Below are 72,089 nucleotides of genomic sequence, written 5' to 3'. Positions count from 1 at the left end.
TGTGAGGTCTTCTGCCAGCATTCAGTAGGTGTTCTGTAGGAGTTGTTCCACATGTAGATGTATTTTTGATGTATTTGTGGGGAAGAAGGTGATTTCCACGTCTTACTCCTCTGCCATCTTGAAGGTCCCCCTATGTAACTTTTTAAACATCAACCCTCATTAGAAATTTGACTGTGGTAGCATTTCAACATATATCTTGGAGAAATTAGGATTTTACTGTAAAAAGACAGCACCAAAAAAACCAAATATGCTTTCCTCTAATTCTCAAATTATGGCATCTAGTTCCGTTATCATTTTATGGAGAGGGAATGATCACTTAAAGTTGATAATCGTAAATTCTATACCAGAATAATTTTGTAGGAATTTGGAGAAACCTGGCACTTCAATCTTAGACAATTAATGCAGCAACTAAACTGAGAAAATTTCAGATTTTTCTTTTGCAAGGTAAAACTCACCTCATTAGGTTTAGATTCATACCTTAAAGAGCGAAAAGGTGCTAATTATTCCAAGGCAATATACATTTAATGCCAGGAATTTATGACATGCCAAGCATCTCCATTCTTGCAACACATTATTTTGAGGGAAAGATGGGGAAAGAAACTTTACTCGTAAGGAGATACAAACCACTAGCCAACACCATGCTCAGCACTTTATGTACAACATTTTCAAGTACACCTCTTACTGCATATTATTATTTGGGTGAAGAAGCTTAACTGAATCAACCAATATCACATAGCTTGTTAGGGTCATTGCTGGGATATTAACACTCTTCAGCTTGACTCCAACACTTTCTGCTTTTTATTCAGATACGGTGATCTCTATTCTGAATCTGTTCCATCCCACCACAAGTACAAATTAGGTGAAATAATTTTAAGTACCACTTCTAAACAGGTATCAATTCTATACTATCTTCCTTGAAAGATAAAAGGAACAGATAGCATGGTTAAACAGGAACAAATATACTAAGATCGCCAGATTTTTAGCAACAGCAGCGGCAAAACTAGTTAGTACACAGGCATCAATTTCCATACTGCGTAATATATTTATGGTTTCAACTTATTCTCATGACTTCACATCAGGGTGTGATTATCGAAGAAAATCAATCTACTTGTACTAGGAGAAGAAGATTTCATTGAGGAATGGTGTCAAAGACTCTGTGTGTGTATTCATATATACATCTATAATCTGTCTTGGAAACTGAGTTACTGGCTGTGGTAGCTCTTTCAAAACCCATCTCTACTGGAGTTGTCTAGGATAGTCCACATATACAGGAGTGCCTACTGGCCTGCTGATTGCATTGTTATAGGGAAAAGCACTCCTGCCTGGACGAGCCAATGGGAGGCAGAAAGAGTGTGAATCCCATTCTAAAGATGGGGTTATGTTTGGAAACTTTCCTATATTTAGCATAGTCTCCTAATAGGATACAATTGATGGGGAATACAATTATGACGAAAAGATGTTTTATGATAGGACAGATGTTCTATGAGAGGTGGCTACTTCTTTTTTACTCTGATATGGCTTTCTCCGAGAGATCTCCAACATGCATCTGAATATAATCTTAAAATTCCTATCTTATAACAGAGTAGGTAAAAAGGTTCAAATTCTTCAGAAAAATGGTTTTTAACCAGGAGATGATTTGAAACAGATTAGAAAATGCTCTGCAATGCCATTCGACTATGAATTTGCAAAGGTCAAAATAATTACGTTATTTCTGAAATGCAAATGAGTATTAACCTGAACATTAAAAAATTAATATGCTACCCGTAATCCATGATATTAATAATCATATGTGCATTTTTCTGGAGTCCAATAAAGACATTCTAAAGCTCCAAATGTGATACAGATATGTGGGTGTGCCTTTTAGATTATATCGAAAAGCTGTAAAAGAAGCAAAAAAAAATTATCTCACATATGAACTTATAAAAGGAGGATTAAACAAAGTAGTACATGTGTGGTATATTCACAGTCAATCAGTCCCAGTTTCTCTGCCATCTTTTCCAATAATCAATCTATCCTCTTCTAAAGGACATATCTCCAAACCTTTACTCATCCACCATAGTAGGCTTAACTACTCTAGAAATACAATTTCAAACATAAAGCGACCTACAGAATTTACATTTAGTCTTTCACATGTCACAGCATTTAAGTATTGACATAAATCACTTTGATTATATCCTGCATCTTAAGAACCTGGACTGCCTAGGCAAGTTTTTACTACACAAATTTTATTTTTGAGTTCTTATTGGTATAATTAAACAAAATAGGTAATAGTCATTTGATGATACAGTTGACAACTGCTTATTTACTTTTAGACTTTGAGATACTCTGGAGACTAAAACACTTTATGATCCTTCCCAAATTAATGGAATATTAAATGTAAGCAGAGATGTGAGTTAGTCAATCTATTTTCCCACTGCAATGATGTGGATTTCAAAGATTGATTATGTATATATTCACAAAGCTGGATTTGTATGGTGTGAATAGACAAGTATTTTTTAAAGCATGAAAAAGATGTATTTAATACCACAAATCAGTATTATAAAGCTTTTTAAAAACTGAATTGCTACATACACAAAAAAATCAAGGCGTTTTGGGATAATGTATTATTAATGTTTTTAAATATTTTATTATGCATCAAATTTGAAATATAGACTTTTTTTACCTTACTATATTTATAAGCCTTAAAGATGTATAGATATAGAAAGCTGCATGGTACCAGTAAAAAACAAATTAAAATGTAATTTTTAGATGTAAAATACCCTGAAAATTCAGTAATTCATGTACTTTATTTTTTATATTTTGGGAGCTGAAAATTACTTCATTTTATTCCAGATTGCATCAAAGCATAAAGACACAAAGCACTGCCTTTATAGTATAAGGAAATCTATCAATAAAATGTAAACTATCAAGTTAATCTTTAAACTCCTCCGGAAAGAATGAGATATGGAAATGCAAGTAATACCACAATAATTGCATATGAATTGCTATTAAATTTTTATACCTCTGTAATCAGACATCAAAGATCAATTGTTTAAAACTTGGAAAGAAAAGTCATCTACAGGATTTATATGAGTTCATGTATTTTTATTTTCAGTAATGTTAAAGTATATTCATAAAACGTTAAGATGCATATAAACATAGTCCAATGGGATGACTCAAATGCTTGCAATAGTAGTTAGGAAAAACATGGTTGCGGGAAAGCATTTTGTAAATAACACGGATATCTAAATGGTAATGTGAGGACCTGATTCATTGACTAATACTTGAAGCTCCCATTTAAAATGGTGTCTTTCAAAATTAACACCACCTTCTTCAGTATGTAGAAAGAGTAATTTTCAACAGGGAACTAGAATTCATTAGGGAAATAACAATTATGAGGGCAGTTCATGAGGAAAATCTGTAGTAAGTCAAGAAGGTCCTTTCTACTTTATCAATAACTTCTTAGGTATTCTCTGTTGTCTTTCTAGTCCTTCCTGGGCTCACAGTACTTTCAGTTGTTAGTCACTAACCCTTTCCTTCAACGACTTAGGAGTACCAAGCTTCAGTAGTTTCCAAACTTCAGCATGCATAAAAACCACACCAAAATTTGGTTAAGAATGCAGTTTTACAGATTATAATCGATGGAGTTTGTGACTCAGTTTTGGGGGGCAGAGGAGGGGGCCCAAGAACCTGTACTTTCAATTATTCTCATGCAGGTAATCTGCAGAACAAACTTTGAAAACCCTGTCATGGGGAATACTTGAGTGAGTAAAAGTCTCCAGGACCAAAAAAGAAGGATTAAATATGTGGGTTTAATGTTAGATAACTTTGGGGTTTCCGGCACTTAGAGATAATGTGACCTTGAAAAATCAATTACCTTGGTTCTCAACTTTCTCATATAAAATTTTGGGTATTCAACTATATGGGGTCTAAGGATGTTTTGAATTTGGGGTCTCCTAAGAGCACTAGTAGTTTTCTCCAGCTATCAAGGAATATAATTGTATGGGAAAAACTCTCAGTCTCCTTCAAATCAAAGTAAGTAGATCATTGCCTGCTTTTCTTTTTGCTAATACTAGATGTCTCAGTCACATTAAATATATAGAATAATATGATGGCACATCATTCTACCCAATAGTACCTTCCCTTTCTTCAGATTTACCCTATCCTTCCTTTGTGAACTGCTGCTTCTGATACCAACCACGGCTGCAGTGGAAGTCATTATTTAGCAGTGTAATCTATCCCTGATAGCTTTTGACTGATTCAGGTGTCAACAGTATATCTAAGCTGGGCCAAAGATTCTCTTTGCTCATATTTTTGTACTTGAGACTCAGAACAAGTCGGTCCCTTCCTAAAAACTTGACGTGTAAGATCAAAATCTCAGATGATATTGAAAGCATTTGCAGTGTAATCTAAAGCGAGAGAGTAGAAATAAAACTTACCCAGACTAGCAAAGTTGAAAGTCAAAGAAAAGTTTTCATTCTCTCATTTCATGGCACAGCAACATTGCTATCCTTGATTTTCACAACCGATCCAGAGGTCTTATGCTATGTTTACCTCTTAGAATAAGCTGATTTGAATCTTGTTTCTGTGTCAATCAAATAAGAGTCCTAATTAATAGAGTATATTTTGCAGGTGGATACTGAAATTCCATCTGTAGCTTCCTAAACTATACAATGCAAAAGTGGGGGGAAGTTTGATTTGAACTTGATTTGAAGTTTGATTTGAAGTTGAATTGGAAATTAGTAAGACATAACTTTCATAATCTTGTTCTGTATCTCTCCTACACATATTTACTGACCTACAGGGGCATAATAACCAGTGACTATGGAAAAACTGGACTTCAGGGAAAATAGTCTCCTTAACCCAGCATTGCCATGAGGAATCCAAAAATCAATAAATATTAAATATGTAGGGTTACCCAGAAAAATAAACATAAATTTGCAGGTCTGAAATTAAAATATTAATCCTTTTTAATAAATTTTATTTGTTATAACTAATGTTTAGATAAGAATATAAACTAGGAATGGGATTCATTATATAACCTCTATGTCTTATTTTTGCAAAGCAAGGACATGCTATTTTAACACAATGTTTTAAATGTATATAACTCTCACCAACAGTGACAAAGGAGCAGAAAATATCAATACCAATTTAAATTTTCTTTAAATTTTGCTAGCCTAAATATACTTGCAAGGGATACTTTCATGAAAGATTTTTACAACTCATTGAAATGTTTATAACTCTCAATTTTTAGTGATATTTTATTTTCCAGGAGTAGATTATCTGCATTATCAACCATTTGTATTATTTTTGTATTAAGAAAAAAATGAGTGTGGATTATGTTAACACACACCTAGCCACATTCTACCATCTTTCCATATGTCACTCCTAGAATTATAAAATGATAGACTGAATTGAAATTCTGCTAAAATCTAAAGGAGAATAAAACGTTAACATGCAGAGCTCAAAAGAATACCTGAGAAAGGGTGACAGGGACAATAAACATAAAAGACCATAAGAAAATTATATTTTGCCACTTCCATTATGGAACCTACTTGGAAGATATTGGTTGTTCATCAACTAGATGGAGAAAAATTACTATCTGTCCTATGAGAGAGACTTTATCCAGCAGAAAGACTTGTTTGGTACCCTCTCATCTCTATATCTTATTTCTTTAATAGCACTTTGCTTATGCCAATTTGCTGCATGCAATTTAGAGCTATCCAAAACTGTTCTGAACAGAAAGTGTTAGGACTAGTTAGATAGGATATACAGATTTATATCCAAGGATATTATATCAAAATAAGCTGAGAATGAGGAAATAGTCCCAAAGATAGTTAAACAAAGGTATTGCTGTCTTGCTCAACTTTCTGAAGACAAAGAGGTAGACTATGAAACAGAAGACATTAGAAAATAAGAGTCTTGAAAAATATTATATGAATAAGGACTTCTGTATTCTGAGAGAACAGATCCTGAGCAAGCTAAGTATAAATATATCCAGTCTCTAATCTCAGGCAGAATACTATGAACTTATAATCAACTTTCTTGAGCACTAAGGATTCACATACTGCATATTTTAATAACTTGGCATTAATCATAATTATTGGTCTGAAAAACACATGCACACAAACACATCTATTTTTATTCTCCTACTTTATATATCACATATTTTAAATAGTTGTATTAAGTTCATCCTCGTCACGATAATTTAATTAATAACAAGAAAGTGATATCCACTCAAGCTTGCCTCAGCAGTTGTATGAGGGGGTGTATATGTGGTGGGTGGCAGCAGGGGCGTGGGGAGGGGGGTAAGGGGCTATTGTTCCCAGACAATTTTCTAGACAAAGCTGTTGGCTTTGGGCTGCTAAAGGCAGGAATTACTCTTTTCCCATTTTTCCAGTTTCTTAGTCCCTCACTCCTCTTTCTCTATACCATTTTATACCATTTGCTCCATTCTCTTGCTTCTCTCTGAAAATTAACTTTCCTTGGTTACACATTAGCACTGCATTCTTGAAAACGGGAGTTTCTAGCTTAAATGTCCTTCTGATTATTAGTTTATATACTTGAGAGAGGAAAAAATCCACTGCATCATTGGACAGCTAGTCAGTGAATGGACTATTTCCTTCTTTGGCAAGTAACTACCTTCAATTCCTTAGGCCAGTTGAGACTGTATAATTGTAAATATAACCACCTGTGTCTGTCCTTCAACAGGTGCTATGATGGGGCCATGTCCAGAGACCTGAGTGTAGGGTGGTTTGTTACCCCAAGAATGTAAACTAAAAACATCTGACAAAAATTCACCTTATGAATTCTGTCACTAAATATGATCATATTTTAAAGTCACAACTGTTAACTGTTGGCATATGTAGTGGGCCTCTTTTTCTAATCATGTAAATGAGAAGTCCATGAGACATCAAAACACTTTTTAATTTTTAGTTGTACTGTGACTAGTAGAGTGTAAATGCTATTTTCTTAAACCCAGGGTTTTGTATTTGAGATGCTTTTTATCCACCATCAAATGTGTAGTTAATTCAATTCATGTTTTCACTTCATAGTTTCAAAGAGCATCTTCTACATGCAGAAAACTTTGTTAAGAGCTCTAAAGATTCAAAACTGAATAAAAGTCTTTAGAGTTATATGTACTCTATGCATTTCTCTGCCAAATCCAGTTAACAGGTCTGTGCCTGACTTTCATCATTTTGTGACTTCACTGAAACCACAGCAAAAATTAAGTTTGGTATTTAATATGACTTGTCTTACATAAAGGAACACAACAAAAAGTGATCCTACAAAACTCATATTTATTGTAGAGATGTTCTTGAGGACATTGTGTATGATATTGCCCAGGAAATTTTATTTTATCCCAGAATTCAGTACTAGGAAAATTCATGCTTCCCCCTCTGAAATTGGTAGGATTTTTTTAAAGTTGTGTGTGTGTGTGTGTGTATGTGTGTGTGTGATGTTGATGGTAAATACTATAACTGGTCATATGTGTCTTTTTGATTTATCAATGGAAATTTTAAAACTAACTCTATGATCAGGCCAAGACATTGGTCAATGCTCTTAATTTATTCTTTCATATTGTCATGAAATGTTTACGGCAGACATCATAGACAGGTAGCCTATGAGCTGGTTCTCATCTGTAGAAGTGCTTTATTTGAACTTGCACAACATAAAAAATAACTATAGTTTAAATTAAATGGCCAACATTTTAAAAATCTCACAAAAATCAGGTTTGGTTTAACTTGAAAAACTGGAAGGTACAGAAAAGTATATTTACATTATTTCTTGGAAACAAGTATTTTTTAAATAGCTGTTGCCCTCTTTAGGCAGGTAGGCACTCTTCAGGTGCTAATACTTACTGTGATTTTCTGTTTATAATGCTAACTTTGTCCTCTCCACACATTTATGCTGCTTAGTTGGCCTTTATACTCAGTTTAGATTTTACCACTGAAGTATGATCCATGTTTCAGGGAACTCTCAATGATAAAAGTTGTATAGGTACATTCAAAAATAAAGGCATATCTCATTTACTCTATTTTAAAATGGAGTGTAAGAGGGTTCCATGAATGTGAATAATAAATAAATCAAAGTCACGACAGCCCCTTTGGAGATGCATTCCCTAAAAAATGACTAAAATCTAAATTAACACAAGGGTATGAGATAATTGACTCCCCCTTACTCTTTACATATGTTCAAATGGTGGAGCGAGCAGGTCTCATATCCATCAGTTTCACACGTGTGATGCTGCATGTCATCCTTGTGTTTAACGGACATTAAAACGGCCCATGTTTGTTCATACTTTGAGATATTTTCAACATATTTGCTCAAAATCAAATAGAAATCATAATCAGCTAAAAAAGTTTGTCAATAGCAAAGAGATTCAAGAGCATAAACAAAACAGATTGGCAAGTGCCATTTAAACTGAGGAAATCACAGTATTACACTCTACTAAACAGCTATGAAAAACTGGTGTTCTAGAAGGCAAAGCTAAATGAGGTATGCCAGTAAATATGCCATTAAGCACACTGCTAAAATAGATGTAAAAAGAGTGGGGCATAATGGGGGGAAAGAGAGAGATTAAGAGAGATTAATTATAGCTGGGGGTATTATGGAGACCTCGAGAAGAGGACAGGTATGAACAGGGTTTTAAGTAAACCAAGTTAGGCTGATGAAGAAAATGAAAGAGATGTAGAATCATTCATCACTCAGGATAACAATTTTTTCTTAAGACTAAATTAAACTTGCACAGAGATAAACATTTATGACAATTAGGGCTACAGCCTGAAGCATTCTGGCTCACAAACTAAGTGCAATGGTTAATAAGCAAAGATTTCTATTCCTTTGTGTGCATGAATACTAACTGTAGAATTTATCATTCACTAAATCATATCCACTTTTTCTTTATGCATTTCACCAGTGGTTGCATCAATTGTCATTTAACTGCTCTAAATAATGTGTTCTCTTCCCTGTTGTATTAAGCTATTCCTATCAAGGCTAATGATTTTCTGATTTCCACATGTCAGTGATTTTTGACAGTAACAAACGATGTCTCTCTTTTGCACGTTGCAAGTAGCTTAAATTATATTTTACATACCCATTTAAAGGATCATTATTTAATATCCTTGCTACTCAGGAGCATATAAAGCAGTTTGTAAAGTACAGTCTAACTTAATACTACTATATTCTGTAGTATTTCAATAGCTAAAAAAATAGATTTTAATCTCTATAACTATAGGTAACTTTGGCCTGAATACATCATTATACCTTCTCATTTGCTGATACTCCCATTCTTGTGCCTTCTATAAAAGATAATGGCACTTGTATAAACTGTAGAGAACAAGTATTATTTACTACAAAGAATAATAAAGTTGTTCTAGTTCTTAACCTTTAGGTTACTATCCAGATATTTACATAGTACATCTTGTTGTACTTTTCATTATGTTTTATTTCCACAGACAACACTGTTTACAAAATTATGATCTGGAGAGGAAGAAATTTTGAAAATGTTAATGACTGCATCGTGTTTTTTAAAATCTCTTTATGAAGGTCCTACCCTCTTTAGACTTTGGAAAATCCACCATATCTATAATATAAAATGGGAGGATTTTGTTTTAACATGACTGATGACTGACAGATTGGCAAGGAGTTGGCTCTGTACCCTGAGTAGGAGCAAAAGGGCAACTAAATATCCTTTGTTGAGATAAGCTTAAGTATACATGGATCTGTCTTGCTCTAATCATAGATCAAACATTAAACAAAATATAATGCCTGATTGTAGCTATGTGTTGAGAGTCTATCTAAATGACACTGTGCCACTAGAGAGGTGATGCCTTGATTTCTTAATATTGTGGAATGGCTGACATCCCCCATGTTCCATAGCAGGTTCTCCATCTTTATACAGATTATGTTTTACTATGGGCAGTAGAAGGATAGTTCATGGGGCACTAGAAACTCTGGCGTTAGCTCATCCATGGCCACTAACCCTGAGAATCTAGGGCCAACATTGCATTTGAAAGATCAGGTAGATTCCAGTCATTGAGAATTACCACTTAGACGGTTAGCACATTGTTAAATATTCTTTATAATAAGAATTAGTTGCATTAATTACTGAGTATGGGTGGATCCTTCCAGATACCAGATAGGAAGTTTACATGCATGCAATAAAGGAGTTATAAGCATAGAGTCCACTGAACATCATATAAAATTCACAGAGCCATCAGAAGCCATATCTTTTTTCCTCTTGACTTCAGCCCATCTGGGACAAGAAAAGAGAGCATCATGATTCATGGAGAGAAAGTTAAAGATTACTCTATTAATTATTAATATTTTTTCAAAGGGTTTATATCATGTCTTCCACTAAATTTTTGATGATAAAGGCCATTAAAAACATTTGAAAGAGTATTAGGGATAATTATAAAATGTATAAGAATTTGATCTGAATGTTTGTGAACCACCAGTTAAAACTGTAGGTCTGTTGAATATTGGAAATAACACCTAGGATCCTGGTGCAGAAAAGTACCTGGGATTTACAGTGGGTGTCTGTGAAGAAACCTACTAAATATTTGGGAGTTTAGAGGTACCATATATAAGGTGATTATTTTCTAGTGGCAACTTGACAAAGGATTCTTCCTGGCCCCTACTATCTAATGCACCAGTAGTTCTATGAAGGGAGTGAGTGTAAGTGGACATGCCTAGTATCTTTCTGAGTACAGGTCTAGAGGGTACTTTGTTTATACTGTCAGGAGAGAGATGAGAGACTGATTTATAACCAACTCCGAAAGGGAGGAGATGACAATCTTAGTAAGTTCAATAACAGATCATTTAAAAGCTATTTAGAAGCTATTCACAATAGATAAACTTGTGTGGTTTTGCCCCGCGTTTTAACTTGTTGCACCACTTCCCCTCAGTTCCCACCCGAAATGGACATGTGCCCCAACACTGTTTGCCTTTGAGTTTCAGGCACTAACCTCACTAACACTAATGTAGTGCTATTGTGTCTCTTATACCTTATAAACTTTACCTGATTTCACTTCGCAGCTAGATTCATTTTCTTGCTACTCTGGTTGTAACACTCATTTTATATGTCATCAATCTCCCTGAAGCTATTTTAATGGAGGTCATGTCCATTTGAATGAATAATATCACTATAAAGAAGAAGAAGGAGGAAGAAAGGAAAGAAGAGAATGTGGGAGGCAAAACAGAGGCAACATCAGCTACTGTTTATTTCCCACTCTGGGTTATGGCTGAATTAAATGTTTACAAAAAAGTGTGTCTCATTCAAATCTCGCTTAACTATAAACTAAAAATGTAGATGTGCTTAAGAATTATCCTCCAGTGGAAAATAATATCCCACATAGTGAAGAAAAGAATATGAAATTCGGGTGGGTGCCTGAGACATTTTAGAGATAGGAAACAGAGAGGCCTAAGAGACAGGCCTGGAGACAGGCTTGGAGAGGCCTAAGGCACTTGCCCAATATGAAAACCCAACAGTGTCAAAGCCAAATACAAATGTAGCTTTTCCTTTGACCATCTTTAACCATTTCACTATACAGTGCTGCCTCCTCAAATTGGATATAAACTGCTTTCATACTCTAAATGAGCCAATTACATTTCATGATTTTTAGAAATGTAAAAATCATTTTAGCCAATAGCTTCAAATTTTCTTATTAGTTTTTAGTACAAAATATGAGATAAATCTTAATTTGTTCCCTTATGCACCCCCTGGTAGAAACATTAACAGGAAGAAAATGACCAAATCAGAATTTGAAGAAGGAAAATATTATGGTCAACTACTTTCAAAAACTGGGCAGCTAGTTTCTAAGAGTTAGAGTATGTTTGATTCTGTAATTGGAGAGCGCTTAAAATTATTGCCATACTTCACTGGTTCCTCTGTAAATAACAGTATATACATATGTATATAGTACATATATACACGCACATACACACACACATACAATGAAGGTGAATGAAGATACTAAACTGAGATAATAACCGTACTGAATCACAATTCAGCAGGTACGTCATTTCAAGCATACAAATACCTTTCAGACCTTCAATGCATGCACTTATTTACGTATTATCTATTTTTCCAAAAGCTTTTATTTTTGCACTGTGTACTGTGCTAAGCACTGGTATTTGTAAGTCAGCACATAAAGATCAGAGTTTATTTACATGTATGTGTATAAACACACATTAAATGTTTTCAAAGAAAATAATATCTGTTGCATAGTGCAAGTATCATGAAATTAAAATATCTTTGTTAGCGTACTACTTCCATTTATATTTTCAATGTCGTTTTGAAATTTAATCTTTTCTCATCAACACAAGAGATTCTAATATTGTGACACAGAAAAGATTATAATTGCTTAATTATTTGTGCAATATGGCCAATACACATTTTGCACATAACAACAGAGATGATATGTGGAATACAAATGTTTTCATTATGTATTTGGGTTTTGAACAAATGTGCTTACATCAAAATCTTCAGAAGTAAGTTAAAAATGTGTCTTTTGCTGTTAAATCATAATTACTTCCATCTCTCACTACAGAATTTTATAATTCATGCATTCAGGAGATATTTACTTGTTTGTCTACTTGGTGCCAGGCATTGTCGTAGGCTGTATGGATAAAGTAGTGAGCTTCATTTACAGGATTGATGTCTTCACTGAACTTACAACCTAGCCCTTGCCTCTTAATTCTGACTGTGTTTCCTAGTGTCTCAGGAGCTGTTAAAAAAAGATATGCATAGAGCCTTAAGCCAACCCTGTTGAATCAGAACTCCAGTGATTAGGCCTTACCAAATCTATTTTTTAAATTAAAGAAAAAACTTTATTTTTTAGAACAGTTTTAGATTCACAGAAAAATCACAAAGATACTACAGAGAGTTCCAATATACCCTACACCCAGTTTCCTCTAGGAGCAAAACCATATATTTTTATGGTACATTTGTTATAATGAATAAACAAGTTATTAATACACAATAATTAACTAGAGTTCATAGTTTATTCAGTCATTTTAACTAATGCTTTTGCCTGTTCCAGGATCCTATCCAGGATGCCACACTACACTTAGTCATCATGTCTCCTTAGGCTTCTCTTAGCTGTGACATTTTCTCAGACTTCCCTTATTTTTGACGATCCTGACAGTTTTGAGGAGTATTGGTTGAGCATTTTGAGGAGTACTGGTTAGTTTTAAGAGTATTTTTCAATTGCAATTTGTTTAATATAATTCTCATGATTAGCCTGGAGTTACGGATTTTGAAGAGGATGGCCACAGAGGTAAACCTCCGCTTCATCACATCTTACTAAGGATACATGCTGTCAAAATGGCATCACTGTTGATGTTAACCTTGACCACATGGCTGAGGTAGTGTTCATCATGTTTCTCCACTCTCAAGTTACTCTTTTTTCTTCCCGCCCATTCCATACTACACACTTTGGAGGAAATTACTCAGCATAGCCCACATTTAGGGGGGCAAAAAGTAAGGCCCTGACTCCTTGAGAGCAGAGTATCTACATCAATTACTTGGAATTTTCCCGCATATTTGACAGCTCTCATTCACATATATTTATTTGATAATTAACTTAATATCAATATGGACTCATGGGTATTTAATGCTTTTAGTTATAATCCAATACTACATTACTTTTTGTTGTTCAAATTGTTCTAGTTTTGGCCATTGGGAGCTCTTTCACTTGGCTCCTGCGTCCAACCTTCACTGTAGCTTTTTTGAGAACATCACATTCTGAAACTACAAGATGCTACAGACTCATCTTTTAAATTTCTTGCCCCAGTCCTAGAATCAACTATTTCTCCAAGAAGTCCTGGGTTCCTTTTTTTGGAGAATGGTATTAGAAACCAAAATTTGGGTGCTATGTATGCTTGTTGCTACTGGGGTATCATTGCTTCTAGATCCTCTCAGGTGACAGGGCAAAAAACATTATGTGTAAATGTTATGTTATATATTATATTATATATCTATAAATATTCCTCTGTATATCCAAACATTAAGCAAAACATCAGTTTATACTCATATCTCCAATTCTAGTCCACTACCATATAGATCACTGAAACTTTCTCCCTTTGCTTATCTGTAAATTCCTACTAACAATGACAACCTGTCTCTACCATATGCCATCCATTTACTTATTTACTTCTCGTACACGTATATAGCAGTATCAGAATTATTAACCCATACTCCCATGGGAAACTTTACCAGCAAGAGTAGAGTCCTTATGCGTTGTTTCTTTGCCTTTAGTTTTACAGACTCTACTCACGGTCAGTCACTTAGGCTAGCCTTTTTCTTCACCCCCTTCAGTGAGGTTGTTTCATACATGTGTAATACAGTTAGATTGTTTTGTCACATTTTGCCTTCCATCCAGGTATACTCCAATCTCCTAAATTACTATTTTTTTACTTCATACACATTAAGGTTCACTCTTAGTACTTTGGTAAAGTTCTATAGGATTTGACAAATGCATAGTAGATACTGACAGGAATATGGTAAAGTAAAAACATGGTATGCTGATAAAGTGGGGTTACTCTTCTAGCTTACGATGTTGCTATTGACACTCTTTTTTAATGAAGAGGCAAGAAGATTAGAGAGGGGTAGAAATTTGACGTGGTATTCAGCTGATATTAAAGGAAGAGAGGTGGGGGCAAATCACTGTTCTTCCAGGATTATTTTGACTTTCATGGAATGGCACAAGGAAAAGAGTACAGAACTAAGAATCAGATGCTACTGGTATGAATCCCAATTCCACAGACTCCTAATTGCTTAACCTTGGAAAAAGTAATTTGAAGTCTTTGGCCCTCATTTTCTCTGTCTGTAACATATGTGCCTGGTCTTTGGCAAGTGAAGTAAAACCAAGTCCCTAGTACTGGTTGACTTTGTCTTTAGAGTCCCTCCTTTTGCATATCAATTTCAGAAAAATAAGTTACCATGAAAATGAATTAAGAGAAAAGTTAGATCCACTTTGCATATTTTATAAAGGATTTAAAAAGCTGAAATAATCAGAAAATACTTCTTTAAAAATATTTCACCTAAAAATCAGCTACATTAAATATAAAACTATAATAGTATTATATATATGCCCCATAAAATAACTGGTGTCTTAGTATGTTAGAAACAATAAAGAAACACAAACTATAATTAGATAAGTTTAAAGCATGGCTCAGCTAATTGTTTAAAACCAATCCAACCTTTGAAATGCTGAAGGCCTTTTATCATTCCAGAATTACACTAAATGGAATTGAGCAGCATTATTTCTATACTATTGCAGATTCAATTCAACTTCAGATTCACTTTGTTATTTAAATATTGCAATTCAGAGCAAAACTCTAAAAGTGAAATTCATAAAGTAGAAGCAAAGATTTTCCATGATGTAAACATGCAGTGCTTTATATATAGATTTTAAATCATAACAACTACTATGACTTCGATGATGTTCCATATATCACATTCAAGCAATTTTTATTTCTATTTCAAGGAAAGCATTTTTTACATCCTAGATGTCAAGATAGAATGTAGACTAGCCATTATAATCTACATCTGTGCATTCAGATCTAGTATTGTCCTTATCACATGTTTTGTTTCACTTTCTTACTCCTCATCCAACACAAGCCTCAACTAATTACAGATAAAATTTAGAAGATACATAGCCTTTTGAAAAAAAGAAAAAAAAAGAAAATACATAGCCTTTTGGAAAATGATTAACAAATTCTATTAAAAGAAACGATGCATGCCATTATTAACATATGTTAGCCCATAAGGTAAACTTTCTTCAACTTAGCAATTTCAATATTTTTAAATTTAGTTCTAGAGGTGAGTATAAACTGTAAATAAATATAATTTTGATGTTTTTAAATTATACACAGATTGAAAATGTTATGATTGACATTAGAACTCTTAAAAAGTCCATGCTTAACCATGGTGGCATCCCCACAAAAAAAGTTTATTTTGAGTGAAACATAAAAAAACATGTGCATGTAATATAGACACATGTGATGACAGCATGCTTCTTTTTTTCCCTTTGCAAAGTATGGAAACAGTGTGAGGAAGCACTCCATCCCCATCCCACTCCATGGACATGGCTATAAATATAATTTTCACTATCCTAATTTAAATAATTATTACAGACATTTGTATAAGTGATCAAAAGTGAATATTTTACTTGTTCTATTTCCTTCATCAAATAGTAAAGTAATAATAAATAGTAGTAATAAGTAACCTTGATAGTAATAATATATATATATATATATATTTTTTTTTTTTTTTTTTTTTTTTTTTTGTGGGGCTCTCACTGTGGTGGCCTCTCCCGTTGCGGAGCACAGGCTCCGGATGCGCAGGCTCAGCGGCCATGGCTCATGGGCCCAGCCGTTCCGTGGCATGTGGGATACTCCCTGACCAGGGCACGAACCCGCACCCCCTGCATCGGCAGGCGGACTCTCAACCACTGCGCCACCAGGGAAGCCCCAGTAATAATATTTTAGTGCACACCACTTAAAAGCATAGAAAACTAACTAATGAAAACAGAATTGATGGTGGGGGAAGCAAATTTTTTCTCATCTAAACCAAATAAAAACATGGGATTTCTTACATTTCACAAAAGCAGATAGATTCAAACTCTCAAACTTCCTTATTGAGTTGTGTCCAGCATACATTTTATATACAGCAGCTAAAAGCTGACACAACAATAATAAAGGTAGCAAGTTAAGATCTATGTACAAGAAAATTTCCCAGACAAACGATTTGAGACACTTACTATAATGAAAGTAGCTTCATTTAGAATACAGATTGAAAGACTGTCCTGATTCTGTCATTTTTATTCCTACTTTTTGACCAAACCTATTGTACCAAATTAATTTGATATCTATCACCCAGATATACACACACACACACACATAATCATAATCATCTTGGTAAATATGCAGGTTTGTATACTTATATATGATCACTATTATTTTCTAAATGAACTTCTCAAAAAATATAAATTGAATATCATAATCTAAAGTTATCAAAATGAAGAGAAATCCAAAAAATTAGGAATATAGGAGTTAGACTGATTACAAATTTAATCTTTTGCCTCAGAAAGAATAACAGGTTGACATTTTAAAAACTCATTTTGAGGGGAAAAAACAGATTGAGAAAATTTCCATATAATCTCTGAAAGGATATAGTTTTCAATGACCATGAATCAGATTTCATTTTATGCAAGGTTTTACTACTGCGGTATTTTCTGTTATACTGAGTTATAACCCCACACCCATAGAGGCAGCTTTTGATTTGATATTCATTGCCTTGGGCAAGCGTGATTGAGGACTCACAAGACTGTAGAAGATGTTGATTGATTCTTTTGATCCTCGGAGATAATAGAAAGTGTTTAAATTGGTTGTGTTAAAAAATCTGAGGATGAATTGAGACTTTAGGCAAATTGCACAGAAGATTTTTAATCTTCAATTTGTTCAAATCTGTAACTGGAAAACAGAAAGGATTTGTATCTCTTCTTGTCAAATTCCTTTTCTATTTCACATCAATCACTTTTTTCTCTTCACCTTTTCTGGTCCTGTGTGACTCCTTTATTCCTAGAATTAGAGGCCTTTGGGTCTTATTTAAATTAAAAAAGATATCAAAGTCACACATACAATGAAACTTAAGCCACAGCAAGATTAGAGATCAAGCCAAAGAGAAGTGGACAAAAAAAATCAGTGGCAAAATAAAAAGTGAACCTACATGTTTCTCTTTAGGAGTCAAAAGTGCTAATCATGGAGAGCTTCCCTGGTGGCGCAGTGGTTGAGAGTCCGCCTGCCGATGCAGGGGACACAGGTTCATGCCCCGGTCCAGGAGGATCCCGCATGCCTGGAGCAGCTGGGCCCGTGAGCCACGGCCGCTTGACCTGCGCGTCCGGAGCCTGTTCTCCGCAGTGGGAGAGGCCACCACAGTGAGAGGCCCGTGTACCGCAAAAAAACCAAAAAACAAATGAACAACCCCCCCCCCCAAAAGTGCTAATCATTACATCAGTACCTTGGACAATTTGACAAAATAATTCCAACAGAAATCTTGTGATTCAACGCTGCCCTATCAGAGTGTCTCAGCTGAATATTAAGATGTATGGCAAATAATATGTTACTGTTAGTATGTATAGTACTGAAGTTTACATGATAATTAATTTTATCATATAAACTAGAGAAGATGCATGGTTGCACTGATGAAAAAATACTTATTCTCATATTAATGGTAGTTACAGAAAAGTGACTTACCAAAAACTAAGGGTGCTTCACTGGAGTCTGAAATCCAGAGCTTATTTTACCTATGCTGCCTAAATGAGACATCATCACTCAAAAATATAAGAGTTTCGTATATCCTCAGGCAAGGGAAGCACAAGCAAAACAGATGGGACTATATCAAACTAAAACATTTGCACCGTGAGGAAAATTATCGACAAGATGAAAAGGCTGCTTATTGAATGGGAGACAATACTTGCAAACAATATATATTATAAGGGGTTAATATCCAAAATACCCAAAGAACTAGTACAACTCAAAAGTCAAAAACAAAAATAAAAAAAATTTAAAAATGGCCAGAGTACCAGAATAGACATTTTTCCAAGGTTGACATGAAGATGGCCGACAGGCACATGAAAAGATGCCCAGTATCACTAATTATCAGGGAAATGCAAATCAAAACTACAATGAGATATTACCTTACACCTGTCAGAATGGATATTATCAAAAAGAGAACAAATAATAAATTTCAGATAGATGTGGAGAAAAGGGGACCCTCGTGCACTGTTAGTGGGATTGTAGACTGGTGTAGCCAATATGGAAAACAGTATGGAGATTCCTCAAAAAATTAAAAATGCAACTACCATATGATTCAGCTATCCTACGGTTGGGTATTTATCTGAAGAAAACAAGAACTCTAATTCCAAAAGACATAGGCACACCTATATTCATTATAGCATTATTTACAATAGCAAAGATATGGAAGCAACCTGAGGGCCCATCAATAGATGAATGAAGAAAGAAGACATCTCACTCACACTCACACACACACACACACACACACACACAATGGAATATTACTCAGCCTTCAGAAAGAATGAAATCTTGTTATCTTCGACAACGCAGATAGGCCTGAAGGTATTATGCTAAGTGAAATAAGACACTGAGGCAGACAAAGACAAATACTATATGATTTCACTTAGGTCTAAACAAATGAACCAACATAATTAAACAGAAACAGAGTCATAGATACAGAGAACAAATAGGTGGTTGCCAGAGGGGTTGGGAGTGGAGGGAGGAGAGAAATAGGTGAGGGAGATTAGGAGGTGCAAACTTCCAGTTACAAAATAAATGAGTCATGAGTATAAAATGTACAACGTGGGAAATACAATCAATAATTATGTAATATCTTTGTATGATGACAGACGGTAACTGGACTTATTGTGGTGATCATTTATTTATGAACATTTTGAAATGCAGAGAAATATCGAATCACTATGTTGGGCCCCAGGAACTAACATAGTTTCACGGGTCAATTATATTTCAAAAACAAACAAGCAAACTCATAGAAAAAGAGATTAGATCTGTGGTTTCCTGAGGTAGGGGCAGGGAGGGTGGGGGAAGATGGCATTAAATGAAGGTGGTCAAAAGGTAAAACTTCAGTTATGCGTACTAGGAATGTAATGTAAAACATGATATAATTATCACTCAGTACATTATGTATGAAAGTTAAGAGAGTAAATCCTAAGAGTTCTCATCACAAGGGAAAACATTTTTTTCTATTTCTTTAATGTTGTATCTATGAGATGACGGATGTTCACTAAATTTACTGTGGGAATCATTTCATGATGATATCAAATCATTATGCTGTACAGCTTAAATTTATACAGAGCTATATGTCAATTTTATCTCAATAAAACTGGAAGAAAACATAATTTTTTTAATGTAAGGGTTTTGGTACGCTAGTATTGAATTCAACAGTGTTAGGCACTTTCCTAAGCACACTCATAAACATTAACTCATTTAAACTTTTCAATAATGCCACAAGATAGATAGTATTATTCCCATTTTATGATAAACAACTTGGGAAACGCAAAGGTTAAATGAGTTGCACAAGATCACACACCAATGAGAAAGGCCAGGAATTGAACAATACATTCATATTCATAACCCCTAAGCTATGTGACCCACTATACAATAAATTAATAGTTCTCTAGCCTTAAGCCCTTTGAAAGCTTCACTCAAGCACCAAAGAAGAACCCTGTCAATATACATCTTGGAGCCTTTATAACTGGTTAATACAATTTTGAAATACCTTCCTCCATTTAGTTTACATTGATTTTGTGCTACTTCTCTGGAAGATATGATTAAAGGGAAATTTTATCTTGTAATTGAAAATGAGATCCTTAATAGTTAACTTCATCACCAAATAAAGATTGAAATAACAACTGTAAGGCCATGGATCATATAATTGCTCTCAGCCTTGTATACTTGTCTATGGCATTCCTTCTTATGAAAAACATATTGCTTATGTTCCTTACATTACCATGCAAAGAAGAGGCTTCAGAATGCAGAACTTAAAAATACAAAGTTTAGGTCGTGTAAAATCAGATTTTCTGCACTCAAAAAAAAAAGTGGAAAAAAAAGACACTTTAAATGTGTTAACTTCTTGAATTCCAGTTTCTTTGAAAATTGTGACATTTTATACCATCAAATATTTCTTCAACTGATAACAGGTAACTATTAAAAACAACATAGTAAATGTTACCAAAGTGATGGGCTGTAAAATGAATCCATTTTTCCCTTTATTTCCACAATGACAGAGAAATTCTGAAGGAAAAAAAAAATCCAGGAGATGATACTGAAAACTGAAATTAACATGTTGGCTGTTACAAAACCTTGTTATTTATTTGTGTGTGTGTGTGTGTGTGTGTGTGTGTGTGTGTGTGAGTGTGTAGAAAATTTTTGCATTTCCTCAACTCTAGAAAATCTCAGGTTGTGAAATTGCCCTTCTATAATCATTGCTTCTAGTCACGAACATGGCACTGGCACTATGAGGAAATTTATCTAACATAGTAAGAAGACTGAAAACTACATTACTGCCTCTGAAACTTACATTTTTTGTTTATTTTTCCTAGATGATATCAAGTGTGATTTTTTTTTATTCCTTGAAATCTCCTTGTGAGTCGGTACAGTCCTCCTGAACATGATATTCTCTATTCTGACCTAAGCTTAATAATATGAGTTAATTAATAGTAAACGCTCAATGTTGTAAATCTAAAACTGGTTGTATATATTGATAAAATAAGGAATACTATGTAGGCTTTGCCTCTTTTTCCTTATGCTGTTATTTTGTAGGCTTCAATTCAGTAATTAAGGACATGAGCCATGGAGTCAGGAGGACCTGAACTTAACTTTCTCATCCTCCATTGACTTAAGTTTGGGAACTCTGTGGATATTTTTTCATCATCGTAAAAAGGTGGTGAAAATATCCACTTGACAGAGTTGTTATGAAGAATAGATGAGACCTTTGAGGGAAAGTTCTTATATTTGGCACATAAGAGGCAATCAATCAATGGTAGTTAACCAAAATAATATTAATATTGATGTTAAATTAGAAAACATACGTAGATCAGTGCTCCACTGTAGATTACCTCATTATTATTATTATTATTCTTTTTACCTCATTATTTTATCTATACATTGTAGCAGTTTCTTTGTCAGGACTTTTTCCTTACCAGATATATAATGAGACATGTGAGCATGGCAGTTAGGAGCACAGACTTTTGTCTCTTTTTTATTTTTTTCAGCTGAAACCACAGCTTTAATTTTTAAAATTTTTATTGGAGTATAGTTGCTTTACAATGTTGTGTTAGTTTCTACTGTACAGCAAAGTGTATCAGCTATACATACACATATATCCCTTTTAAAGAATTATGTGATAGTATTTTAAAAAAAAATTTTAATTGATGTGTAGTTGATTTACAATGTTGTGTTAGTTTCAGGTGTACAGCAAAGTGATTCAGTTATACATATACGTATATATCTATCTTTTTCAGATTCTTTTCCCTTATAGGTTATTACAAAATACTGAGTATATTTCCCTATGCTATACAGTAGATCCTTGCTGGTTATCTATTTTATATATAGTAGTGTATATATATTAATTCCAAACTCCTAATTTATCCCCCCTCCTTTCCCCTTTGGAAACCGTAAGTTTGTTTTCTGTATCTGTCGGTCTATTTCTGCTTTACATATAAGTTCATTTGTATCAAATTTTTTTTTTAGGCTCTACATATAAGTAATACCATATGATATTCCAGCACTACTTATGATACCCAAGACATGGAAACAACCTAAATGTCCATCCTCAGATGAATACATAAAGAAGATGTGGTATATATATACAATGGAATACTACTCAGCCATAAAAAAGAATGAAATAATGCGATTTGCAGCAACATGGATGGATCCAGAGATTATCATACTAAGTGAAGTAAACTAGAGAGAGAAAAAGCACAGAATTTTGAGTTGAGTCTCAGGTTCATCACACACATCTGGGTAGTTATGGAAAAGTTACTTAACCTCTATGCATGTCATTTAAATGGAAATCACAATGCGTACCTCACTAGCAGTTGTAAAAATTAAATAAGGTCATTTATGATAAAGAATTTAGAGCAATAAACTGGTATGATTATCATTATTAAAAATTCACTATATGAAAGACTACAAATAATAATCATTTTAAAAGGACAGCTGACATTGTTCTTCCATTTTGTTATATCAAATGCAGAAGTGACAATTATTAGTAACGTAACACTGTTGAGGGCAGGGTAGTGGGAGCCATCCACCCCAAGGGGCAAGTAATCAAGAAGAGCACTGTCTATAGGGAATTTAAAAGGATAATAACACTAACTAAAAATATATTGTCTTTTTATTATCACCATGTGTCAGAAACTAAACAATATTCCTACTGAGGTAGACTGTTTCCACTGCCTTCACTTGCCTTGGTGTTCCACTGGTAGCAAATTGCTGGCACATTTTACAATTTTTTTCTACACCTTTAACGTTTACTCTCGTTTTAGTTACATAAATTCTCATGATTATTTATTTAGTGTGTTAGTTAAAACACAGACAGGGATTAAATCATTTGTTTATATAAATTCAATAGCATTTAATTTTTAAATGTTTCATCAGATATCTTGAATTCCTTTGATCCTTATGACAAAACCATTGCTCTACTGGATTTTAAATTTGTTAATAAATGGAATATACTTTTTCTAAGTGTAAAAACAATATAATATGGAAAAATCCCGAATTCTAAAATTGGCAATTCTCCCAATGTGGAACTATTTCAAACAGTTGAATTCCCTACAGCTCCTTCTCAGTAAGCAAGAAATTCAGTGTTTGACTTGTCACATATTTATCATATAATCTTCAGAGTTTCTGCCTTACTTTAATACACACAGTATGTCTGACTTACAGTGTCTCCCCATTTAAAATGTATCCCTCAAGAAAAAGAGACTGCTAGAGAACAAACCTCATATTAGAATGTATACAGTGGTTTTAGAAAATAAAATAACTTTATTCTTTCTCATAAATGCTGGGAAGAATAGAAGTAATATCCTAATGTTTTTTAAAATAATATATACATGTTTCTTTTTCAACTCTATAACTATAAAAATAAATACTCATTGAAAATTTTAAAATAAATACATCAGAAATCAGAATATTCAATGCAAATTTCACTAGCTAGTCCTGAAATATATATATGCGGGACAATATGAAGTCAGACAGGAATTACAGAGTTATGACACATATTCTAGAATTTTTCAGAACATTCAGGCAAGAATTTGGGGAGTAAAATACCTATAAAACTATATTTGTAATACAAGGATAATCTACTTGAATTGTCATGTTATTGCAGCTCTAATCCATGAAACTTTATAATAGTTCAAACTTAAATATCCCCATGGTATTGTCTATAAATCTCTGTATGATTTATTTCATTTTTGTCTGTGGATTGGTGTGTATATATTCTGTTTGAAGGAATGGAAAAGGTAAAGATAGTAAATATTATCATATTTTTCTTCAACGCTCATTTATACTTCTGTTTTATGCTGCCTTTACATTAGTAATCCTCAAATACAATTCCCTAAACTGTATTTCTCCTGTTATTACAATAACACATGCTTATTTAACTGTCTCCTTTTGACTATGTTTTATTTGAAGGTTGTCCTCATTTTGTCAGAAACACAAATCAATGAGAGAGTTTAAAGACATATACTTATAATTAATATAAATTCCAACTTATCCAAGAGTAAATTCTTATTTTGTATTATTTACTATTCTAGAACTTAAAATATCACTGCTTGGGAATTTTTTTTAATGGCAAGAATATTAAATCATCAACAGGATGTTTTTATAAGTTGGTTTTATTTAAAACGTAATTCCACAGACTAAACAACATTATAACATGGCTCAAGTCTACTTTTCTTGGACATTTAGAAGCACATGCTCATTCTGTAGGAAATATGTCCATTTCATTTTGATAAGGATTTATACCATAGAAACTCAAAGCTCTTTGTTTATTTTATTTTAACAATTACCACGTGAATAATTATCGTATTTATGGTCATAATGCATCAATGTAGAGAACCTAATGTCAAACTTCATACAATACTAGATTTATGTGATTCTTTTGAAAAATATAGTGCAAGGAACGCCAATGAGAAATCTCACCATAATGTTAGAAAAGAGCTGTATTTTCTCTTGCATTCAGGAAAGAATCAATAAGCGGTTTTTTTTGTTTGTTTTTTGGGGTTTTTTTTGGGGGGGGCAGTCACAGAAACACTCTGGTTTTCTGAGAATGTCTTAAGCAGACATTTTTAAACCCTGAGCTCATCATTTCTTTCTGTACTCTCCCCAGTGCCCTCAGAAATATCTAATCTGCCCTACAGTCCCAGTGGTTCTCACTACAACGATATCCACATATTGCAGCCGCTACTTGGTCTCCCAAAACTGTACCTTTACTATTAGGCACTTGCACTAAGCGTTTTAAATCTCTCCAGTATTTAAGTCTTTTTTGCTCCATTTCAAGACACTCTGATGGGTGCAGGGTGGATACACATGAAACACAGTTTGGCAGGAAGTTAATACAAATATACAGGTGACAATAAGACACATCAGGTAACGTGTCTATAGGAGAGTACAGGAGTGTTGGGGTTCAAAGAAAGGAGAGATTTTGTGAAGCTCGTGGAAGGGCACCATTTGAAGTGAACCTTCAAAGGTAGATAAGCATTTGCCACGTGAAGATATAGGAAAAGGAAGTGGTGAAGTGCAGGAGGATTAGGAAAATAAGGAAAGTTGGGATTCCTGGAGTGGTTCTGTGTGTATGTATTTGTGTGTGTGTGTGAGAGAGAGAGAGTAGACAAGAAAGATGATTATTGTATGCATAAGACAATCCATGTATTTTGATAAAAGCAAAAGAAAACTAAAAAATAATTAAATAAACACAGGCCAGGATTTAAGACAAACAGTGCTACAAATTAAAATAACTACCAATACTATGTACCATAACTATTCATAGCATGTCAATAACAGTTTGTCACTTGGAGTTGTGAAATAGACAACTTAATCTGTTGCTTATGTGCCATTCTTGAATTTTATTTGTGTTTTCATTGCTATCTGTCCTTTTTTGCTTCCCTTTCTACTCAAGAAAAGCATTTTGGAAAGCACGGGAATAAATGTGTTACGTGCATGAGTCCACACTTAATTTTTTAAAAAGCAAATCATTCAACTTAAGGCGTTAATTATAATTGATAACTAATCATTGATGACATACTTCACAACTGGTTATAGTATGCCAGAGTATCCTAACACGTTCTGGGAACCAGGGATGATGAGGACTAACTGTAGATTGTACTATTCCTAAGATTAAGTAAAACAATGGAAACTGTGCTTTGCATATGTGAATTTGACTTCGTGTGGAACGAACTGGATTGAGGAGAGTTTGGCAATCTAAATAGAGAGGCTAAAATACTGAAGCAGGCTGACAGCAGTGCATATGAAAAGAGTAGCATATACAAATATAACTCTGTATATGGAAAGTAAAGGAACAGCCCATTAATGACAGGTAAGGATACAGGAAGATTCTGAGGGTAGGTAGGTTACTGACAGCATGGTAGTCAACAGAAATAAGGCAGTTAGAAATAGCAGACAGTTGGACATATCCAGGGTTAGATACCTGAATAATAATATAGAGACCAAGATGGCCTACTGCCAGGATAACATTCAGTTTTGAAGCTGGAGAGAGAAGCATAGCTATGATTGGAAGGTAATAGTTATAGAAATATATGAAAGGAGCAGCAAATAATACAAAAAAGAAGAAAGATGAAGACTAATTATCAATCTAAATTATTTTTTCTAAGTAGTGTATCTATTTAGAACAAAGGGAAAGAGCAAGAAAAGGATATAAAAGGAACATTAGGGAAGAAAAGAACGAGCACGCTATAGTTCAAAATAATCCAAAGCGAAATAAATGTAGGACGAATAAAGAAGAAAACTTATCAAAAGCTGCAGAGATTATAGAGATTGTGTTATGAGTAAAAGCTATCATACTTATCAATTAGGTGGTAACAACAACATTTGAAAAATCTCATAGCACATAAAAATTGAGCATTTTCTATGTGCCAGAAATTGCACTAGGGTCTGAAGTTATAAGTGTAGAGAGAAATTTAAAAAATGTAATAATAGATAAAGACGACTCTTGCACTCATGGTTTTTAAGCCGCAGTAGAGATGATGGAAAAGAAGAAAGCGTTAAGAAATGAATAGAAGGAAAACATATTAAATAAATGTGTATATATTACATGAAGGAGGAAAAGAAAAAGATCTGTAGCTTGAATATATCTTTGTTTCCCTAGGCATACGTATGATTATATTAAAAATAGTTTTCTCTTAAATAAAACTAATTATCTAGTTGTTAGGGCTCTTATTTGTGTCGATATGCTACTTGTGTGGCATGGAATCAGGACCAACTACATAATCTGTGAGGTCCATTGAAAATGAAAATGTGAGGCCCCTCACATTAATGTTTGTTAAAACATTATTAAGAATTTCAAGACAGTGATAGCAGAACATTAAAGCAAGGACAGGGCCCTTTTGCACATAAGGTTCCATACAGACTGTATGCCCATGAAGCCAGCCCTGCATGGAATTCATTCCACCACACCATTACTCCTTTATAGTCTCTGTTGCTGGTCATCTCTTTCTCCATCTCTTTACTGTGAGGTGCCTAGGAGCTGGGGTTTTACCTTTTTCATTATCTACCCTCACTCTGTGGTGCACTCTTTAGTCTCATAGCTGTTAGAACCATCAATATGTAACAATTCTCAAAGTCTCATCTCCAGGCCAAGCTTTTCTCCAGGACTCCAAACCCATATATCTGACTGACCAATCTACCTCTTCATCTGGCTGTCTAAAAGATATTTAAAGTTGTGTCCTAACTTTTCATCTTTCCCCAAAACCTGCTCCTCCTATATAGCCTTATACATCTCACTGACTGTATCCCCAATTTTCCAGTTTCTCACAGCCAATAAATGAATGAATGAGTGAATGAATGAATGAATGAAATTGCTTTTAAATTTCTTTCCATTTTACATCCATTTCTAATCTATGACATCTAGGCTCTAACTTCAAAATACACACAGAATCTGAACCTATCTTACTATACCCACTATTTCTACCCTATACTGAGCCACCATCATCTCACTCCTAGATCACTGCAATTCCCTGTTTACTGAGCTCCTTGCTCCTACCTTTGGCCTCCTCAGTCTGTCCTCAACAGAATAGCCAGAAGTATTCTGTTAAAGCCAAACTAAGATGAATTCACTCCTCAAAGCCCTGAAATGCGACCCCCATTTATCTCACAATAAGAGATGAAGTCCTTAAAATGCCCTCAAAATTCTATGAGATCTGACCTCCTGCTACTTTCTCACATCTTCTCCTATTACTCCCTTGTTATCCCCCATCCTTGTTTCCCTCCCAAGAGACACTTTCCCAGGATATCTGTGTGATTACCCCCTCACTTCCTTCCGAGTTTTGTCAAATCTCACCTTCTCAATGAGGCCGATCCTCTTACCCTCAAGTAAAACTGCAGCAACCTCTTGGGCTTCATCTCCCCATGCTCAGTCTCCCTTACTCTGCTCTATTTTTACATAGCTCTCATCACCTTGTACATGCCACATAATTTATTAGGTTTGCTTTTTGCTTCCCTTCCTCTAATAACATGAAAGCACCACTAGGACAGGGATGTTTATTCTCTACTACATCCGAAGCATCTAATACAGCATGTGGCACAAAGCAGGTACTCACATAATCATTGAATGAATGGATAATTAAATTAAGTGAATAAATGGAGGAACTAGAAGCTCACTATAGAGCTTAAAACTGTGTCAAAGTATTATAAATTGAGCAATTATAAATCTTGTCAAACACTGAAAACCCTATAATAAGCAATATGATATAACTAAAAATATTCTACTTTACTAAGTGGTATTTACAGTGATGGTGGTCATAAAATGCATACTTACTGGGGGATATCAAGTAAATTTAATTTAGTCCGATGTTAAATGTTTCCAACTGTACCCTTTTGTTTCCAGTAACTTAAATATCAATAAATGTATACCCTTATGGGTATTATTTCTAACATTTAAATTTCTGACCTCCAAAACAGCAGGAATTGATTTACATTTAACAACATGCAAATGTGAAAAAAATGAGAAAATTAATTATTGCACCTCGTAACTCAGAGCTTATGGCTCAGTTTCAATGTATCATGTAAAAGCTTTAGACTTCAGGTAATCTATTTAAGATTTGTGCTCTTAAATAATGGGGCAGCAAATAAGGAAGAGTGTACAAATAACTCAGCTTAATCCCATTCAAAGACCCAGTAATCACTGGAGTTGTATGCAAATAAACAATCAAAAAATCTGTATAATCTCTAATCATTCTTATTAAGACAACAACAGAAGCCAAGTATACATTGTTTAAGTGTCACTTTTGCCTGATTTGCTATCATCTTCTATGTGCTATTATTTGAAAAAGAGAATTGTGAGTTTGAGAAGAATGGGAGGCAGCATAATGTAGTTTTAGAAAATATGGAATTAGAGATGCTACTACCAGAATGATTCTTCTAAGAATATAAATTTTATTATATCATGACTCTATTGAAAATCCTTCAATGGCTCCCCTTTGTACCCACAATCAAAGCCAAAGTCCTTGCAATTCTCCTCAGCCCTATGTGATCAGATCTTCCCTACCTCAGACCTAATTTCTACCATCTTCTTCTTCCTTGTCTTCTGTCCCACCATCTTCTTTACTGTTCCTTCAGCCCCACAGACATTAGAGTCCTTTTGATGATGGTTCCTCTTCCTGGAATATTCTTCCCTTCAATATGTGCCTGGTAACTCAACTCCATACATCAAGTCTTTTGCTCTATCATCACCTTATTCATGACTTCATGATACAGAAACACATAAACATGCATTTAACACTAGCCAGCTTTGTGCTTAATGATAAAACCTTAGAAACACTCCTGACAAAGTAAAAATAAAACAAAAAGTACACCATCACCACTATTATTATAAATTAACATGGAAGCGCCAGCCAATTAAATTGTGCATGCTCATGTGCACACATGTACACACACACACACACACACACACCCCTGTGTATTTATTTAATTTTTGCTGCTTGAAGACATAATTTACTTAAAAAGCCAACAGTATCATTCAAAACATTTCTAGGAAGATGATCTTTTAAAATGGGAGTCAACAAACATCAAAACTTTTCTGAACTTCTACTAGTGTTTTTTAAGACATAATGGATGCTAATCAATAAACTAGAAATGAGCAAGATTTATAAAAAGAAAACTAGAATTCTTCACTAAGGAATATAAAATAAGAGACTATTATAAGAGACTCAATCATGTAAGGAGGTTAATTCTCTTAATTCAAACTTTCATAAAAATTCAACAACATCCCAGTCAAAATCTCCATCACAAAATAATTCTACAGCTACTCTAAAAATGTAAAGATTTGAGAACTGGCATAAAATATGGAGAAAACAGAGATTAATGATTACATAATTTCCCTACCAAATACTAAAATATATTATAAAACTATAATATTAAATATTTTATAATACCAAAGTTTTATTTTTAAATTTTTAAATTAGACTACTCAGCCAACTACTGAAGTCTTTATTATCTACAACTGTTAGGTTTTTTACTTAACTAAATTGAGTCTTTAAAGTATATAGTCATATAATCTGTAAATAATGAACAATTTACATTTTTCTATCCAATTTTATACTTCATTTCTTTCTCTTGTCAAAATGAATTGGTTCATATTTTCAAAATGGTTTAATAATAATCCCAAAACTAGATAACCCATCCTTTGTTGCTTATTTGCTTTTAATGTTTCTCCATTTATCAGAGAATTGACCGCTTTGTTTTGAAAAAGATATATTTAGCTGTCCATCTGTCTACTCTTAATTTCCTAGTTTCTTTTAAAATTCTTAACCATAACAATTTCTGAATTTTATTGAACACACCTACAGCATGTATGGAAAAAATACTTTTCTTTCTTGCTCGATTAACATGGTTCTAACACTATTTCCCAACACTTGCATTCCTGCAGAGCACCTCAGTTGCTCATAGTTTATTATTCTTTCAATGACATTTCATTTTAATTGCAATTTTTCTAGACATGTTGCAGCTGTCTCCAGGAATGAGAGTCATCCCTATGTATTGCCTTATGTTTTATCTCTGTTTGGATTAGTATCAATGTTTTACTTGTTTCATTAACAATCATTTAGAAACTTCCTTTATTTTGTTCTTTCCTTGTGTTTCTAACTTTTAATGTTTTATAGAATTAACTTGCCATATCAACTGCGCTTCACAAAGTTTTACTGAGAATGAGTGGTTGTTAAGGTATTTTCAAAACTTTACTTTTTTTCTTATGGCAATTGGTCTGTTTAGATTTTCTCTCAATTTTATAAGTTTCTACAATTTATTTATTCTATAAAATAGCCATCTTTCCAGATTTTCAGATGAATATATAGGGAGTTGAATTAACACATAATTTAAAATTTTCTTCTCATAAGGGATTGTTTCCAAATTATGACTGTTTTGTATGTTTGCTTTATCCTTTTTTTCTTGATTAAGCTACTAGTTTCTTAGTTTTAGGAACCGTCTATTAATTAAATTTATTTATTAATTCTATTATTTTTGCAAATATATGAATCTCTTTGTATCTTTACTATTCTAACTTCTCCTTTCCTCTGCATCATTCTTTTCATTATTACTTCAATTTGATCCTTAAATCATTTAGTCTGTGTGAAAGCCATGGGTGAATCTGCCACTTGGGAAGTCCCTAGGGTAGACAGCCTCTATTCATTGTGAAAGAGTCCTAGACTTTGTGGCATGCCTAGAGATTTCATATCCAGAATCCAGAGGACATGGCACTTTTATTACCAGAGATGGTGATGTAACGGTCACCATGGTTAAAAAAGGAGAGCAGTTTGAAACCAAGGAATCTAGTGCTTCTTGATACAGTAGGAACTGATGATCTAGAGATGTGAAACTATGAAAACTACCTTGGTTTCTACTACTCCATTTATATTAGCAGCATTTAATTATAGAAAAGTGTATCTTACTTAAACATGAAAAAGAGAAACAAGATGCAAGTGAATCACACATAAAAAGATTGTAAGAATAAAATGAAAGATAATCTGAATTATGTACTAATAGATAACTAAGTAATGACAGAAAAATAGGACCATAAAATACATGAAAATTCTAATTTAACAATACAAAATTAGCTAAACAAGATTTTAAAACTATATAAAAATGAAAAAAGAAACAAATTAGAAATAATAAAGGTCAAAATGATATGGCTGGATAATAGAGAATTAATAGAGCTCAGGAAAGAAACAGAAAATACAGTATTTTAGAAACAGGGAGTAAAAAAATAGCAGCAGCGTAACGATAGACACATTTGAAATTACAATAACAGAAAGAAAGAAAATAAGAAAAATGAAAATAAAAGGAAACAATAAAATGAAAAGAATTAGAGGTGATCAATTTAGAAGGCAAAGAAGATCCAACATAGATATAACTGGAGGTCACAGAGACGAAAACAAATTAAAAGAACAAAACAAATAGCAAATATATAATTGAAGAAAATATTTTCCAAATTAAGGAGGACTTTACTTTATATTTAGGAAGTAAAAACGGTGTTACAGGAAAAATCAACCAAGAAGGTCAAAACCAAAACATATTCTAGGGACAACTACTGCACTTTAAATATAAAGGAAAATTTAAAAATCCTTGGATATCCATATAAAAACATTACAAAGTACCAAGAAAAGTTTAAACAAAATATTTCTATCAGACTTAGCAGCAGCAGCAGCAATTCTTAATACAATTGAACTATATATTTAAGGTGCTCAAAGAAAAAAAAAATGCTACAAGCATACTAAGTCCAGGCAACAGTACTTTTCATGTATAATAGAAACAATTATGAGTCTGCAAGGTATCAGGGAATTTTGTACTTATAAGCATTTACTGAAGAAATCTTTCAAGAATGAGCTTCAGATAACCAAGGATTATTGAGGGAAACTTCTGTCTAAGGTATATTGGTGAGCACTGATATACTTAACTGTAGCACCATGACTAGGTTATAGGGATAACGGTGACAGAATATTAGTTAAATGTTAGATATTCTGAAAAAAGAGATAAAAAACAACAATCACATATGAGGAAACAATGTAGAGAAATTTCTAATTCAAAATAAGCTTGTTGAACAATATGCAGTGTTAAGTGGAAATAAATAATGTCACTGAGAATTAGATGTTAATATAGAAATAAAAAGAGTGTTACTAAGTAATTCCACGATTGCCAACAGTAGGAAACGAATCAACAGCATCTTAAAAACACGAGATTAAATGCATTATTATAATAATAACCACTAGAATAAAAATACAAGAATTTCTAATACAAGATATTTTAAAATAAACATAAAATAAATAAAAGATGTTATAAAATAACATGGCAAAAGTAAGATCAAATATACTGCTCATATCAATAAATGCAAATGGGCTCAAAGTAGCCATTAAAGAAAAAAGAGTTTTTAACTAAACATCAACACCAACTATGTATATATTTTTTCTAAAACCAAAAGAAATTTAAAAATGATTACATTAAAAATAACACCAATATAGGTACAACTGTCCTAATGCTGAAACTACCAAAGATTCAAGTTGGAAGAGAAGTATGTTAATAATTAGAGATATTAATGAATACTTTGTAATTTAAAACAGATCCAGTGGAAAAATTTTATAGGCAATAGAAGACCTAAACACCATTATTAATAGGGTTATTTTTATAATAGTGTTTAGCATGAAAATCTAAAAATATTTTTCTTCTTTTCATATGCATATGAAACATTTTCACAAACTAACATTATATTAGACCACAAAACATCACTAATTTCAAAAAAAAAGAGATAAGCTGTACTCTAAGTATAATGAACTAAATTTAAAAATTAAAAATATAGCAAAACATAAAAAGCAACTGAAAAAAAATACAAGGTCTTCCGCATGGAAATTTTTGAAACATGTTCATGGGAAAGAAAAGTAATACAAAATGAAACTGCATAATCTCTTCAAAATAATGATGATAAAATACAACATATTTGATCTATGGAAGGCAGTTAAAGCAGCAACCCAAGAACATTTCATGACATGAAATCATTAAAACAGTAGACTGGAAAGAAAAATGACCTACAAAGGCAACTCACATAGCCAAAAAAGAAAAAAAAGAAAAAAAAGATCAGTAAACTAAACCAAAAAGAAAGGAAGGTAAAATAATTAACTATAGTGAAATCAATCATTAATGTTAGAAAGAAGAAAGTATTGGAATTAATGCAATTAATTCAATTAAATTGTTAATTGCTAATTAAATCAAAAACATTCTTTGAAAAAGGAATCACCAAAAAAGTCAAACTACTAGGCAACCTCATTTTAAAAAAAGAGAGGAAGCACAGATATAGAAAGGGGGAAAACTTGTCAAAGCCTAGAAAATCTTAAAAAAAAAATTATAAATGATTACTAGAAGAAACTCTATGTAAATATATTTGAAAACATAATAAAATGGATAAGCTTCTGAAAATATGACTTCATAAAAATGGACTATATTTGATATAAAAATTCTAAATTCTCCAGTTTTATGGAAGAAAAACAAAAATTTCCAAGTATCTCACCCACATTAAAAGAACCAGACCCAGATGCTTTTGTAGGGTTATTCTACAAAACTTATAAATATAATATATAGCTACTAAAGTAATTCCAGACCAATGAAGAAGAAGCAAACATTCCAAATGCTTTCATATTAGGTCAAAACAATATGATTTCAAAACATTCAAAAATAATGCAAGAAGGAAGCACTACAGACAAATCTCCATTATGAATACTGAAGCAAAAAACACATAAAATATTAGCAAACAAGATCCAATGAAATGTTAACTAAATAATCATTGTGATCCACTTAAGTGTTTGGTAGGAATGTTGAGGTAACTTAATATTAGGAAATATGTTGATTTAACTTAGTAAATTAATAAATAAAAAGAAGGAAACCATATGATTTTCTACATAGAAAACAAAGGAAAACACTTAAGATATTCTCATGATTAAAACATTAAATGAAGAAATAATTAACATAATAAAATGTGTTTATCTCAGCTCCAAAGCAAGTATTTTACTTATTGGAAAAATATTTAAAGCATTCCAATAAAGTCATGTACAAGATGTGGGTACCCACTGTCTTCACTACTATTTAACACTGCTTCGGAAGGATTAGCCAAAGTACTCTACAGTCAGCCCTCTGTATCTGTGGGTTCCACATCTGCAAATTCAACCAACTGCAGATCGAAAATACTTGAAAAAATAAATTCCATAAAGTTCTAAAAAGCAGAACTTGATTTGCCTCAGGCTGGCAACTATTTACATAGCATTACATTGTATTTGGCATTATAAGTAATCTAGAAATGATTTAAAGCATACAGGATGATGTGTGTAGGTTATATGCAAATACTATGCCATTTTATATAAGGTACTTGAGCATCTGTGGATTTTGTTATGGTGGCTGAAGGGAGGAAGAGTTATTCTGGAACCACTCCCCCTTGAATACTGAGAGACAACTATATTTGCAGATGACCTGATTGTATACTTGGAAAACCCAAAACTAACATTTTTTTTTTAAATTTTGTAAAATAGCAAGACACAAAATGTAAAGAAATTTCAAACAGAAAGTTAATAATAAAAAAATTTTAAAGTCACATTTCAAGAGAAAAAGAATGCGCAGGCATAAACTCTATCAAGAAACTTGCAATACAGTCCTGAAAGTCATAAAAGGTAGATGTGAACAAATGTCATTTCTCCCTAAGTTAGTTTATAACTTCAACATGATCCCAACAGTAATGCCATGTGGGTTTTTTCAGAGCTTAAAACACTGATTATAAATCTCAAATGAAAGAATACGCTAGCAAGAATAGCTAATAAAACTCTCAAAAAGAAGAGTACTCTGTGTGTGTGTGTGTGTGTGTGTGTGTGTGTGTGTATTTGGTAGAGAGTAATCACACAAATATTCCAACGTATCTACTTTAAAGACTCTATAATTAAATCATTGTGAGATTAGTACTTGAACTGGATAACAGTCTAATGGAACAAAATAGGAAATCTAGACACAGACCCAATGCATATGGAAATACGGTAAATAACTGCATCATTATGAGACATCAAACCAGTGAAACCATTATGCACTGAAAGTGGCTTTGTTTTAATTCACTGAAATTAATGTGGTTACAATATTTATTTTTTCCACAAGAACATTTTTCTGGTTAGTGTTCTTTATAGGTCATTTTCCTCCCCTCCCCTCCCCTCCCCTCCCCCTCCTCTCCTCTCCCCTCCCCTCCCTTCCCCTCCCTCCCTCCCTCCTTCCTCCTTCCCTTCCTTCTTTACCTTTTGTATTCTTTTTTTCTTTTCTGTCTTTCCTTCTCTCTCTCTTTCTCAATATATATGCACTATATTTGTAAAGTATTCATGTGTGCTTCTTTTTCATTACTCATCTTTTACATGTGAGGGATGAGCTACGTCCATACCCCAAACAAGTAGAAAGTTTTATTATTAACAATAGTAAGTGTAAGGTCTCCTCTCACCTGTCTGTTCACAATGTTTCTTTCCTCACTTCTACCATCAGTAGATTTTTTTTTTTTTTTACAAATAAGTCTTATATTTGTGGTTCCTTGTTCAGCGCCCTGTCTCTGTGCTTGTGCTTGGAATTTAAACAAATCCAGTCAAACTCCTACCATTAACCTGAGAACCCCAATGCCAATGTTGCAAATAAATAGTTGGTTCTGTATTACAGGGTCTGTCAGGATTTAAATTTGTGTTTGTGTGGCTTTTTTTTGATAACTGCAGACAAGAGTGTCCTTTAGCTAAAACATATCAAAACATCATCATCATTACTGACCATCATTGCTTTTGTAAGACCTGACTCCTGTTTTCTGTTTCACGCTTTCAGATTTCTCAATTGTTTTCCCTTACTTTTGGGTGAAAGAGAATATGTGTATTTAATTTACATTTAAAAATAGGAATTCCTACTCTAAAGGTTTTTAAAAACACATATAAAATGTCCCTTATATTGATTTTAATCTCAAATTGAAAATAAAATTATTCTTACGTCTGAGCTTCACAAGATGAAGGCAAGGGTCAATTTGTTATTTTCAAATATGGCAATGAAGTTGTCCAGAAGGACAAAAAGAGTCTGAAAATAAAGACCCACTGAAAATCTGGTACTAATAACCTTAAAAATGTACACCATAACACTTCAGTAGTTTCACAGGTGGAAAAATGTGAAGTGTGTTTACACTACTTGCCATAAGCCAGTTTTATCTGCATCAAGCCATATGGTTTGGGAAACTGGGAGTTTCATAAGAATCCAGAGTGAAATTTAACAGTACTATCTGAAAACAGAGTAAACTGAGGAGTTTATAAGGCATTCTAAGATACAGCAGGATTTTTTTTTTTTACCCCCTTAAACATATACTATCATACTGATACTTTGAAACTGTACCCACAGTGTTTCTGTCATTTAGGGAAAATTGCTCCATTGCTACGTTTATGTACAGAAAATTTTGTTGTAAGGTTTAGACTGCATTATGGGTAACTTCCTATGTAAGAAACTAGAAGCACTTAATGGAATGTATAGTTAATTATTTTAAAATGTTCATTATAACTTTTAAGGTTTCAAAATTATTACTCAATTTTACATATCAAAACAAACATACTGGGGAATCATTCAGAGAAGAGTAAGAGGAAATCAAGTAAAAAATTACATATCAACTAATCTAAATGTTATCTAGGGAAATTCTTGTTTGATATCTACAGATGAACTTAATATGAGAGCCAAGAAGTTTTATTTTATGCCTCTTCTTAGTGTATTAACTTATTATGTGCACTCTAAAGTATCAAAGGCAATGTTACTTAGAACAGTATTTTAAGATTTGAAGTTGGAGTTAAATGCACTCTTTAGGCTTTTAATTTTATTTAAGGTTTTTGGAATATAACTCAAGTAAAGTATTTAAATTAATAAATATATGAAATAAGGTCAGATCTTCAAGATGGTAGAGGAGTAAGACATGGAGATCATCTTCCTTCCCCAAAATACATCTACATGTGGAACAACTCCTACAGAACACCTACTGAACACTGGCAGAAGACCTCAGACTTCCCAAAAGGCAAGAAACTCCCCACATATCTGGGTAGGGCAAAAGAAAAAAGAAAAAACAGAGACAAAAGAATAGGAACGGGACCTGTACCTCTGGGAGGGAGGTGTGAAGGAGGAAAAGTTTCCACACACTAGGAAGGCCCTTCACTGGTGGGAATGGGGGGGGGGGGGGGAAGCTTTGGAGCCACAGAGGAGAGCACAGCAACAGGGGTGCAGAGGGTAAAGCAGAGAGATTCCTACACAGAGGATTGGTGCCAATCAGCACTCACCAGCCTGAGACATTTGTCTGCTCACCTGCCAGAGTGGGTGCGGGCTAGGAGCTGAGGCTCGGGCTTCGGAGGTCAGGTCCCGGGGAGAGGACTGGGGTTGGCTGCATGAACACAGCCTGAAGGGGGCTAGTGCGCCACAGCTAGCCAGTAGGGAGTCCAGAAAAAAGTCTGGACCTGCCTAAGAGGCAAGAGACCATTGTTTCCGGGTGCACGAGGAGGGGGGAATTCCTTCTCTGTCTGCCCACAGAAGGCAGAGCACTGCCTAAATGAGCTCCAGAGACAGGCGCGAGCTGCAGCTATCAGCTTGGACCCCAGAGACAGACATGGAATGCTAATGCTGCTGCTGCTGCCCCCAAAAAACCTGTGTGCAAGTACCGGTCACTACCCACACTCCCCCGGGAGCGTGTGCAGCACACCACTGCTAGAGTCCCATGATCCAGGGACACCTTCCCCAGGAGAACACACGGCGTGCATCAGGCTGGTGCAACGTCACGCCGGCCTCTGCCTCCTCAGTCTCGCCCCACATTCCAATTATTACTACCATACCGCTCCCTCTCCCAAGCCTGAGGGAACAAGAGAACCCTGATCAGCTGCTGCTTTAAGCCCCTCCTGTCTGGGTGGGGAACAGATGACTAAGGGTGGCCTATACGCAGAGGCAGGGCCAAATCCAAAGCTGAACCCCAGGAGCTGTGCAAACAAAGAAGAGAAAGGGAAATTTCTCTGTGCAGCATCAGGTGCAGCAGATTAAATCTCCGCAATCAACTTGATAAACCCTGCATCTGTGTAATACCTGAATAGACAACGAATGTTCCCAAAATTGAGGCAGTGGACTTTGGGAGCAACTGTAGACTTGGGGTTTGCTTTCTGCATATGATTTGTTTTTGCTTTTATGTTTATCTTAGTTTAGATTTTAGTGCTCGTTATCATTGCTGGAATTGTTTATTGTGTTGGTTGCTGTATTCCCTTTTTTTGGTTTTTTTTTTCCTTTTTTCTTGTTTTGTGAGTGTGTGTGATTTTGTCTGTTTAGGTTTGCTTTTATCATTTGTCCTAGGCTTCTGTTTTATTGTTTTTTCTTTTTTTAGCTTTTTTGGGGTTTTCTGTTTTTTTTCTTTTTATGATTGTGTGTGTGTATCTTTCTTTGTGTCATATTGTCTGTTTAGTTTTCTTTTACCATATGTTTTGGGGTTCTATCTGTTCGTTTTTTATTTCCTTCCTTTTCTTCTGAGCCGTGTGGGTGGCAGAGTGTTGGGCCTGAGCCTCCGAGGTGGGAGAGCTGAGTCCAGGACACTGGACCACCAGAGACCTCCCAGCCCCACGTAATATGAAATGGTGAAAGGTCTCCCAAGAGATCTCCATCTCAACACTAAGACCCAGCTCCACCCAATGGCCAGCAAGCTCCAGTTCTGGACCCTCACACCAAAAAACTAGCAAGACCAGAACACAACCCCACCAATTAGCAGAGAGGCTGCCTAAAGTGATACTAAGTTCACAGCCACCACAAAACACACCACCCGACGAGGCCCTGCCCACCAGAAGGACAAGATTCAGTCTAATCCACCAGAACACAGGCACCAGTTCCCCACACCAGGAAGCCTACACAACCCACTGAACCAATCTCACCGACTGGGGGCAGACACCAAAAATAATAGGAATTACGAACCTGCAGCTGATGAAAAGGAGACCCCAAACACAGTAAGTTAAGCAAAATGAGAAGACACAGAAATATACAGGAGATGAAACAGCAAGGTAAAAACCCACCAGACCAAACAAATGAAGAGGACGTACGCAGTCTACCTGAAAAAGAATTCAGAGTAATGATAGTAAAGATGATCCAAAATCTCGGAAGAAGAATGGAGGAAACACAAGAAACGTTTAACAGGAACCTAGAAAAACTAAAGAGAAAACAAACAATGATGAACGACACAATAAATGAAACTTAGAATACTCTAGAAGGAATCAATAGCAGAATAACTGAGGCAGAAGAACAGATAAGTGACCTGGAAGATACAATAGTGGAAATAACTGCCACAGAGCAGAATAAAGAAAAAAGAATGAAAAGAATGAAGGACACCTCCGAGATCTCTGGGACAATATTAAATGCACCAACATTTGAATTATAGGGGTCCCAGAAGAAGACTAAAAGAAAGGATTTCAGAAAATATTTGAAGAGATTATAGTTGAAAACTTCCCTAACATGGGAAAGGAAATAGTCAATCAAGTCCAGTAAGAATGGAGAGACCCATACAACATAAATCCAAGGAGAAACACACCAAGACACATATTAAACAAATGATCAAAAATTAAATACAAAGAAAAAATATTAACAGCAGTAAGGTAAAAGCAACTAAAAACTGAAAAGGGAATCCCCATAAGGTTAAAAGCTGATCTTTCAGCAGAAACTCTGCAAGCCAGAAGGGAGTGGCAGGACATATTTAAAGTGACAAAAGGGAAAAACCTACAACAAACATGACTCTACCCAGCAAGGATCTCATTCAGATTCGACAGAGAAATTAAAACATTCACGGACAAGCAAAAGCCAAGAGAATTCAGAACCAACAAACCAGCTCCACAACAAATGCTAAAGGAATTCTCTAGGCAGGAAACACAAGGGAAGGAAAAGACCAACAAAAACAAACCCAAAACAATTAAGAAAATGGTAACAGGAAAACACATATTGATAATTACCTTAAATGTAAATGGGTTAATGCTCCAACCAAAAGACACAGACTGGCTGAGTGGATACAGAAACAAGATCTGTATATATGCTGTCTACAAGAGACCCACTTCAGACTGAGGGACACATACAGACTGAAAGTGAAAGGATGGAAAACAGATATTCCATGCTGGAAATCAAAAGAAAGCTGGAGTAACAATTCTCATATCAGATAAAACAGACTTTAAAATAAAGACTATTACAAGAGACAAAGAAAGAAATTACATAATGATCAAGGTATCAATCCAAAAAGAAGACATGACAATTGTAAATATTTATGCACCCAACATAGGAGCACCTCAATATATAAGGCAAATGCTAGCTGCCATAAAAGGGGGAATCGACAGTAACACGATAATAGTAGGGGACTTTAACACCCCACTTTCACCAATGGACAGATCATCCAAATTGAAAATAAATCAGGAAATACAAGCTTTAAATGACACCTTAGAGCAGATGGACTAATTGTTACTTATAGGACATACCATCCCAGAACAACAGAATACACTTTCTTCTCAAGTAGTCATGGATCATCCTCCAGGATAGATCATATCTTGGGTCACAAACCAAGGTTCAGTAAATTTAAGAAAATTGAAATCATATCAAGTATCTTTTTTGACCACAACACTATGAGGCTAGATATCAACTACAAGAAAAAAAAAAAACCTGTAAAATATACAAACACATGAAGGCTAAACAATACTAAATAACCAAGAGATCACTGAAGAAGTCCAAGAGGAAATCAAAAAACACCTAAAAACAAATGACAGTGAAGGCACAATGACGCACAACCTATGGAATGCAGCAAAGGAAGTTCTAGGAGGGAAGTTTATGGCAATACAATCCTACCAAGAGAAACAAGAAAAATCTCAAATAACAACCTAAATTTACACCTAAAGCAGTTAGAGGAAGAAGAACAAAAAATCCCAAAGTTAGCAGAAGGAAAGAAATCATAAAGATCAGATCAGAAATCAATGAAAAACAAATGAAGAAAACAACAGCAAAGATCAATAAAACTGAAAGCTGGTTCTTTGAGAAGATAAATAAAATTGATAAACCATTAGCCAGACTCATCAAGAAAAAAAGGGAGAAGACTCAAATCAACAGAATGAGAAAAGAAAAAGCAGAAGTAACAACTGACACTGCAGAAGTACATAGGATCATGAGAGACTACCACAAGCAACTATATGCCAATAAAATGGACAATCTGGAAGAAATGGAAAAATTCTTAGAAAAGTACAACCTTCCAAGACTGAACCAGGAAGAAAGAGAAACTATGAACAGACCAATCACAAACACTGAAATTGAAACTGTGATTAAAAATCTTCCAACAAACAAAAGCCCAGGACCAGATGGCTTCATAGGCAAATTCTATCAAACATTTAGAGAACAGCTAACACCTATCCTTCTCAGACTCTTCCAAAATATAGCAGAAGAAGGAACACTCCCAAACTCATTCTACGAGGCCACCATCACCCTGATACCAAAACCAGACAAAGAAAACTACAGGCCAATATCAGTGATGAACATAGATGCAAAAATCCTCAACAAAATACTAGCAATCAGAATCCAACAACACATTAAAAGGATCATACACCATGATCAAGTGGGGTTTACCTCAGGAATGCAAGGATTCTTCAATAAACGCAAATCAATCAATGTGATACACCATATTAACAAACTGAAGGATAAAAAAACATATGATCATCTCAATAGATGCAGAAAAAGCTTTTGACAAAATTCAACACCCATTTATGATAAAAAACTCTACAGAGAGTGGGCATAGAGGGAACCTACCACAATATCATAAAGGCCATATATGACAAACCCACAGCCAATATCGTTCTTAATGGTGAAAAACTGAAACCATTTCCTCTAAGATCAGGAGCAAGACAAGGTTCCCCACTCTCACAACTAGTATTCAACTTAGTTTTGGAAGTTAAGACATGGCAATCAGAGAAGGAAAAGAAATAAAAGGAATCCAACTGGAAAAGAAGTAATACTGTCACTGTTTGCAGATGACATGATAACATACATAGAGAATCCTAAAGATGCTACCAAAAAACTACTAGAGCTAATCAATGAATTTGGTAAAGTAGCAGGATACAAAATTAATGCACAGAAATCTCTGGCATTCCTATACACTAATGACAAAAAATCTGAAAGAGAAATTAAGGAAACACTCCCATTTACCACTTCAACAAAAGAATAAAATACTGAGGAATAAACCTACCTAAGGAGACAAAAGACATGTATGCAGAAAACTATAAGACACTGATGAAGGAAATTAAAGATGATACAGACAGATGGAGAGATACAGCAATGTTTTTGGATTGGAAGAGTCAATATTGAGAAAATGACTATACTACCCAAAGCAACCTACAGATTCAGTGCAATCCCTATCAAACTACCAATGGCATTTTTCACAGAACTAGAACAAAAAATTTTACAATATGTATGGAAACACAAAAGACCCTGAATAGGCAAAGCAATCTTGAGAAAGAAAAACAGAGCTGACGGAATCAGGCTCCCTGACTTCAGACTATACGACAAAGCTACAGTAATCAAGACAGTATGGTACTGGCACATAAACGGCAATACAGACCAATGGAACAGGATAGAAAACCCAGAGATAAACCCATGCACATATGGTCACCTGATGTTTGACAAAGGAGGCAAGAATATGCAGTGGAGAAGAGACAGCCTCTTCAAAAGTGGTGTTGGTAAAACTGGACAGTTACATGTAAAAGAATGAAATTAGAACACTTCCTAACACCATAGACAAAAATAAACTTAAAATGGATTAAAGATCTAAATGTAAGACCAGACACTATAAAACTCTTATAGGCAGAACACTCTATGACAAAAATCACAGCAACACCCTTTTGACCCACACCGCCAAGTAGTGGAAAAAAACCCAAAAATAAACAAACGGGACCTAATGTAACTTAAAAGCTTTTGCACAGCAAAGGAAACCATAAACAAGACGAAAAGACAACCTTCAGAATGGGAGAACATATTTGCAAACACAGCAACTGACAAAGGATTAATCTCCAAAATATACAAGCAGCACATGCAGCTCTATCAAAATAACAAACCACCCAATGCAAAAATGGGCAGAAGACCTAAACAGACATTTCTCCAAAGAAGATATACAGATTGCCAACAAATACATGAAAGTATGTTCAACATCACTACTCATGAGAGAAATGCAAATCAAAATGACAATGAGGTATCACCTCACACTGGTCAGAACAGCCATCATCAAAAAATCTGTCTACAAACAACAAATGCTAGAGAGGGTGTGGAGAAAAGGGAACCCTCCTGCAGTGGTGGTGGGAATGTAAATTGATACAGCCACTATGGAGAACAGTATGAAGGTTCCTTAAAAAACTAAACATACAACTGTCATATGACCCAGCAGTCCCACTACTGGGCATATACCTTGAGAAAACCGTAATTCAAAGAGTCATGTACAACAATGTTCATTGCAGCACTATACTTACAATAGTCAGGATATGGAAGCAACCTGACTGTCCATCGACAGATGAATGGATCAAGAAGATGTGGCAGATATATACAATGGAATATTAACTCAGCCATAAAAAGAAATGAAACTGAGTTATTTGTAGTGAGGTGGATGGACCTAGAGTCTGTCATACAGAGTGAAGTCAGAAAGAGAAAAACAAATACCGTATGCTAACACATATATATGGAATCTAAAAAAACCCCACAAAAACTGGTTCTGAAAAACTAGGGGCAGGACATGAATGGAGACACAGACATAGAGATTGGACTTGAGGACATGGGGAGTGGGAAGGGTTAGTTGGGATGAAGTGTGAGAGTAACATTGACACATATACACTACCAAATGTAAAACAGATAGCAAGTGGGAAGCAGCCACATAGCACAGGGAGATCACCTTGGTGCTTTGTGACCACCTAGAGGGATGGGATAGGGAGGGTGGGTGGGAGACACAAGCGAGAGGAGATATGGGGATATATGTATATGTATAGCTGATTCACTTTCTTATAAAGCAGAATCTAACACACCATTGTGAAGCAGTTATACTCCAATAAAGATATTTGGACAAAAAAAAGGAGACATGTACCACAATGTTCATTGCAGCACTATTTACAATAGCCAGGACATGGAAGCAACCTAAGTGTCCATCAACAGATGAATGGATCAAGAAGACGTGGCACATATATACAACAGAATATTACTCAGCCATAAAAATAAATGAAACAGAGTTATTTGTAGTGTGGTGGATGGGCCTAGAGTCTGTCATACAGAGTGAAGTAAGTCAGAAAGAGAAAAACAAATACCGTATGCTAACACATATATATGGAATCTAAAAAAAAAAAAAAACAAGATTCTGATGAACCTAGGGGCAGGAATAAAGACGCAAACATAGAGAATGGACTTGAGGACACAGGGAGGGGGAAGGGTAAGCTGTGACACAGTGAGAGAGTGGCATAGACATATATACACTACCAAGTGTAAAATAGATAACTAGTGGGAAGCAGCTGCATAGCAAAGGGAGATCAGCTCGGTGCTTTGTGACCACCTAGAGGGGTGGTATATGGAGGGTGGGAGGGAGACGCAAGAGGGAGGGGATATGGGGATATATGTATACATATAGCTGATTCACTTTGTTATACAGCAGCAATTAACACACCATTGTAAAGCAATTATACTCCAATGAAGTTGTTAAAAATTAATAAGTAAATAAAAGAATATAAGTATAAAACAAAATTGCTAAGATTGGGAAAGAAAAAAGAAAACCACACTTTTACTTTCTAAAACCCTGTAGTGTTTGAAATGTTTACAACTATTTTGTAAATAAGGCAAATGCAAAAAAAGCAAGTGTTTTGTTGTTGTTCAGAAATATATGAAATAAAATGAATACATTCATATATAAATATTAATTCAAAAAATTAAATTATCTAAAATCTTACAATACACTTCCAATAATCAGGGAAAAAGTGACTTGCTTGCATATTCCTTCTGAAATATAAAGCAACCTGAATCCTCATCATCTACTATGGAATTCCTTAAGCTGATAGCAAAACCAAGAAGAAAAGTGAAATTTATACAAAATTGATTAGTTTGAAAAAAAAAATCACGCCTGTTTTTAGGATAGGTCAGAAAAAATTTCTTTATAAATAATTTATCAGAAACTACTCTATAAAAACCTAAGGAAATGTCACGAGAGGTGCAATCTTTTTAAACTATTCCTGTATAAATCAATTAAGATGCTTTATTTTGACACCTAGTGTCAGTGTTTACCAAAGGTAGATAGACAAGTCCATCCCTGAAGCATGCATTTGCAAATAACTTTACTCATTAATGTTTAATTAAGACAAGGGAAAACTGTCCTTTACATTTTGCTGCAATTAGTGCTCTCTATACCCCACTGACTTCTCATGATGAATTACTTTTCAAATGAAAAGTGAAATGAATAAAACTGGAAACACTCCATCTACTATGCATTGCCCATACCACATTTTAAAGATGGAAACCAAATAATACTATGCATAGTGGAAACAACTGAAATCATCTGTTGTTGATTTCAAAAGTGAAGCTTCCTTCTCATTATGACTCTAAAGTGATATAACATGAAAAACCCAATTTATTCCTATTAACTCATAAGGCCACATAATATCAGAGCTTTGGGAGGTTTAATTCAACCCCCTCAATTTAAAATATTCCATAAACAGTAAGTGAATTGTGAAGGTCACATAATTTTCCAAATGATGTTGTCATCATTTCACCTACAATGTTAACATTCCACTCTTTTAAGGGACTCTATAATCCATCTAATGCAATGTCCTTACTTTACCAAATAACCAATCTAAACCAATGCTGCACAATTGCCAAAAAACCCACAAAACAAAACAAAACAAAACAAAAAACCTTGAAGTCTGGAAAGATCATTGGACTTATGCAACGTTATATAACAAGTGATAGATCTAAAAATACAGTATAGATGTTCTACCCCCAAATCTTTCCCCTTACTTTCTTTTTTTTTTTTTTTTTTCCCCTTACTTTCTACTCAAATATTTTTTGTGCTCCTTTTAGACTGGGAGAACAAATACAGTATGAGAAATATTTATGAAATCTTTGATCATTATATTCAGACATCAAAAAGTTGGTGCATTCTTTTTTTTTTTTTTTGTATATGAATGCTTATAGCCCCTTCACTCATAACAGCCAAAAACTGGAAACAGCCCAAATGTCCATCAACAGGTGAAAGCATAAACAAATGACGGAGCCCTACTCAGTAAAAAATATGAACAAAACTACTAACATACATAACAACCTTGATGATCCCGAAAACACTGTCAACTGAAAGAAGCCAGACACAAAAGAATACAGACCAGAGAACTCATTTATATAATATACTATCACAGAAGAAACTAATCTAAGGTGATAGAAATCAAACCAGTGCCTGCCTATGGTGGGTTGGGTTTGACTGGAAAGTAACGAGGAATTTTTTTCGGTTGACGGTATGTTCTCTATCTTGAATGGGACGCTGGTTATGTTGGTGTGTACATTTATCAAAATTCATCATACTGTGACGCAAAATTTCAACCATATCAATGAGTTTAAATTTTCTCACAGTTAAGAAAATGCTGTGGTATTTATATTATCTTAGATTCATTTAAAGAGTGATATACCACTGCTGTTTTTAATAGCTTTACTGAGGTATAACTGACATACAATAAACTGTACGTATTTAAAGTGTACAATTTCATAAACTTTGACATATCACAACCAATGAATATATACAATTAAGTATAATTATAATAAATGTATTCATCTCCTTCAAATGTTTCTTCATGTCCTTTATACTCCTTCTTTCTTACAAGTTGGGACATTCTTGAAATAGCATATTATTACATATGCTTTATGTTATGTCTAATATTAATGAACTAAGATGGTATTAGTAACAGTAGATAACTATTTCCCAGATTCTTTTAAAAACGTTCCTTTTTTTCATTACCCCCTTAATTCCAGAATCTCCCCTCAAATATATGAAATACTTAGAATTTACAAATAGCTTGAGGACTAGTCTGAGTTCAACAATAAATGTGTTGCATGTTTTCTATGCAGTGAATTATTTGCCAACATAGAAAAAAACTGTGAAATTTCACATGTAAATCCAGATTTCCACATTCTCTGTAAACAACATTGGAAGGTAAGGCTGATCTGAGCATGCATCACCACATGGCTACAAACCCTCAGAGCTGAGTAACACTGAACCACTTTGAATAGGGCATAAGCTCTTCAATTCTCCACAGTCCCCTCCACTCCCTATTACTTCCCAACATCAAAGCTTGTAGCTCTTGCCACTTAGGTTCAAGCTTGCACTATTGCTTTTTGAACACCTGGTCTGCTTCACTCATTTATTTTACCTACCTGGTCCCTGGAAGCTTTTGCATAATTGCTCTGACGGCAAAACTACATAAATGAGATATTGCAATAAATTCACCCACCATATACACACACAGATTTTGAAATTATGTATCATGCACTTATGTACAATTGGATTAAGTAATTATTTTTGAAACAAACTATGGACATATTGGATGACCATTAAAAATAATCTCTGTACTGTGCAAGCTTAATTTGAATATATGCTACTTATTTAAAATCATGGAACTAGTGAGAAAAGATGCATCACTTTTGCACAAAATTGCAGAAAACAGCCCATGATGTTAGGCCATGGGTAAAAATTATGAATAAGTAACTATCAATAATCAGTTCTCAAGGGTGTATTGATATGGATCAGATTGAGGCCATGGGCCAGGAAACATCAGTGGTAGGATATGGTGTGGAGAGTGGATCTGAATTGTCTAAGCAGACCAGGGGCAGTGTCAAAGCAAAATGTAGTTAAGGTACAGAGAGTAGGCCAATCTGGCTGGAGTAGAGACCAAGTTATGTTGAGGTTAGCAGAGCAGTTCAAACAGAGAAAGGAGAAATTTAGCATCAGGAATTTGTAACTTAAATGCTTCTTCTAAAATATGAGCCTGTGCGTTATGACTACCTAACACGAATGGGAATGTAGTAAAGTCTCCTAATTGTTTTTTATCCTCACAAAACATGCTACTCTATTTGGAAAACAGTTTCCTGTACCCTCCTTCTCTCTCTCTCATCAAGGGGGAAAAAAGTACTTAAGTTCTGACCATAGCTATGCTTAAATTTAAACTCCAACATGATCTCAATGTCCAAAACAGAATAAAACTATGGAAAGTTCAGAAATACATACTGGAGAAATATCAACAGACCCTTAATACTGGCCTCACTATTGGGTACTGGTTACAATAACAATTCAAAGACCTTGAACTATCAAGCAGGTTTACTGATAGAGGACTCTTACCGGAGCTCCTGCTGTTCAATCTGACAGATTTACCACACGTGGCTGCACATGGCTATACTTGTACCCACTCAAGTGTGTAAGAAGTGTCTAGTAACTGTGCCACTGAGAATTCGCCTCAGTAATGTATTAATTGCAGTGCTACCTCAAACCAAAGAAGTTAAGCCTGATAGGAAAGTAGTCCATGTCATTACTGCTGTTTCCTTAAATGCAAAGCATCATGTTATTTGAGGGTGTATATATATATATATATATATATTTTTTAACATCTTTATTAGAGTATAATTGCTTTACAGTGGAGTGTCAGTTTCTGCTTTGTAACAAAGTGAATCAGTTATACATGTACATATGTCCCCGTATCTCTTCCCTCTTGCATCTCCCTCCCTCCCACCCTCCCACCCCTCTAGGTGGTCACAAAGCACCGAGCTGATCTCCCTGTGCTATGCAGCTGCTTCCCACTAGCTATCTATTTTACATTTGGTAGTGTATATATGTCCATGCCACTCTCTCACGTTGTCCCAGCTTACCCTTCCCCCTCCCCATATCCTCAAGTCCATTCTTTAGTAGGTCTGCATCTTTATTGTCGTCTTGCCCCTAGGCTCTTCTGACCTTTTTTTTTTTTTTAAGATTCCATACATATGTGTTAGCATATGGTATTGGTTTTTCTCTTTCTGACTTACTTCACTCTGTATAACAGTCTCTAGGTCCATCCACCTCACTACAAATAACCCAGTTTTGTTCCTTTTTATGGCTGAGTAATATTCTGTTGTATATATGTGCCACATCTTCTTTATCCATTCATCTGTCAATGGACACTTAGGTTGCTTCCATGTTCTGTCTATCATAAATAGAGCTGCAATGAACATTTTGGTTCATGACTCTTTTCAAATTATGGCTTTCTCAGGGTATACATCCAGTAGTGGGATTTCTGGGTCGTATGGTAGTTCTATTTTTAGTTTTTGAAGGAGCATCCATACTGTTCTCCATAGTGGCTGTATCAATTTACATTTCCACCAACAGTGCAGGAGGGTTCCCTTTTCTCCACACCCTCTCCAGCATTTATTGTTTGTAGATTTTTTTTGATGATGGCCATTCTGACTGGTGTGAGATTATATTTCATTGTAGTTTTGATTTGCATTTCCCTAATGATTAATGACGTTGAGCATTCTTTCATGTGTTTGTTGGCAGTCTGTATGTCTTCTCTGGAGAAATGTCTATTTAGGTCTTCTGCCCAGTTTTGGATTGGGTTGTTTGTTTTTTTGATATTGAGCTGCATGAGTTGCTTTTATGTTTTGGAGATTAATCCTTTGTCAGTTGCTTCATTTGCAAATATTTCCTCCCATTCTAAGGGTTGTCTTTTCGTCTCGTTTATGGTTTCCTTTGCTGTGCAAAAGCTTTTAAGTTTCATTAGGCCACATTTGTTTTTATTTCCACTTCTCTAGGAGGTGGGTCAAAAAGGATCTTGCTGTGATTTATGTCATAGAGTGTTCTGCCTATGTTTTTCTCTGAGAGTTTGATGGTGTCTGGCCTTACATTCAGGTTTTTAATCCATTTTGAGTTTATTTTTGTGTATGGTGTTAGGGAATGTTCTAACTTCATTCTTTTACACGTAGCTGTCCAGTTTTCCCAGCACCACTTATTGAAGAGGCTGTCTTTTCTCCACTGTATATTCTTGCCTCCTTGAAGGTATATATTTTTGATACTCTTTCATTACACGTGAAAATGTTGAGAATGATCTTTGGATTGCTGAGATATATTTATAGACAAGATTTTTCCTTTTCATGTGAAGGAACTAAACATACATATATTTTATTAAAGAATGAATAACATCCAGTATAGGAAATATTCATGTGCATTTTCCATATACCTGAGAAACCAAAACAAAACGTTTAAGGCAGAAGGTCAGCACCTTGAAAACAGGGAGCATTTCAACAGATAATAACCAGAAATCTTGGCAGGCAGTCTCAACTAAACACAATACACAGAATTTTATAACTGTGTCATGTGATCCCTCTTCTTAAAGTTAGATTACTGGAATAACATTTTAGGTCTTTAGCATCTTTCATTATTCAATTCATTATCGAGAAAAAGAATGATGGGCTTAAAATATGGACTTTAAGTTTAAGAGATCCAAATTTGAATCTGAGCTCTTCTACTTAGTTGGATATTTCACACTTCTAAACTATGAGATTAATGTTACCTACCTTTCAAATAATTTGTGAAGACTAATTAAAATAATATATATGAACCACTTAGCATCACAACTAGCACTCAAGTATATATAGTCAAAGTATACTATATACTCAATAAATACTATTACATATAAATGTGTACTATGTAAAAATTATATTAAAAAATAAAATTTGTAATTTTGCAATTACAGATTTTAGATCTGTGTGGTTTATGTGCGTGTTTCTATGTGTGCATGCATAAATTTTTTTCAAATTAGTTCTTTTACTAGAAATAAAATGAATGGGTAAAATTGTTTACAATCTGGTGATATTCATGTATAGGTGTGTATGATATGTGTATACAGAGGGAGAGACAGAGAGAATAATAAAATCTCAAAGTGAGTCATGTGTTATGCACAATCTAAAGAATTCTGAGAGCCTTTTATGATTTTGCTCCAAGATAAAATACAATCTCTCTTCTTAAAATTAAATATATGAAGCCAATAATTTATCTAGTTCTGAAAGAGGCAGAAGAAAATCACTAGAAAGTAGAAATACTGTATTAAACATCATTTTGGAAACTACCAGAAGAGTTTGTTATAGCCCAGAATTATCATGGGTTCTATGGATGAAATATTTTATGAATAAAACAAATATTTATATAAAGCTTCACTGACACTTCATTTTACACATTACATTGTTTAAAATCATAACAACATTTAAAGTTAAACAATATTATTGAGATCCAGAGAGATATAGTCTTGCCTGAGTTTTTTATTTTTAATTTTAATTTGTTTTATATTGGAGCATAGTTAATTAACAATGTTGTGTTAGTTTCAGGTGTACAGCAAAATGATTCTGTTATACATATACATGTATCTGTTCTTTTTCAAATTATTTTTCCATTTAGGTTATTGTTGAATATTGAGAGTTCCCTGTGCTATACAGTAGGTCCTTGTTGGCTATCTGTTTTAAATATAACAGTGTGTACATGTCAATCCCAAACTCCCAGTCTATCCCTCCCCCCTACCCCTCCCCCTGGTAACCAAAAGTTCATTCTCTAAGTCGGTGAGTCTGTTTCTGTTTCGTAAATAAGTTCATTTGTATCATTGTTTTAAGATTCCACATAGAAGTGATATCATATGATATCTGTCTTTCTCTGTCTGACTTGCTTCACTTAGTATGATAATCTCCAAGTCCATCCATGTTGCTGCAAATGGCATTATTTCATTCTTTTTAATGGCTGAGTAATATTGCATTGTTTATATGTACCACATCTTCTTTATGCATTAACCTGTCAATGGACATTTAGGTTGCTTCCATGTTCTGGCTATTGTTAACAGCATTGCAATGAACACTGGGGTGCATGTATCATTTCAAACCATGTTTTTCTCTGGATATATGCCCAGAAGTAGGACTGCTGAACCATATGTTTTTTTAAGGAACCTCCATTCTCTTCTCTATAGTGGCTACACCAATTTACATTCCAACCAACAGTGTAGGAGGGTTCCCTTTTCTCCACACCCTGTCCAGCATTTATTGTTTTGGATGATGGCCATTCTGACTGGTGTGAGTTGACATCTCATTGTAGTTTTGATTTGCATTTTTCTAATAATTAGTGATGCTGAGCATCTTTTCATGTGCCTCTTGGCCATTGGTATGTCTTCTTTGGAGAAAAGTCTATTTAGGTTTTCTGCCCATTTTTTGGTTGGGTTGTAATACATTAAAAGGAACATACACCATGATCAAGTGAGATTTATCCCAAGGATACAAGGATTTTTCAATATCCACAAATCTATCAGTGTGATACACCATATCAACAAATTGAAGAATAAAATCCATACGATCATTGCAATAGATGCAGAAAAAGCTTTTGACAATATTCAACACCCATTTATGATAAAAACACTCCAGAAAGTGGGCATAGAGGGAACCTACCTCAACATAATAAAGGCCATACACAACAAACCCACAGCTAACATCATACGCAATGGTGAAAACCTGAAAGCATTTCCTCTAAGATCAAGAACAAGACAAGGATGTCCAGTCTCGCTACTCCTATTCAACATAGTTTTGAAAGTCCTAGCCATGGCAATCAAAAAAGAAAAGGAAATAAAAGGAATGCAAATTGGAAAAGAATAAGTAAAACTGTCACTGTTTGCAGATGACATGATACTATACATAGAAAATCCTAACGATGCCACCAGAAAACTACAATAGCTCATCAATGAATTTGGTAAAGTTGCAGGATACAAAGTTAATACACAGAAATCTGTTGCATTTCTATACACTAACAATGAAAGATCAGAAAAAGAAATTAAAGAAACAATCCCATTTACGATCCCATCAAAAAGAATAAAATACCTAGGAATAAACCTACTTACGGAGACAAAAGGCCTGTACTCTGAAAACTATATGACAATGATAAAAGAAATTGAAGATGACACAGATGGAAAGATATACCATGTTCTTAGATTAGAAGAATCAAAATTTTCAAAATGACTATACTACCCAAGGCAATCTACAGATTCAATGCCATCCCTATCAAATTGCCAATGGCATTTTTCCCAGAACTAGAACAAAAAATCTTCAAATTTGTATGGAGACACAAAAGACCTCATATAGCCAAAGCAACCTTAAGAAAGAAAAACGGAGCTGGAGGAATCAGGCTCCCTGACTTCAGACTGTACTACAAAGCTACAGTCATAAAAACAGTATGGCAGTGAGACAAAAACAGAAATATAGATCAATGGAACAGGATAAAAATCCTAAAAATAAACCAATGCTCCTATGGTCAATTAATCTATGACAAAGGAGGCAAGACTATATACAATGGAGAAAAGACAGTCTCTTCAATAAATGGTACTGGGAAAACTGGACAACTACATGTAAAAAAATTAAATTAGAATATTCTTTAACACCATACACAAACAAATTCAAAATGGATTAAGGACCTAAATATAAGACCGGATACTATAAAAGTCTTAGAGGAAAGCATAGGCGGAATATTCTTTGACATAAATTGCAGCAATATCTTTTTGGATCCGTCTCCTAGAGTAATGGAAATAAAAACAAAAATAAACAAATGGGACCTAATTAAACTCAAAAGCTTTTGCACAGCAAAGAAAACCATAAACGAAACAAAAGACAGCCCACAGAATGGGAGAAAATATTTGCAAATGATACGAACGACAAGGAATTAGTCTCAAAAATTTACAAACAGCTCATGCAGCTCAATAGTCCTGCCTGAATTTAGAAGGCAATTTCAAGAGGGAGCTAAGACTCCATTCCAACTATTGTGACTCCCAATGTATTTTGTGTTCTTACATTTTTTCTTTACCATGGCCTATTGCCTTTTGGTTCTCCAGAATTCTTTTTACTTGAGTGTGCCATGGAGTGTGCATTCCATGGCAAATATCCTGGCAGTGCTTGCATCAAGCTCAAAGTCAACCATGTATCAATTCAAGATTCCCTTGTGTTAGAGATAACATACTTTGAAAGTTTTATCTTCAAAATCTTCCAAGATCTTTTAAAGAGTGTAACTTCCCTTTTTTAAGAGCAGAACTCTGAGGATCCAGACTCGCACCTATAATAGAATAGATGCACTTACTGGCTTTACATAATAGAATTATTATCCATCACACTCAAACTAAAAGTCCTGCTCCTCACTGCCCCTGGATCAAGCTGTAAGGTGTTGCCATATGAGCAGCAGTTTTATTCCAAATCAATACCTGCAATTAGGAGAATCGGCACTTGCACTCTTTGATTAGGAGCATTTGCGGTATTTTTAACCACAGGATTTTAATGCACACTTTCCTCTTAATCAGAAGTTACAGAGGCCTATAATTTAACCCCAGCTTCAGCTTCTATGGAAGATGAACATTTTTAGAAGGATCCTATAGTACACCCCAAAGTGAGTTTTTCATTTGCTACATGATCGTATATACATTATTAACTTGTGCCATTATGTGTCAAATGCATCCTCCAACTTGAGTAAAAACCTGTCCATTTATATTGCACAAATGTGGAAAATACATTTAAAATAGGTAGAAAGATTAATTTGTAAAATAAATTTGGAAATATTTTGAAAATTTCTTAGACTTCCTTAGAAGTAAACCTTGGCTGTATTCAAGGAAATGGGGCTGACTACATTAGGACAATCATCTTTTCTAAATATGTAGTCAATATTTTAATCATCCACTGTAGCCTACTCCAATAGAATGGCTTTGTCTCAATTCAACTTTTTAGTGTGATATAAGAATATGTTATAAACCAATTAAAAAACTTGTCCTATAAATGTGACTTTTTTTTACTATTTCAGTGTTGAGAGGATATTGACCCAATTTCTCTTTTCACAGTGGTTGATGAAAAGCTTTGAGCAAAAATTATGAACCATCCTTAGAATACTAAAGAGACCTATGGTTTATATTTTAGTATTAGGTTTATTCTTGGCTTCATTTTTATATTTATCATTTTTAAGCCTAATTTAGTGTATTTTGCTGTATTTTGTGTGTCTTTGTAATTAGTAATAAACTCTAAAGTAAAGCAGACTATGAATTAATAAATGATTTAATGTATTTCAGGGCAGAGAAATCCTTTCACAGTATGGCCCCAACTTCTCTCTTTAGCCTTCCTCTCACCACTCCTTCTCATTCATTCTTTCTCTACCCATACTGATTTTTAAAAACTACTTTATTGAGGTATGATTGACATATAAAATTACTGTCCACATTAAATAAATACAACTTCATGAGCACAGATCTCCCCTTTTTTATAGTTCTTCACAATTTTGACAATGCTGAACCTCATCTCACAATATTTTACCACTGTCATTTCCCTGTAAGTCACATGGTTAAGACTGATCTCAAAAATCATCCTTTCATGGCTCCAGGAAAGAATCAGTGAAAGTATGCAGCTGTACTTTTCTTTGATTTAATATTACTTAAATTTAAAAATTTATAAGATATTTAAACAATGATATAAAGTAAATGTTATACTTCAAAGAAACTCAATTAAGTTTTAAGATATTGTAGCATATTAGAAGACAAATATCTAAGAAATGATTCCAAGTTCTAAGATGTACATTCTCTCCACTACTGCATATTTTCTTACTATCATGTATCTTAAACAAATCTTTATTCTCATATGTGTTTTAATTATTTTGACAGATTAAACTAACTTAAAAAGCCAATTCAAATTTTAAATTATTCTGGAACATTGTTTTAGCAAATACTAACTAAAGCTGGGTAGCCTTAAAATCATTTCTTGGGTAGAGGTTTATAGTATGAATGGATTGGCTAAATTGACTCACTAACATAGTATTTCAGTAACCAATTTAAGTAAGAGTAATCTTTTCAGGGTGACTAAAAAGAAGAGCAATGTGGGGTAAGTCAACCTCCTGGGTTTTCAGGTTCTAGTGTGCATGAGAAATGTACTTAATATCCTAGAGCTCTCCTAGTGTATGCTTCTAATCGAAGTCGGCTTTGTTCTGCTCAACTTTCAAGTAGAAGAAGAAAACTGGAACCCAAGTGCTCTATTGAGGGGAAAACATTTCCTGTTTGAGCTCTGTCTTGCTTATATGGTTTGTTTGCTTTATTTATTTATTTATGGTCAGGATCACAAGTAGACGGTACTGGCCCTTTGAAGAATGAACGCTGCTGTCATCCTCCATTTCCTAAGAGATGTCACAGCTGTGACAAGGAAGGGTTTATAATGGCACAGTTCGGTGCCTTCATAATTTATTCTCTCTGATTTTATGCTCTTTTAGTCTCCTGCTCAAGCATCCACTAACAAGCAGTGATATTAGCCAATAAATCAAAGACGTCTGCTTGTCACTGCCAGATGCTTGGCCACATCGCCACCGATTATGAGATGTACAAAAGGACAATTTCATGTAGGGAGCTCAGCGGAGGTGTTCCACTGATATTCTGTTTGATAGGAAACCAGCGTGAGGTGAATGTGGTAAAATTCAATAACTTTTACGCCTTACAGCAATGAAGAACTAAGTTGAAATAAAACTGGGAAGTAAATTAGGACCTCACCTTTATGACTATTCCTTTTATGATTCTAAATCTCTTCCTTTATCACTTCAATACAGGTTAGAGAAATAAGAAATATTTTAATGTACTCAGTTTATTTTGCTGGGTTCAATAATTTAGCTTCCTTTTGTAAATGCATCAAACAGGATATTTTCATCTGTCTATTAAAGCATACATTATTTCTAATGAAATATAACGATAGTATGGTAATATTTGTGTGAATGGTAGTCAGTGTACAAGAAAAATATGATCCTATTTTTTCTTTACTATTAAAAGCTGCTGTCAACTAATTAAAACCATCCATTAGGTATTAATTGCTTGCATTTTCCTTTCTTTGTCTCATTAGCCAAATTACTGATCTACCACAATGTACACATACCTTTTCTGTGGTATAAATAAGAACAGCAGAATGAATTTATAGTGTTCAAAGGACTATGTAAGATATTTTATGAAATGTTCCTTAACAAAATATTGAATTTTAAAAGAAAGACAGGAAGTTTATAGTTTTCCTTCAAGTTAAAGGAAATAAAGTAGAATAGAGGTTTTTTATTTTTTACTAAAGAACTTATGTTTTTCTTCCCTGAGAAGTTTATTTATATGAGTATAGACTAGATTAACTTAGCATTTTTGCTATATGTACAATTTATCACAGAGCAATAAAATAGCTCCTATGTTATAAATCAGATTTTACGTGGAGGTTCAAAAAGGCTTAAAATAATTATGCTTTGTTTTTAATTAGCATGGCTGTTGTTTGCCTTGTGACCATTTAAGCTATTTTTTTTTTCTCCTGTCTTCCTTCAACTTCCTTCCTTCCTGAAGTGCCCCACAGTGCTCCAGTTTCAGTTACCAACTCTCACAGGGTAGGAAAATCATGCCTGCTATTTTAGCTTTTCCTTATCATATTTCTTTATGTTATATATGTTTCTAAATTACTGTTCTCAAACATTAATGTCAAGTCTCCTCAGAATAATAGCTCTCACTTTCCAAAGAAAATGTGTCAATACAAGAACTTTTTAAAGTAAAATGCTTTTTGTATATATTTAAATAATAAATATTTCACAATTCCATTCAACTTAGATAGTGATGCTTTATTCTATTGTTGTTCTTGCTTTCTTGTTGCTGTTGTTTTATTGTTATTTATACTATGATTTTACACTGATGTTTTATGTGATGGTTTGATTTCTCTCCAACCCAATAGGAATTCAAAGGTGCCATCTATTTAGAAAGCTCTAGACAGAGAAGATACTTCATTTGGAAGTATGTGCTTGAAGTCCTCTTTTATTTCTCTGAGCTACAGAATTATTAAGTATTTAAGTTTCACTTTATATTCTGCAAAGTTTTCATAACTATCCTTTTATATCTCACATTCCTAGGAAGAATAAGAGTAATTTCCAGTTATATTACGCACAAGAAGCCAAGAAAGCACACTGAAAATGTATTGAGTAACAAATGTAGAAGGAAAGTAGAAACCTAAGAAATATTACGAGGGTGATAAATTACAGCACCAACACTTTGGCTTCTGTATGACCACCATATAGAATAGGATACTTGCTTTCATCTAAAGAAGCATGTCAGTTTGTATTGCCCTGCAGTAAAAAGGTAAGGAATGACTTAAAATGTAAAGGACTATGAAAACACAGAAAATGAGATGATTAAGGATTTGTGCAGTTTTTACTTTTGATGACACACTCTTAACACTAAGTTTATCTTGCTAAGGTAACAGCAGATTTGATTGAATTATTCAAAATCAATGAAAACCAGTAAGTTTTTTTTCTCAATATCCACAACTTAGTATAGCCAGAAGAATTTTGAATGAAGACAGTATAAAGGTAAGGATATGGATTCAAATTATTCGTCCCATCTCTCCATTATTTTACTCATTTCCTTTGTATCATACTTTACTTGTAAAGTTCTTGATATTGGGCTGGGTGGAAAGTATTGGTAACTTATTTATCTTGAAGGTATGAAAATAAATAAAGGAAAACATCATTTAAAATGGAGTCAGAAAGCCCTAACGGGAGAGGTTTCACACATGTACTACTCCTTGCAGCCTGCATAACCAGCAGGAAGAAAAAATAATTATTTTAAGGTCTGTTTACATAGAATTTTTTGTATAACATTTTCTCAGTCTCAGCTTCTTATCCATGATAATAAGTTACTTTTCTCTGGTACAAGGGAGAACATTTTTCACAGAGAATTTCTTCTGCTTTTAAGACAAGGATGGAAGATCCCTCCTTTCCGCAATAGCAATGTACTAACCAGTGCTGGCAAACAACAAAAAAATGCCACAATCTCAAACTCTTGTTCCTCTCCAGTGAGCTTTTATTCAAAACACTCCTGCCCAGTTTCCTCCTAAAACCTAATAAAAGGTGACCTTCCCTTTGTCTCTTCGGACTTGCCTACAATTCACCTTCGCCTGCCTGTTCCAATTTGCAATTTGCTGTTATTCTGGAATAAACCCATTTTGCTGGTAAAACAGAAACCAAAAACCACAGGCTATTTTGTTGTTGTTGAGGTTAACGAAGGCAAACTCAGATATGAAATCTATGAAACTGTCTTAATAACTTATGATGAATAAGAGTTCTGATTTACTCTATGTTATTTGTAGCTTTTGTGGAGCATCAATACGTATCAATGTTATTTTATTTTTAATCCTCAGGTAGATCTGTGATACCAGCACTGAGAGTACCACCACATACCAATAATCAAGGCAGTCTCATTCTTCCCACTGTCATAAGAGAGTACTGGACTATATTCTTCTAGGCTCCGGTACAGATTACCAGTCCAAGAGATGATTTTCTAGTTTCAAACAGTATCCAACATAGGCAAAGTTCCTTTACAAGCTGAGATAGAGAGTTGCAAATATCTCTTACAGACGAAAAGAAAGTTCTTTGCATTTTTTCTTCCATGTCTTTTAAAATCCTTTGAAATTAAACCAATCTACCATTCCAGGAACGTTTCTAGCCATCACCCTATGGATCATGGATTTCATCTTGATTTTCTCCTCATGGTTTCACACAAATACTAGTCTGCCAACATGTTATTTTACTCATAGCTCAGCAACACAAATCTACCCTCATCTGAATACTGGGCTTTTCATGGTGTGATGCTAGGGCAAAGACCCAATGAAAAATTTTTTCATCTTCCCACTTCCACGATCACTCTTCTAAATGCCTGTAACCCTTACTATCTGTATAATAGATCTGTCACCTATCTTATATTTTGCATAGCATTCTGATTAGAAATATGATCTGGGCTAGGTTATTTACACCCTCTGCTTCATTTTCTTCATGTGTAAAATGAGACTAATAATTGTATATACTTCCAATGCCGAGGTGGAAATTAAATGAGGTAATAAATGTAAAGTGGATACATAGAAACACACTGCTGAATAAATAAATGAAGGTATGTTATGGCAGTAACAATTTTTTCTAGAGCATTCTATTTTGTTAGAATGTATCAAGAATAACCATGTGATTATCTATTAACTTGAACTGGAAAGTGTGTTTAAGAGTAAATGTACTATTTAACTATTTGTTTCCATCTTTATTGGAGTATAATTGCTTTACAGTGTTGTGTTAGTTTCTGCTGGACAACAAAGTGAATCAGCTATATGTATACATATATCCCCATATCCCCTCCCTCACTATTTAACTCTTGATTTATGTCAGAACAAGTCTCTGATTTTTATGTATCATGTAAACTAATAATACACACAACATACTAAACAAAGTTATATGTTCATGCAAGCTTTGCTGAACACCAAAGCTGCAAAAAATGTCATTTGGAATACTGTAATGATTCAATTGCAAATGCACCAATAATTATGTTGAAAAATTTTAGGGTACATAATTCATCATGTGATAGAATCCAGCAAATATGATAAATGGTACTGACATACCATTTGATTAGCATAATGTATTTAAGCTATAAAATTTAAATTATAGGGGAAAATGTCAAACTCTTATCAGGAAAAAAAAAATTAGAACATATGCTCTGTACAATAAATTATTTCTGGGCATTGCCTTAAAGTGAGAAACCCTGGGTTTTACTCTTCAAACTTTACAACCACGAAAAATACCACAACTTCCCTGAACAAGTTGTTTGTAGACTGTATTGATTAATCTCTATTTCACCGATATAGAAGCTATTTGAGTGTCAGAGTAGAGTCATTTGTTTATTCATTTATTTAGTATTCAATCTTTTATTCATTTACATAGCATGCACACATTCATTCATTCATCTCCAATGAATCCCAAGCATCTCACTGAGTGCTCAATAATATTTTTTAAACTAATGGTGAATGACCTCATTTTTTTCATCTTTTGAATGGTGGAGATAGAGTAAATAATCTCTCAGCTCCAGAGTTACAAAATATTATGATAGCACAATATTTAAAATGTTTCACCAACGATGCACACATAAGAAAAACTGAAATTGTTCTATGCTCTTTCATTCTTTCTCTGAAATCATATTTTGAATTTCATGAGAAGATTTATGTGAGTGTGCCCACTCTACTGAGACAGAGGCAGAAATAGTTTAATGCATGGATTATACAATTTTCAACTGTAGAGTGAAAGGTATCATAATTATAATTATTGCCATTAAAATAGTATCAGTCATGTATTATTCATTCCTGAGTGCCAAAACCATTGTAGGTGGCTTATTTACTTAAGTTATCTTATTTAATCATTACAAACAGTTGCTGATGTTGGAATGGTAACATACAATTGAAAAATGAAGGTACAGTATGAGAGATAACTTGTCCATGACTTTGCACTGTTGGTGACAACTGGGATTCTAAACCAAACTGCTCTGAATTCAAAGATCAGGCTCATTCTGCATTTAACAATCTTTAATACTGATTGCGAATGAGTTGACAATAATAAAGCTTTGCTTTCTATTTGTAGTACAGATCTCCATGATCCTCTATATATAAATATCAATGTCACCCATCTAGAATACCAAGTCAGAGGGGACCTGAAACAAATTTTTAAACCTGTTTTGCATGCTGACCTGCACCTTCACAAATGAAATGATCATTACTCAATAACAATAAATATAAGGATATTTTTTTTTTCTTAAAAAGTAGAAAACGCAAATGATACATAGGTAGAAATAAGGGAAAGAAACTCTATATTTGAATTAAATATCATACACATTGACGTCTATTGTAAGTATCTTTACCTGCTTCTAAATTTAATAAGCATTTAACATTTGAATACACAGTGAATTAAATAAAACTATAGATTACTTTTTCACAAAAGTATGCATGTTTTGTTTTTCAATGTGTTGTGTTTTATCTAAAGGGTGATTCTTTTCCTTTAACTCTCTTTTCCTGCCTAACATTACATGAGTTTTTTGAACCTTTTCAAGAAGGTGTTTTTCACCTCTTACAACCAAGTCCTGATCATGTGTTCATTTTCTAATGATCCTATTTGAGAAGCCTAATCAGTACTTGATTTAGGTTTAGAAACAGAAAGTAGAAGTGGAAATGACTTCTACAGTTCAGTTAAAAACCATAACTTCCAACCAGCTCCTTTTGCAAAATGAAGACTTGAATGATATATCTAAAATTTGGGTCCGTTCTCAGCAGGGCCCATGTCTCTGATTTCCTATTCTGAAATTCTTTGTACCACACCCTGCTTAGGAGATTCCAGAAGTTTCTTTTTGTAGCATAATAGACAACTGTCCAAGAGTCTTAAAGGACCACTGAAGCTGTTATGGACGTCCTCAATGGTATTAAAATATATATTGATTCATGATATTATCTTGGGTATTTAATATTTTATGATTAAGATAATACTGGTATAATTTTGCACAATAATACATTTTTGTTAACCAACATACATGTGCATTTACTTAATTCTACAAATAATTTGTTTAACTTATTTTATGGTTTATGGTGTATTATAATGTCTAATCTGTGAAGTCTCTGAATAGTAAAACAGTTTATTTTCACTTTCTAATTTTTTTTCTCATGAAATAATTACCTGCATGAGAATTTGTCATCAAGCAAATACCCAGAATTGTAAATAAATTTTCCTTCATTTAATATTCGATATGTTATTAATTTTGCATGAGTTATATAAAGAAAATTAAATTATGTAATTAAAGATCATATTTTTCTGCTCAATTTTGACTTTTCTCCAATTGTAATGGCAATTTCTAGACTTTATATATTCTGAATGTTAACTGGGTTATGACTAGCACTCTGTGGTGGACAACATTAAGGTATCTCCCAATGATTTCTGTGTCCCTTTGTTCATGCTTTGCATAAAACCCTCCCCTTGAGTGTGAGTGGAACCTATAACTTGCTTCTAATCATTGGAATGCAGCAAAGGTGATGGGGTGTCATTCCCGTGATCATGTTAAGCCATCGAAGTCTTGTATTACAAGAATTTCTCTCACTCTCTGTAGCTGCTTTCAAAGAATCAAGTTGCCTTTAGTCCTAAAGCTAAAAACAGATACATTCTGCCAACAATCTGAAAGAGCTTGGAAGTGGATCTTTCCCTAGTCAATCCTCCAGCCAAAGCCTACAACTTGATTGCAGCTTCATAAAGGATCCCAGCTATGGAGCTGGGAATCTCTAGAGTATTTCTGCCTCTCAATTACTACTGAACAGGTTAGATTATTATTTGAGAACCAATGTTTATTGTGGAAAAAATAGCTAAAAGAATTGAAAATTCACCTGTAATCACAGATGAGCAGAAAAAAAATGGAGATATCATTTTTAGGAATCTAGATTTTATTACTTTGTTTCTTCAGTCTGGAATAAAGCTTTCCTATTACTGCAATTTAATTTTGACACTTTTTAGCACCTAAAATAGGAGAAACAAAATATCAAAAACACTAGAGGAATTTGAAGCTTTGATACCAACAGCTACAGTAAACATTAAACACAACACAACTCCTAGTCAGACTAATCTAAAACCTCGCACAAAAGACCTATTTACCTCAGTTCCTGTATCTCATACATTATGTCAGGATTTCAACAAAATATAATGTTATGATAAAGGCAAGGGAAAAAAATGGTTTGAAAATACAAAATAAGCATCAGAACCAGAGTCAGATATGACATGGATGTTGAAATTCTCAAACAGGTAACTTAAAATAACTATGATTACTATGTTAAGGGCTCTAATGGAAAAAAGTGTAAGACATATAAGAACAGATGTGTAAAATAAGCAGATATAAAAGCTCTAAGAAAGTATCAAAAGGTAATGTAGAAATTTAAAACACTGCAACAAAAAGAAAGTATGCCTTTGTTGGGCTTATCAGTATAATTGGACATGGCAGAAGGAGAATAAGTGAGCTTTATATAAATTGAATTATATAAAATGCTCAGTTAAAACCTGAGAAAGGATAAAAGGGGAGGCAGGAAACAAAGGACAAGCAGGGTGAGTAGAAAACAATTACAAATATATCAAGAATTACTTTAAATGTGAATGGTTCACATATGCTAATTAAAGACAGAGATTGCCAGAGTGAGCTATCAAGCCACAACTGATATGAATAAATTTTAAATGCTTACTGCTAAGTGAAAGAAGCTAGTTTGAAATGGCTACATACTGTATGATTTCAATTATACTACATTATGGGAGAGGCAAGATTACAGAGACAGTAAAAAAGATCAGTGGTTGATAGAAGATGGAACAAGAGAGGAGGGTTGAATAGGTGAAGAACAGGGAATTTTTTAGGGCAGTGAAACTATTTTGTATGAGACAATGATGGTATATACTACACATTTGTCAAAATACATTGAACTTTACAGCACAAAGATTGAATCTTAATATGCGCAACATTTAAAAAGCCATTTAGGATGTCAAGGGTTCCCAGGAGGTAATGTAGACTATAACGAAAGAAGCTAATTCTATTAAAATTTTATGAAACCATCTCACTGGACTAGGCAGGGGAAAGGTGCTGACCCAAGTAACTTTGAAAAAAGTAGAACCTGTAAAACTAAAGGCAAAAAAAAAAAAAAAAAAAGTACATTAAGTAGAATTGATGATGTTGTTTCTACTAGGGGTACAATTCTGATACTCCTATGTATGTATACCAGAGTGAAACACTTAGGTAAATGGATGGCAGATGGTGGAAGCCAGGTTTCTTATTACTGAACTAAGAATTTACAAATAAGCAAGGGGAAAAAGAAAGATTCATGTGGTGACAGAGTTCGAAACAGCCATACTAACTCATGTCTAGCTTACTATAAAGCTGGTTACACATGGAAATATTTATACATGCACACACACACATATATACACACACACACACACACAGGTTTGTATACACACATATTGATATAGTTCCTTGTTCTGTCAGATGAGAGGGTATAGATGTAATGACACCTCAGCAGCAACAAGTACACCTATTGCCCAAATCTTGGTTTCAGATAGATACCATTGTCCAACAAAAGGAACCAGAGATCCTTAAAGAAATGGCTGATTCTAGGACTGCATCAGAAAATTTGCCATATATCATAGTGGAACATAAGGAGGAAGGCAGGTAGGCAGACAAACAATAATAGGGCGGGGTATGTCATAGCACACAGGAGCCAAATGAAAGCGCTCCCGAAGACCAAGGTGGAAGCACTGGTGCAAACAAAATAAAGTAGTATTGGATTAAAACCCAAAATAATAAATATCCATGCATTCATACTGACATAATTAAATTATTTAAAAAATAAATAAAATGGAGAGAAGAGATAAATCTCTCATGCAGAACACTCCCTAACAACTGGTATAGATACTCTTCCCAAGAGGTAGCGTATAAACCCTCAAATCTAAGTGTTGGATCCTCATAGTGACTTCTTTCCCAAAAGTACAGTGTGGAAGGGGAGAAAAAGAATAATTTTGTAATAGAGAAACCTGGCAAACACTACCAGGTGTTCAAGGTGATCAAGGTTAACATAAACAAGGATAAGTCATGTTGATAATATGCACCCTTGATATAACATGATGAAAACAGCACTTTCTCTCTGTGATCTTCCTACCAAAAACTCATAACCCCAGCTTAATCACAAAAATAACATCAGACAAATCCCAATAAAGGGACATTCTACAAAATACCTGATCAGTACTCCTCAAAACCACTATTTTGACAAAAACAAGGAAAGTCTGAGAAACCGTCACAGCCAAGAGGAGCCCCAAAATATATGATGACTAAATGTAATGTAGTATCCTTGATGTAATCCTTAGACAGGAAATAGGACATTAGGCAAATTTAAGGAAATATGAATAAACTGTGGACTTCAGTTAATAATAATGTATCAATATTGGTCCAATAATTGTAACAAAGGCACCATACTAATGTAAGATGTTAATAATAGGAGAAAATGGCTGCAGAGTATGAGAACTCTCTACTACCTTTATACTTTTCTTTCTTTATACTTTTCTACTTATACTTTTATAAGTGTAAAACTATTTTAAAGGAAAACAGCTTACTGAGGAAAAAAAGCCAAAATATGATGTTCTTCAGGACTTTCAAAATAGAGAAATATACTTGGCCTTTTTAAGGATGTAAATGAATGGTGACTCAATATAGCAAATTTCTAAATGATTACTTTTGTTACTCAGAAAGGGTGGGTTGCTTGTAAGTATTAGATGTATGTGATATAATTTTTTTTTGACCACACTGCATGGCTTGTGGGATCTTAGTTCCCTGAACAGGGACTGAACTCGGGCCCTCACAGTGAAAGCACCAAGTCGTAACCACTGTACCGCGAGGGAATTCCCTATGTGATATTAATTTAACCACAACGCTTATATTGAGGAGATCAGAAAAGAATTACACATTGAAACCTTGAAGGGAAGGAATGCTTTTCAGAATGAGGTTAGATTACCTCATTTGAAATTATAAACAACCAGATAGAGGTTAGTAATTTGAATACCAGTTAGTGTGTGTATTTGTACATACGTGCGTGGTTTGTCTGTACATGTTCAGGCACACGATTGTAAAACAGTGGAAGCCTAGAAATGGAGAAACAGCAGCAGCCTTCAACAGTATTTCTAGCCTAGCACCGTGAAGAGGGTGACCTGAATAAGAACTAGTATATCTATAACATTATGATCCACGAAAATGTATTAGTCAGGAGAGAACCATTAAAATCATCCAGTCGATTTCTCTTGTGCTATAACATGTTCACCAGGCCAACTTTGGATTATATTCAGAATTCCCATGTACGTTGATACAAAGACAGTACACTGACCAGAATACAACTGGAGTTCCTTCACACCTTTATACTAAAAATATCTCCTTAAAAACTAAAAAGTAGGTGTCTTATTTCTTATGCATCTAATTCTGAGCTTAGTTAACCTGCATCATCCTTGAGGTCGATCTACTTGTGTTCTGGGACTTTTCCAAATGATATTCAACCTTTTTGCATACATTTTCCTTCCAACTGCAACTTCATTCTTCAATCATTCAAATTAAGAAACATTTCTTGATTCATTTAGATCTGAAATTAAACTACTTATAGTATAAGTTTAAATATCAATGTTACTAATATCAGTATAATATTAGTAAGCGGAAATACCAGTGTTATAGTTACTTCATTTATAAAAGTCACGCCCATATCATGTGACCATCTTCCCAATTTACTCAAGGACTTAAACATAAAATCGCAAGAAATAAACAGATTCAAAGGCATTTGAGAGGGAAATTTGGTGTGGTTTTGCAGATATTTGGCAGTATTTTGCAGATATTTCTCTAAACTAATGCATTTCCTGAGCTAACTCCCAGTCCACTGTTTTTAGTTTAAATGTAGAGAGTGGAAAGCATTTAACGGCATTTAGTTACATGATGACTTTAAAGGGAAAGAAGGTTGGAGAAAAACATTCAAGGAATGACTCTCCTAAAGAGTCTAATACTGTAGTTAGGACACAGGCTTTCAAGCCAGATGGGTGTAAATGGAAGCTCCAGCTATGTTTACTACTTGCTGATGTTACGCAAGTTTTTCTATTTTCTTGATGCCTCTTCCTTGTTTCTTATTAAGTTGGGACAATAATACTACCTTTATGGTTGTAGCTTATTTCACTGCTAGTTCTCCATAATTTTTAATCATTTTACTTTCCTTTGTTAGTAAAATCATTAGGATAATAGTTATTATTTTGCTGTGCTGCAAACAAAATTTGGTTCACTGATTGGGGAGAGGAAGGGCATACTCTAATATAATATCAAATCAGGATTCTAAGTAAGTATAAGGCCATCTAATTAGGCTGTGACTCAATATAGAAACAAAAAGTCATTTCCCTGGTTTTCCATCTTTCTTTATACATAGGCCCAAACTGCCACAGAATGATTATGAAAGAAAATATTTTAAGCATAAGGAATAATTTAAATCATCACTAAAAAATGGACAAAAATAGTTTGTATAAAATTCCAAAAGACTCAGACGTAAAGATGATTCTGTAATAACTGTAATGATTACAAATATTTTCATTGTGTCAAAAATATCACTGTAGTTTGAGTATATGGCAGAGACACTGGTCAACAAGTGTTGATATGTTTTCCAACATTTCCACAAGTCTGTCTTGCAGTTCATTTGGTGCCATATGACTAATTCTGGCCAATGGATGGGGAGTGTAAATGATATCTCACTTTGGTTGTATGGCACTTGGCAGCCTTTGTGTCTTTCCCATCTCTCTCTTTTCCTGCCTCAGCAAAACACTGGAGACTATGTAGTCCACAATGAAGATGGGGTTTTCTGGGAAGCCAACTCTGAGATGGTGTTTAGTGTGCAGAATGTTTGCTAAGCAGTGCCTTTGGGATCAACAATACCTATGGAAAGGAAGGGAAGGAAACAGGATTGGACAGAAGGACAAATTGAAGCTGAGATGCTGGCACTTGTTTTAACCCCTCTGGGAGCTACAGAGATTGAAAAAAAAAAAGGTCTATTTCAGAGTATTCCACATTATATCAAAACAGTTGTGTCTTTATATACCTGTTTCAATCAGTCTTTAAATGTAATGAGTCCTTCTGTGAGGGAGGATAGGGGCCACATTCCAGAAGGCATAGGTATAAGATGGAGAGAGGCCACCAAAACCAGCAACAGACTGTGACATGAGAATTAAGCCACTGAGATTTCAGGGCTGGTCTATTGCTTTGCTAGTGTTACTTTTTCTAATACAAGTATATCTTACAATGTATTTATCTTCTATATGAATTCTAATAGGTACTTTATTTTTTAAACCAAGTCAGTTTTATTTGGCTCTATCCTTGCAAAGACGTATTGTGAAAATATTCTTAAGAAAAAAGAGGAAAACCTATTAGCATCCTAATTTTATCATACTTACAGTATAGCCTCTACAAACAAACTGCTCATAAAGATGTATTTTCCCAGATTAGATCTTTTTATTGGTTTGGCAACAGAAATTACTGCTGCTTAACAAAAGTAACATTATCATACAGTGACCAATGGACATTGACTTTGTCTGGATAAGCAGTAATTCACTTCAAGGTTAAACAAAACAAGATTGAAATAAGAACATTTGTGCAGTTTAAGATTAGCCAAAATAAATACTGGAAGGTAAATCCATTCCAGTTGGGTGTGTGCGCTGATTTCCAGCTTGTAGTAGTCAAATACTAGCCTCAAAGAGTTATAAACTAAGCAAAAGCAGTATGAGATGATTTAAGATCATATGGCCACATAGCCAGAATGTACGTTTTAAATAACATTTCCTCAGTGATAAAAAAGGAAATGTGGGGTGCAGTGATTTTTAAACAATGGCCAAATAAGGTTACAATAAAATAAATCAGACAAGTGAGATTGCTTAATGGCTTTTTAATGAGCCTAATGTTTTCTGTTTTAATGAGCCCTCTTACATCAGCTTTAATCATTTTATGAGAGTGAGAAATGATTGAGAAATGGCTTTCATTAATTCAATTTTCTGTTCAGTCTTCCCACAAGCCATTATGGCACAGTGGCTAATGGGAGTCAACTTGGATAAGTAGGAACTTGTATAATAGGACAAGTCTTGGCTAAATTTAGTTACACACTTGATATGTTAACTGATGATAAGGTTATATTTCCTCAATTTGCAAAGAGTGCACACCAAATGTCCACAAAGTATTTTAACATTATAGCACAAGCAAAAGTTAATTAGGATACTTTAAATGAAATACAATTTGTCCTAATTAATTCTTAAAAATTGTGTTAAAAAATCTCCTAGCTTTTTATTAGTGAAATATTAAGATTAAGAATGAAAAAACTGAATTTTGTAAATATATACCTTTGATATAATTTGTACTTAAAACTATGTTAAGCCATTGTAATATAATACTTATAAGGATACAATTTTCTTACGATCTAGAAGTAATTTTAAATAAATTATTTAGCTATATACCAAATTAGATGTGTCATATCTCAAAATTATATCAACCTGTCACAAGGAACAAGTCATGTTAAGCAAAAAACAAACAAAAGCAAAATAAAATAAAAACGATGCTGTTCTCTGATATGTCAATCAGTGTTATTCGCAATAAGTAAGAGAAACTATCCGTTCCTAATTTAGTTTAAAAACTGGACAGCTATACGCAAAAGAATCAAACTGGACTACCATCTCACACCATGCACAAAAATTAATTCAAAATGAATTAAAGACTTAAATGTAATACCTGAAACCATAAAACTTCTAGAAGACAACATAGGCAATACGCTCTTTGACATTGGTCTCTAATATTTTTTTGGAAATGTCTCCTCAGGCAAGGGAAACAGAAGCCAAAATAAACAAATGGGATTATATCAAACTAAAAAGCTTTTGTACAGTGAAGGAAACGATCAACAAGGTGAAAGGGCCACCTACTGAATGGGAGAAGATATTTGCAAATGACATATCTCACAAGGGGTTAATTGTCAAAATATACAAAAACTCATACAACTCAACATCAAAAAAAAAAAAAACACCCGATTAAAAAATGGAGGATCTGAATAGACATTTCCAAATAAGACATAAAGATGGCCAACAGGCACATGAAAAGATGCTCAATATCACTAATCATCAGGGAAATACAAATCAAAACCACAATGAGAAATCACCTCACACCTGTCACAATGGTTATTACCAAAAAGACAAGAAATAAGTGTTAGCAAGGATGTGGAGAAAAGGGAACCCTCATGCACTGTTGGTGGGAATGTAAATTAGTGTAGCCACTATGGAAAACAATATAGAGATTTCTCAAAAAAATAAAAATAGAAGTACCATAAAATCCAGCACTTCCAGTCCCTGGGTATTTATCCAAAGAAAACAAAAACACTAATTTAAAATGACACATGCACCCCTATGTTCAATGCAGCATTATTTATAATAACCAAGATATGGAAGCAATCTAAGTTTCCATCAAGAAATGAATGGATAAGAAGATGTGGTATATGTATATGCAAGGGAATATTACTCAGCCATAAAAAACAATGAAACCTTGATGTTTGTGACAGCATGGATAGACCTGGAGGTTATTATGCTAAGTGAAATAATTTAGATGGAGAAGGACAAATGATGTATGATTCCACTTATATGTGGAACCTAAAAAACAAAACAAATAAACAAACATAACAAATCAGAAACAGATTTATAAATACAGAGAACAAACAGGTAGTTGCCAAAGGGGACAGAGTTGGGGAGAGGAAAGAAATAGGTGAGGGAGATTAAGAGTTACAAACTTCCAGTGCAAAAAAAAAAG

Source organism: Monodon monoceros, unplaced genomic scaffold (assembly GCF_005190385.1).
Source record: "Monodon monoceros isolate NGI ecotype Baffin Bay Population unplaced genomic scaffold, NGI_Narwhal_1 Super_Scaffold_12, whole genome shotgun sequence".
In the NCBI taxonomy this organism is placed as follows: Eukaryota; Metazoa; Chordata; class Mammalia; order Artiodactyla; family Monodontidae; genus Monodon; species Monodon monoceros.
This window is presented reverse-complemented; position numbering follows the sequence as displayed.